Here is a 72,089-nt window from a genome sequence, read left to right as displayed (position 1 = left end):
ACAATACCATTCAGTTCTACATATCAGCCATGGGTTCCCCTATTCTCCCCCCTCCCATTCCTTCCCCTTACCCCCAGCCTACCCCCCATTCCCACCTCCTCCAGGGCAAATCCTCCCCCCAGGACTGCAATCAACCTGGTAGACTCAGTCCAGGCAGGTCCAGTCCCTTCCTCCCAGGCTGAGCCAAGCGTCCCTGCATACGCTCCAGGTTTCAAACAGCCAACTCATGCACTGAGCACAGGACTTGGTCCCACTGCCTAGATGCCTCCCAAACTGATCAAGCCAATCAACTGTCTCACCTATTCAGAGGGTCTGATCCAGCTGGGGGCCCTCAGCCTTTGGTTCATAGTTCATGTGTTTCCATTCATTTGGCTAATTTTTTTTCAATAATTGAGTAAAACCGAAATTTATTATAAGCCACAGTCGTCCTAGGGACCTCCATGCTATATATATAGCCTCCATGTTTCTATGGGTTGTGGTCTGATTGTTCTTTATTTTATATCTAGAATCCACTTATGAGTGAGTACATACCATGACTGTCTTTCTGGGTCAAACCTGTTTTTTAGTCTGTCTTTACTGACAGTTTTTTTTCCCTAATAATTGTTTGAATGGGCATGGTTCAGTCCCTTTATCTCTCTAATCAGTTCTTATCATAGAAATGACACAGGCTTTCGTGGTTTTGTTTTTCATTCTGACACCACTAAATGTGTTTCCTATTTTAACAGGCTTTGTGCTGCTGCTGCTACTGCTGTGTGTTACTATCCTCTCCACACTTGATCATGCCCTCTACGAGCAAAGATAATTTTACTTCTTCCTGTTTTCTTGAGAGTCATTACTTTTTTCTTGCCTTGTTGCGCTGACTAGTCTCTCTAGAACTGTGTTGAGCGGAAGTAGTGAGAGTAGACATTATCGCCCTGTACTTAAAGCGGAATGGTTCGGATTCTCTACTTGTTACATTGTAGCTAGCTGTGGACTCTGTATACAGCTAGTATTCTGGTGAGGGGAGTTTCTTTCATACTTACTTTGTTTGGGAATTGTGTTTTCTTATCTTGAATGATGTTGCATTTTGTCATTGTCCTGCACCTACTGGGATGAGCATCCATTCTGCTATCAGGTTTATGGATTCGTAAATGTTGAACACCCTAATGACCAGTCCTAGTCAGCCATGGCTTATAACACTTTCAATGTGCAGCTGGGTTCTTGTTTCAGGATCTTCTTGGTTTCAGCATCTATATCCATTAGTGATACTGACTGCTGGTTTCCTTGTGGTGTCTTCCAAAATTCCCTACTCCACAATGAGTTCGTAAATCTTTGCTGATCGCATCCTAGCTTGTTTCCATCTGGTCATTGATTAACAGGGACATCACTTTCCCTGTGGTTATCTCTCTCTTCCTCCTTCCCCCAAAACAAATACACAGAATTCCACAGGTTGAGGCAACTCAACCAGAGCATCTTATTCCAGCCTTTCTCATTATCATCTTTTCAAATTTTTTTTTCCATTGTGTCCTTTACAAACCTTTCCCCTAAAGCCACCTCCCCCTGTGAGCATTTAGAATACCTTTGTTCTGTATTTCTCTTTATGCCCATTGGTCCTCTAGAAGAACAGAAGCCACCACAGAGCTGGCATTTTTCATTTTACTCCTTAAAGCCTGCTACTGCCTGAGAGTAGATTTGCTGTCATTAAGAGTGCATGGTCCTCTATTGTCCCTCTTCTCAGGTCCCCCCTTCCCAGTAGTTCCCCTGTTCCCTAGACAATTCGCTCTCCTTTCATGTCATCCACATATACATGATTTTATGTATCTGTCTGCAATCACGGACAGAACTGCATGAGAGAAAACATACAGTACCTGGCCTTCTTAGGCCAGCTTAATTCATAATGCAGTCATCTCCAGTTGCATCCACGTCCCCCCTTCTCTCTTTCTGTCATGGCAGTACACAGCATGAACACTGAGGAAGCCTGTCGTCATGGTGTTTATATATTCAATGGATGACTTTCAAAAACAGTTACTGACCATCAACTAGTGGTTAACAATAAACTTAAATTTTGAGTTAAGTCTGCTTAGCCAAACATTGAAAGGGGCTGGAAGTACAAAAAGGAAATCACTGGAATTGATTTTCCAGCTCTTTGTTTGACTAAATGAAGACAGAAGTCAGTCTCATCCCTGAGTGGATGAGAAGGCTGGGTGAGGCATGTGCCACTTGGCTCCTGGAAATGTGAGGGAGTAACTTACATCTGAAGAGTGAGGGTGTTGGTTATGTGTGCGAGACCTAGCTTCTGTACCTTTGTGGCTCTGTCCCTCTTGCCAGTTCTGTGCTTCCTGCCTCACCCAGTAGCCTTGCTGATTGGCCAGAATGTTCTAGAAATGGCTCATGCTGGTGCTATCATTATGTGGCCACTGACAAGGAGAGACCACCACACCTGCACTTTGCTTGGACGAGACCACAGGACAGCTGTACATCCCCGTAGGTGTGAGTGGGGACTGGGTAACATAAGCCAGAAGTGTGTTAGCCAACGAGACAGGAAAACTGGAAGAAAGCAGTAGGTATTGCTCACTTCTCCTCCCCATAAATGACTCATTTCAGATGCTCCCAAAGCAGTGATTTTATATTCTCAAGAGATGTCCTTCAAGCCTAAGCAATCAGCTTATTCAATTACACAGTGCCCAATTCACTTTTTGTTACACTTCCCGTTTTTTATTTCCCAGGGACTATCCAGTCACCTAGCATCAAAGTAACAACACATATGTTTCTGTCTTACACATTGTTTTCTGGGGCAATGTCTTCAGGGAATTCATGACCCATCTCTGTAGGGGTAGAAATTATTTTGACATTCATTCAGCAAAGCAGGCACAAAAGAATTTCATTTCTAAGTTTCCTACTTTCAAATGTCATCTATTGCAGAAGTAATAAAAAAGAAAACTGTGAGACTTGAATTGTGTTTCTGGCTTATTTCTACTACAGAGATGATTAAAAAGTAGTGTTTGTGATGAGGTATTAAATCTTATTCTTGCCTTACAAGGGAAATCCTCTGCCTTTTTATATTAAAATGAAAAGGTACTCAGTACCAGCACAGCTGTATCCAGACTGTTCTTTCAGTGGATTTCCGGAATGTTGAAGAGGAAGCATCACGTTGGATGATGGCCAAGATAAGCAAGCTTCAACCAGTTCAGGCACAAATACCACCTAAACACTTTTTCTATTTTCCTCGTGTGTGTGTGTGTGTGTGTGTGCGCGCGCGCGCGCGCGTGCGCGCGCTCGCATGTGCACATATGTATGCATATTTTGCATTACATGAGCGCACCTGTATGGGAGGTGCACATATGCATGCGTTTATGTGGATCCTTGATTGCTCTTCCACCAAATTCACTGAGGCAAGATCTTGGCAGTCAAACCAAGAGCTCACCTCTATGCTACCAGTCTGCTCGGAGGGAGGATTTCCTGTGTCTTCTGAGGTTGGATCTGCAGATGAACTTCCATGCCCACCTAACATCTGTGTGGGCTCTGGGGATGTGAACAGCAGTTCTCACACCTGCACTCCAGCAGATCCCAGGGAGTTGATGTCCAGTCAGCCTGGCCTAAGTGGTGAGCTCCAGGCCAATGAAGAGTATTTCAGAAAAAGAAAGAAAAGAAAATGAAAACAAAAAAGAAACCCAAGGTACTCTGTGTGTGTGTGTGTGTGTGTGTGTGTATTTGAGAAAAGAGAGAGAAAGAGGGTGGGGAGAATATTAAAACATAATATGAACAAATTCCCAGGACTGGATTCAAACCGGGCTCTTTATAAACTTAATAGTATGAGGTTCGCTGTGAAGTGCAGATATCAAGGTATCAAGGATCTCTTTTCTTTAGGTCAGTGAAGTACACTGAGATAAGTGAGATCTGCTAGGCCTCAGGGGACCCTACCTTTGCCAATAGTGAGGTAGGTCTGTGTCTTCCTGAACGTACTATACTGAGTTATTACTGCTGTATTTCCTTTCTTTTTAACAGGTCAGTCCCTGAATTTTTCTTTACTAATTTTCTTATTATCAAATTTTTTATTTATTTTCTTTTTTTACATCTATTTTATTACTAGTAACTTTCCTTTAGTAATTCTGGTAGGAATATCTCCTTTTGTAGACTGTCTCAACATGGGTCAGTGTTTAAGGGTAGGATAAGCCCTCACTTTTGGGTCTAGGGACAGACACTAGATGAATATCTAACCAGTTAGTGTGTCTCATCCCTTGGTCGGGGTGTCATGAGGCTGGTCACATGACCTGAGTGAAGCCAATGATTATTGCCTGTGGATGGCTGAGGAGGGTAAGTGCTACCTAAACAAACCCGGCACAGAAGGAAGCCAAACCAACAGGTGGTCACAGCTGAAGTCCTGGGCTCTTCCTGCATCCCTGGGTCTGGCTGTGAATTTACCAACTCTGTAGTTCAATCAACTCCAGTTTGTTGCTTTTGTTAGAAATGATGGAGCTAGGCTTCCTCTCTGCATCCCAGAGTCTTGAGGATTCCCGGAGGTGGGGCACGCGGATGACCCAATCCCAACTGTAGATTGTGGACATGAGCAGAAGTGACTGTCACGGTGGTCACTTTTCTATCTCAGCTGCAAAATACCTGATAAAGTCAAATACGGGAGGAAGTGGTCTGAGATTTCAGGCCACAGCCACTTGACTCTGGTGTTTTGGGGCCAGTGGTGAGACACATGACTGTAATTGGGGGTCTGTGTTTGTGTGTGTTTGTGCGTGTGTGTGTGTGTGTGTGTGTGTGTGTGTGTGTGTGTGTGTTTGTGCATGTCTGGTATTGTATTTACGTTCTTGTGTGTGTTGTGTTGTCAGTGTTTGTCTTTTTTGTCTTGTGTGAGTTTATGTGTATAGAGTATATACTTGTGTTTATGTTCCTGTGTGTATTATGTGTACACATTTGTATAATCTGTCTTTGTACATATTTATTTGCGTTTGTGTGTGCTCATGTATGTTTGTATCTGTGTCTGTGTGCATGTATGTATGTGCATGGTTTTGTTTATGTGTGTGTTTGTAACTGTGTGTGTGTGTGTGTGTGTGTGTGTGTGTTGTTAGGTAGGCAGGCAGGGTGTGTGAGATGACTGACAACATCCTTCAGTCACAGGCTGCCAGGCCCTGAGTTCCCATCCTGACACAGCAGACGGGAGGAACGTCTGCCATTGGGAGCAGCCAGGTATTTGCAGGAGAGCTCTGGTGTCCTGCTGCTCGTGGGTCACTTTTAAAAGCCCACTGAGTGGTGAACCTGTTTGGTACTTCCCCTCTGTAATGGTTAGGGAACTGGGTAGTACTGAGGGAAGACGTTGTCTGCCCTGTGGCTTTGTGTGAGGCAGGCCATTTTCAAGCTTTACTTGACACTGTTATCCTTTTCAAGGGCACTGCTGCATGCATCCCCCAGTGTTCTTTCTATCATTTGAGACCTTTATGGGAGGGTGGGGATGGAGAGCCCAGGATGATTCTCTTCTTCAGTCTTTCCATGTAAGCTGGGAATACATCTCAAGGAAAGGTGAAAGCAAATGCAGTCACTGATTTGGGTTAGCTTTGGATGTTGGTACATAAATCCACAATTGTTCTATACAATTCTCCGGTTACCATGCCTGTCACTAGCCACATTACAAGCCTTTTGCTATATCCAGGGCAGAGACATCAGGGAAGGGAGGCAGCTTGGAGAAACAACTGAGACGAAGTGTATTGAAAATATCATATGGGAGCTTTTTACTTGTATGTTAATTTTAAAAAGTAAATAAAAGGAGGAAAGCCATCAGAAAATGCTTGCTGATTTTGCTCTGTGCAACATTTGGATGAGGAAAGAAAAAAAAAAATCATATGTTGCCCTTCTAGGTCTAGTCTGAAATTGATTGCAGCTCACTTGAAAGGCACCATGAGCGCAACAGGAGACAGTAGGTGGTTCCCAGTGCAGCTGAGGAGGGGAGGGTGAGCTTGTAGACCTGGAGTCTACAATTTCTCTAACCAGTCTAAGTCCCTAAGTTCCTTCCTCTGTAAATATGACAGAAATAGCCTCCTTCCTACATCACAGGGCGGTTTAAAATCAAATGGAATCATTGTGTGTATATACGTATGATGAGGGCACGTGTGTGCATGCAGATACGCAGATGGATGTATTGGTTCATGGAGGCCAGAGAAGGTGTCAGGTGCTTGTTCACTGCCCTTTTCCCTTGAGATAGGGTCTCTCACTAAACCTGGAGCTAGGCTGGTGGCCCGAAAGGCCCAGTAAGATCCTCCTGTTTCTGCCTTCTCCAGCTCCAGAGTTACAGGTGCTTGGCCGTTCCCGGTGTTTTACATGGTTGCTCAGAGTCTGAACTCAATCCTCAAGCTTGCACAGCAAGTGTCCTTATCTACTGAGCCATCTCCCCAGATTTTGGCATCATTTTTGAAAGGAATTGGTGACCTGAACATATATAAGTGCTGGAGTTAGGGATTGTCTGTCCCTTCTTAATGATGTTGTTTCCTACCCAAGGCATGATAAAGTAGTGATATGAAATGTACTTTTGCTCCCTCCCAAAGCCAGTCTTTGGGGCTGATGATTTAAAAGGTGGAGAAATCAGTTGCACTGCACATTTACCCAAATAGACGATGTTTCTGAAACTGTGCTGACGTCTGAATGAGAAGTGTGTTTCACGCAAGAGCCTTGGCTTCGTTTCTACTGTGGTGACATGTGAGAGCTTTTCCTAATGCTCAGAGTTTTACCCCTGAAAACTCACAGTTCTGAGAAGTGCAGCAGGAAATGGCTTTGGAGCCCAGAGCCAGGAGGTCTTTTCCCTGTGTGGGGACTGAGAACCGAGACATAATGTGTCCTGTGTATTCAGTGCCAATCACCGCAGGGGGCTGGCCCTTAAATGGAGACACTTAGGTGCTGGTGGCTTTCCTGGATCCTGGCATTTGCAGGAGAGTTCTGGTGTCCTGCTGCTCTTGGGTCACTTTCACAAAGCCCATTGAGTGATGAACCTGTTTTGTACTTGACCCTCTTTAACGGTTAGTAATATTTTCTTTTGAGGGTCTTGTTATGCAGCTCAGGCTAGCCTAGAACACAAGATCTTTTGTCCACCATGTCCCTTCCTAAATGGTGGGATTATAGGCATGTACACCCTCCAATTAGCTTCTTATGTACATTTTTTTAAAGATGTTCTGAAGATATCTGTTTAACTGGAATCGAAAATACAACTTCAGCCGGGCAGTGATGGCGCACGCCTTTAATCCCAGCACCCGGGAGGCAGAGCCAGGCGAATCTCTGTGAGTTTGAGGCCAGCCTGGTCTACAGAGCAAGATCCAGGACAGGCACCAAATACACACAGAGAAACCCTGTCTCAAGAACAACCAAAAAAAAAAGAAAAAAGAAAAAGAAAAAGAAAGAAAGAAGGAAAGAAAATACAACTTCAGAAGAATCGACAAGCGGTTGGTGGCCACTAGTCCTTGTCTGTTCATTTTCTTGGCGGCTTGATGTCTTATGCCCAGTGATCTGGGTGATGGTGAGACATGGTGCTGTCTGAACTGACTGCTAAGACAGGCTTTGTCAGGGCCAACCCGCCACTGCTTCTACACGGTTTGCTCTTTCTTACAAACCAGCTCATGGATATGAACGATCCAAACCTTAAATTCCTTGAACGGAGTCACCAGGGGAACAGAGCTGGGAGATTTGCGTCCAGAGAGGACTACCCTCTACTCCTGAGTCTGAGTTTTCAGTCCTCAGTGATTCTTGCATGATTGTCCATCTCCTAAGACCATCCTGAGAAGAAAGCTTCCTTTCAAAGAGCTGGTTGGGAAGGAATAGAATGGTCTGCACTATTTAGGGTTTTCCTCTAGTTTAAAATGGGATCAATATTTGGAAGTCAATAGTTTTATTAGATGAAAAAAATAGTACTCTGGTTTGTTTTGTCTTCAAAACTCAGAGTTGGTGTGTAGTGATAGGGTCTGTCCATGGCTTTAGTTTCTCTTTAGAATTCTCAAAGGGGCACTCATATTTTCTAGGTTGATTTTGCTGTGGCTATGAAATCATTTTGTGCTTTGAAATATATTTTCCTATGAGAATAAGTAGATATTTAGTAGAAAAAAATTGTTAATTTTTCCAAATACTATAGATGTGAGGTATTTTGTTTTTTGGGTTTTTTTTTTTGCTTGTTTGTTTGTTGAGACATGTAGTTCCGGCTGTCCTGGCACTCACTATGTAGAACAGACTGTCCTCGAACTCACAGAGATTTGCCTGCCTCTGCTTCTGCCTTCCAAATGCTGGAAATAAAGGTATGTGCCACCATCCTTAGCCTGAGTTGACTTTTTAATGATTGGAATTTTTTTTTTACCCAAAACTCTCCTGAAGATTTATTGCATTTGAACTGAACATACAGCTTTGAACCGATAGTTTTGTGAGGTCTCTTCCACTTCACACTCTTCAACAGGGATCGTCACCTTTGTTTGGGAAGGCAGGCTCTAGGGCAGTGGTTCTCAACATGTGGGCCATGAGCCCTTTGGGGGTTGCATATCAGATATCCTGCATATCACATATTTACATTGCAATGAATAAGAGTAGCAAAATTACAGTTACAAAGTAGCAACAAAATAACTGTGTGGTTGGGGTCACCAGAACATGAGAAACTATATGAAAGGGTCGCAGCATTAGGAAGGCTGAGAAGCAATGGTCTAGAGAGATGGGAATATCAATGTAAGAACACAATATGTTTCATTGATTACATGATGGTTTAGAGAGATGGAATATTAATGTTTTTATACAATATGTTTCATTGTTTACATGTTAACAGGTGGAGAGAAACTATCTGCATTATACCAAATACTTGGATATTTGAAAACTTTCCAATAGCTTTGAATTGTAATCAGTCTTGAATCAAGAAACAAGAAATTATAGTGAACCCAACATTGGAACCCTGATGCACAGTGAAAATTCCTTAAATAATAGAGATGTGTTTGTGTGTAGGTACATGTGAGGGGGGTGTGCACATGTGTAGACGTGCATGTGAAGACCAGAGGACAACATCAAGGGTTGCTCCTGAGGCACACCCACCTATGTTTATTTAGGGAGGGTCTCTCACCGGCTTGGAACTCAGGTAGGCTGGGGGTCCTCTCGTCTCCGGCTTCCTGGTGCTGGGATTAGAGCTGCACTCACCATAAACTTCTAGCTCTGCCTGACTGCAGGCGCATACGCTGTGCTTCCCTTACACACTTTACCACCACCGCCCTTACAATCACATGATTGCCAGTGGGGCATGGATAGGCATCTTGAGGAAGTTTCCAAATAACCAGAAGCATCAAGTGAACCAGTTCTGAGTGGACTTCAGGTTCATTTTCTGAGAACGTCTCTCTATTTTCCAATTGCTTCACCAGGATCCATGCTTCCAGCCGAAGATGATGAAGAAAATGAGAGGAACTGCTCACCATCATTTACAGGTTTCAGAAGCTTGTTGCCTATCTGTCTTCATCCCTACTGCTCTGCCAAAGGCCTCCCTCATTTTAGAATCTAAAGGGAATTCAAACTTTAATCTAATGACAGAAACTTTATGAGAGTCCTTCCTTCGTGCCTTCCCACAAGCTGCCCTTACATATAAGCCCCCACTTCATCATTTTTAATTATTATTTTAAGTGTGTAGGTGTTTTGTCTGCATGTGTGTCTGTGTACCCCATGAATGCAGTGCCCGAGGAGGCCCAAAGAGGCATCAGATTCCCCTGGAATGAGGGATGGTGATGAGCTACCTTGTGGGTGCTGGGAATCGAACCTGGGTTATTAGGAACAGCAGCCAATGCTCTTAACTGCTGAGCCATCTCTCCAGCCCCCGATGAATTGTTTTTGTGACTGGCCATTTAGAAATAGTAACTTTCCCAAGAGTGATAACACCTATATTGGCATATTGCTAGAAAGTCGAGGATTTGAGAACGGCGACGACGGTGGAAAGTTGGCAGAATGAGAGTTTGGACAGCAGGGAGACCAAAGCACGGTCCCTGTCCTCGTGCTGTCACAGAAAACTCTGTGTTAGGACCACAGTCTATGGGTCTTTCAACAAAGCAAATGATTAGAGGAACCAGCTAATGTAAAGGAACCCTGCCTCGCCTTTGATTCTAGGGCTGTAAATATACACGTCCCTTTCTACAGTGCAAGGACCACTTATAATTTCTATACTCAGACCTGCTGAAAACGGGGCATAAAGTAATGACATCCTCCCCTGACTGTCCTGGTTGCTGGGGTGGGGGGAGGTACGTGTAGATATCATTCTCCCCTGCATCGAGTGCTATGACAGCAAGCCCTCTTCAAAGGTTCATGTGCTGGGCATAACAAGGCAAAGCTTGGTTCTAACTCCTAACCAACTTGGAGGACTCTAAGCCCACCCTCCCCACCCTCCCCAAGGAGTGACTGGTAACCCAGGGAACCCATCAATGCTGGTGAGGGTGGCACAAGAGGCCTTAGGAATGAGGACTCCTGTCCCTTGCTCTCCTTTCTCACTGAAGTTTGAATTGTTGTTTAGAGCTCGCAGAACATTCCTGGATCATCCTCTTGGTTCTCACAATGCATTCAAGAGCAAACAAAATGTATAACGGTGCATTCATTTTGCATGGTAGCAAAGTGAAGATCATTGATGTTCAGGATTCACTTAAAGCCATTGCAAGGTGGCTAAACACCCTTTCTTTTCTCTCCGGGGCTGCTTTGCGGGATTCCTCTTAGAAACATCTGAGGGACGTGAATCAAGACTTTGGAGAGGCATCCACTAAAGAACTCCGGTGCTGGGCTGGGGACTGTCTGCATCTGTTTTCTGTTATATGTCTGACACTGGGGATTTATAATGGAAAGAGGTTTGTTTTAGCTCACGTTTCTGAAATCTCAGAGCATGGCATTGGCATTTATATGAGGCCTCCTGCTGCTCCATGTGCAATGGAAAAACAGGAAGGAAAACAGACACACGTGAGACAGAAGCATGGGCTGGAGACAGAGGGAGCAGGAGTCCATGCTCATTTTGTAACAGCCTGCTCTCGAGTGACTAATGAAGTCCCAGGAGACCTCACTCACTGCTGGAGATGAACCCAGTCTCTCAAAAAGCAGGAATCTACACATGAGATCAAATGTATTCTATTTTTTTTTAAGTGGCACCAATTTTATTAATTAATTAATTAATTAATTTATTTATATATTTATTTGGTTTTTCTTTGTGTAGCTCTGGCTGTCCTAGAACTCACTTTGTAGACCAAGCTGGGATCAAACTCACAGAGATCCACCTGTTTCTGCCTCCTGAGTGCTGGGATTAAGGCATGTGCCACCACTGGTAGGCTATTTTATTTTTCAAATAACTTTTACTAAATGTTAACATTATTTCACTTTCTCTCTCCTTTTCTTCCTCCTCCCAGCAGTTTCCAGCTACCCTTCCTCAAGCTCCTCCCATGCCCGACACAAGTTAATAGCCTCTTTTCCTTCGATTATGGTACATATATGTATCTATATGTGTATACACAAATAGATACATGTATATTTCACACAGTTAAAATATGCTGCAAGGGTGACGTTTTACAACAGTCATGATGTTTGAATTATGCTGTCTTTATGTAGTCATAACTTACAAGGCCAGAGGGGCTCATGACGACTGTCTACCTAAGTTCCACCATTTTACAGACCCGGAGACCGAGGCCCATGTGATGGCTCTGTTACACTCAAGCTGGATCCTTCTGTGCCTGCCTTCTTACTGTCTGTACCACACCGCAGCAGACTCTGGAGGAGCCAGAGGGGGGAGGGCTGACAGTGTGACAGAGTCAAGCAAACAGCCTTGCATTTCAGGGCCTGGCTTGGAAGCCAGGCCCCAGTGGTCCGTTTTCTGCTGCTGCCTCTGGTCTATCTGCTGTTCCACCCATTCATCTTTATGGCTACTACCACAGATCTCTCCTCCAACACTGTTGATTTTTGCCTTAGGTATTCCTACTAGTGGATATGTAATGCTCTAATTATGAGGGACATTAGAATTCGACACCTCAGAGTTAAAGAACAGTGTGGATGTTACTTCAGCAAGCTGCGTTTCTGGGGAGCATTTTCACTCTCGTATTTTTATTTTCATCCAAACCATGTTTTATGGGTGGAGAGTAGCTAGGCTTGCTTCATTCTTTGGACAAAGTGTGGCTCTGGAGTTCATGTGACCAAATGCAAAAATGCCCAGGCCACACTTATATAACAAGCTCCCTTGCAAAACAAGCTGTAATCATAAATCAAATGCTCAGACTCGGTATAGCCCAAGGCCAAGTTAGGGGCTCCTGTGAGCAGAAAGGTGGGAAAGAGCCACGACAGGAGCCTTTGGAAGCCCACTTTCTTTTCCTTCTTTTGCCATTTGAACCAAGCACATCTTCCCCATCTCCAGTGAGTTAGAAGGATTTCCTATCCTTCTCTTCTTTCTGACAAAGTCCCGGAAGAAGGGTCTCAGCCCTGCATTACCTCCAGACCTATGGTGCCTGGTTGGGGCCTGCACACAGTAGGACATCAGTAAACCTTGAATAACTGTGCTACTCATATTGTTGTTAACAATATCTTATATAAGAGCAAACAGTCTCTCAGAGCTCTGGCTTGGACGTGCAGCCCTCTGATAATGAAGACCTCATTTGTCCCCTGACCTCTGGACACCTATAATGGACGTGCACCTGGACTGGAGTCTGTGAGTTGATGCTTTCTGGGTCTAGGAAACAGGAAGGTGGCTGTCAGCTGACCTCACAATACACACAGTCACGTGCCCTGTAGGGTTTTTGTTGCCTTCTGTGACCTATGGCCTTTGCTACTGGTAGGATGTTGGGACAGATGCTTCACTGAGTAAGACTCCCCTATCTACCTCGAGGTTCGCTGAGTCTCCAGACAATGTATGAGCATGCTTTTTCAATGATAGAGCACTACAGGGAAAAGCATTGCTAATAATAGTTAATAATAATAATTGATAAATAATAATAATACATCGTGAAGCTGGTTTGCCCCTAGGCTTCTGTGCTGTCCACACGGGCTATAGACTCACCCAAAGAGCTTCCACTTCCCTAGTTCACGTTGGAGATTTACATGTTTGTGCCGCCGCTGGGCTCCAGCGGACGCTTGCTTTTCTCCTTTTCCTTTCAGAACTTCCTGGGTTCAGATAATTGCCATATGTGACTTCGTGTTTGGGAGAGGAAGAGTCTTAGGCAATTTGTCCCTCTTCTTTAACCTTTTCTACGACTATTGGGAAACCATAAGCAATGCTTCTCTGCTCTTTCTCAGTCTTCACAGTGACACAAGTGCCATGGGGCAAGACCGTTCTATTTTAAAACAAGCCCCTCCTGTCTTACTCAACTCGCAGGGGGTGCTGCTTGCCTTATTGGCGAGGCACCGGGAGGCCGGGGACAGCATTTTCACAATGGCTTGACATTTCAAACTCCGCGGCTGTGTGTTGAAAACAAAGACATTGCCAGACGACCCCAATGTTGGAGCAAAATTTAACGTAAAATGCTAACATACTAGCTCCAGAGCTGTGACCGGGTTTATCCTCAAATCTGCTCCAGGACCTTGAATGTTCCTCGCCGCAGGTGGGAAGGAAGGGAGACACGCAGAGGCTGTTTAAGGTCATGCCCTCAGGTGCAAGGAGAACCCTGGAGCCCTGCCTGACTCTGAGTACTGCCATCTGCCCCGCAGTGACCTGGGAACCTTCAGTTGCAAAGAGCACCCAAGCCTGAATCCAGTAGGTCTCTGTCCCTAAGCACGGACCTAATCTTAGGCTCTTTCTGCACCGGCGGACTTCATGGCCGTTTCGGAACTCCCGTTTGGTTACACTCTGAAAACGTCCAGGGACTCATGGCCCTGGTAAGTCCAGGCCTGACTAGGACATCTGAAATATACAAATAAAGCAGGAGTTATATTTTTTGCTTTTTGTAATCTTTTACAATTTAGATGAGTTTCCTTCTTATACTCTAACCAGAGAATAAGAAAAAAGGAAAACAACAACAAAAGCCCATGCTGATCATTTGAGAGTTGTTTGGTTTTGTTTTGGGTCCTGGGGATCAAACCCAGGCCTCCCTTATGCTAGGCAAGCACTTTATCATTGAGGTACATCTCCAGCCCCTCTGTTTTTATTTGTTTGCTACATAGCCCAGGCTAGCCTGGAGCTCCAAGTCCTTCTGCTCAGCCTGGGATTACAGGCCCGCACCACAACACCCAGAAAATTTAGGTTCTTTTAACTTGTAATAGCTTTCAGTAACAGTGAAACTTTGTTTGAATATATTATCAAGTTGAATATGTTGAGTTATATTATATATAATTCTAGAGACTTTATTTGAATATACGAATTCTTAAAAAATCCCTCATACATGAAATTCATTCCTCAACATTGTTTGTTGGTATTAGTTAGAACTTCCTGGCCATGAAGGAAAAGCGAGCAGAGGAGGCTGAGTAGGACCAGAAGGGCAGGTGCTCCTCAGCTGCCCACAGTGCTCCGTATTTGTAAACATCTTTTCAATCTTCCCACGTCTTTGGGCAAACTCTCAAGTAAGTCTTATTTGGGACCTTCGTCAATGCCATTAAAGGTGATTTGGAACTACTCTGCTGTCTGTGTAAGCTACCCTTGCTCCACTGGGCACCTGGTCCACCCATGGGCAGCAGTGATTCTGAAATATTTCCTGCTGCTAAAATCTAAGTCAGTTTTCCTAGTGTTATTTACTGAGGAAAAGAATCTATTGTGGCAGCTTCTAGATGTATAGAGAGCATCTAAATATAGAGGTCACCAAAATGCTAGAGATGATGAAAATGTTTCAAATTCACTAGAAGGTAGCAGATCTGGGGTGGTCTGAGTTTCTAAGAAGATTTTTGGTGCATGCCTTTAATCCCAGCAGACAGAAACAGGCAGACCTCTGTGAGCTTAAGGCCAGTCTGGTCTACATAGAGAGTTCCAGGCCAGCCAGAGCTACATGATGAGATCCTGTCTCAAAACAAAACACAAAACACAAAACACACACACACACACACACACACACACACACACACACACACACACACCAAAAAGAGCCACATTCCAGCTTTGTGCATTGGTCTCGCCTGAATATAGAGAACCAGAGGAAAATAGGCGCTTGGCCCTGAGACCAGCTCTGCTCCTGCATTTGATGTCATGTTTTCTCTCATTCGGCCCCTGGATTTTCAAACAACTTTGTTATCGTCATGGGATCCTAGAAATTTCTGAAACCAAGTCCTGGCCATAAGATCAGGGTAATAAAGTCTCTCAGGCATCTTGTAGGAAGAAATAAATCAAATGTGGTAAGGCTACTGTGTTAAAGGACAAAAGCAAGAATGTAACACATGAAGTGGGCAAGCTGTAAAAATCAGATCAATAGGCTAAGAGCAGTCAGCTGTGGGGCTCAAACAGCTCAGATGTTCTTAAGGAAGCTCAAGAAATTGTTGTGTTTTGAATGCATGGGGAGGTGCTTAGTCTTACTGCAACTTGATATGCCATGTTTTGTTGACATCCATGGGAGGACTGCCCCTTCCTAAACAGAAATGGAGGAGGAGTGGATTGAGGGTGAGGACAGATGAGTGGAGGGAGGGAGGGACTGGGAGGAGAAGAGAGAGGGGAAACTGTGGCTGGGATGTAAAATTAAAAAAAATTATACACACACATATGAAGAAGTTGTTGCATTTTTGATCCTTATTCCTCTTGTAAGTTTCAAGCCATGGAAATGACAAGTCAAGAAATGCCTATAATACCTCTTTGGTTGTGTTAGAAATCTCAAATAGATTATTAAAATATATTTATTTTATTATATGTGTGTATCTGTGTACAGGTATGTGCTTGTGGGTGCCAGTGTTTGCTGAGGAGGCCATAGGTGTCTGGTCCCCCTGGTGCTGGAGCTCTAGGCAGTTGTGAGCTGCCCAACAGGGATGCTGGGAATTGAACTCAGGTTCTCTACAAGTCTAGTCAGTGCTCTGGACCGCCCTGCTTGCTCTCTAGCCCCTTAACTAAATCACTCAAAGCAGCTATTTGTTACAGTCATGAGATGTCTTACTTTGAGTTCTGTGGTACCAGAGGCAGAGGGGAGGATTTGAGTTCAAGGAGAATTGTTGGGAGATGGGCTAAGGTGGATTTCAAAGACAACACCCCAAGATTTCCCACCCTGACCTGTGGGGTAGAATATGACGAGGGAGCATGATTGAGAGTGTGTGACTCTATGACACGGTAGAAGGGAAGGAAAAAGTCAGTTGGGTTTAATCCAAAGAGCAGGATTACTCAAATCAGTTTAATCTAATGAACAAGCCCTTTAATAGTAGAAAGTTTTCTCTAGCTCCTGGCAGAAGGAGATGTTGCACAAACACCAGTGTTGAGAGACTTTCACGCAGGCTTTGAAAACAGAGTTAGGTGGGAAAGAACTGTGTGTAGGGGTGGCAATGATCAGTGAAGGGACGTTTACGTTCGTTACCTGCAGGCAAAAGGAAGGGAGGGGCTGTCTACCAGCAGAAAGGTGACCAGAAAGGGGGCCAGTGTGGGGTCGGGTGCTGTGGGCAGAGGCGGCATTTGGAGAAGAGGATGAACAATTATAGAGTACATTGTTTCATCCACATATCAGGATACATACACACATAGAGCATATGCCATGAGAAGCCCATTAATTTATATTCTAATTTTAAATTGATTAAAAAAAAATAAGACCTGGGCATGGCTTTCAAAAACTCTGAACAACCCCAGCTGACAGCTGATTTGCAAGGACTTGCCTATCCAAATGGTGTAGGCTCATATTTCCAGCAACTTGGGAGGCTGAAGGCAGAATATTACAAATGTAAGGCCTGTCTGGGTGCAGAATTCAGTCAATTCTACCTGACCTCTGACTTACGGGGCAGGTGATTACTTTTATTATAGGTAATAAAGGTGTGGTGACAAGTCGGATTTGTTATGCGGCAATAAAATCTGATACAGGAAGGGGCCTCAGGAAGTAGAGTGAGGGGGTGGGAGGGGAAGAGGGAAAATGGAAGGCAAGAGTGGGAGTGGCCGATGTAAGGCTGTGATTGGACTAAAGAGGGCTCTGTTGTCCTAGGATCACGTGACAACAGCCAGAATCATCACCACAAGGTCACAGCATCCACCCCTTACTCCCTTGGTTCTGCTTCCAAATGCCCTTCATTGGGGGCTCTAACTTATCGGCATTTCAAGGATGTGATAGTATTGTCAGCTTGGCAGGATCTGGCCTCACCTGTGAAGCAGGCCTCTGGGGATGCTTGGGGAAATTTAGAACAGTGGTTCCCAACCTTTCTAAAGCTTCAACCCTTTAATACAGTTCCTCATGTTGAGGTGACCCCAACCATATAATTATTTTGTTGCTACTTCATAACTGGAATTTTGCCACTGTTATGAATCATCATGTAAACATATTATATGCAGGATATTTGATATATGATATGTGACCCCTGGAAAAGGGTCGTTCGACCCCCAAAGGGGTCATGAGTCACAGGTTGCAAATCACTGATCCAGATTAATCTCTGGGTATGCCTGTGAGGGATTTTCTTGGTGACATTAACTGAAGTGGGAAGACCCATTTTGGATGTGATGTTACCTTCTAACAGTGAGGGGCAAGGGATAACTGTGGAGGCAGATGTAAGAAGGTCGAAGAGCAACTTTTCCTTTTGAACTGCTGGTTTTCATGTCTTACCGGGAAGTTCATCTGCCCCGTTCCTGAGTTTATTGACCCCCTGGCTGTCATTAATGTCACCCCTTGATGACATTAGAACCCACCTTCTTCAATGTGGTAAAGGAATCCCCCAGGCCTTTGATGCAGATTGGGACTGCAGAGGCCTCCAGCATCATGGATTGAGCAGTTACCATTTCCAGCTTCTCCATATAAAGAAAGCTGCTGTTAGACTGCCCTGACCATACTGTATAAGCTAATCTAATAAATCCTCTTTTAATATAGGGTTCCATTACTCTAGAGAACCCTGGCCAATACAAGTACCTTGCAGCTTAGTCTAAGACAGTTCAAACTGGGCTAGAGTAGGCTCTGTGGCAAAGGGCAGAAAGGCATAATAAGCCCTCTGGTGTGAAAAGCAAACCCAACAAAATGAGCCCGAGCTTACCCAGGAAATTCTAGAAGGCTGTGGCTGAAAGCAAAAGTACGCCAAGGAGATGAATGTGCATTCGCGGTCAAGTATAGTGATTAGAGATGAATGGCGATCTTCTGAGTGTCTGACGTGAGGCTTAGGGAGGATATCTCAATGGACCTGGGAGTGCCTGGCAGGGTGGGAATAACTGCAGAAGTCTCACAGTCAACCCCGCAGCCTCTCTCTGCCCCTTCTAGTGCTGCCGCCCTGCTGGCCGAACAGTGTTAAATCATGAACAGAAATCTCAGCGGCTTTCTAAATTCTACCCACGACTTGAGCCTACGTACCAAACAAAACTACAGGGCCACGTCTATCTTAGCTGATTTTAACCCCCTTAGCATGAGGAGCTCTGGATGAGCAATTAATGTCAGCAAAACAAAACAAAACCACCCCGTAGCTCAGGGGTGCTAGGAATCAACTACAAAGTTAGCTGGGAAAGGTTGAGACAACTGATATTTTCAAGCTTGGAATCTCTCTGCAGCTGATTTTAAAAATACTTTTGCTTTTCCTGACTTGTGTATATGCATGGATATTTTCTCTCTGCCTCTGCTTCATTCAATAGGAATTGAATGAGAGATGAACGAGCAAACCAACCCCGTCTCCAGACTTCTTGCTAACATTTTGTTTCCTGCTCTAGAACAGTCATTCTGATCTCCATGTATTTCTTAAAGACACAAGTCTACTATTTCTAACAGCTACAGACAACTTACGTTTGAACAACTGACCTTGCACAGCTGATAAGGATTCTACCAAGTCCCCGATAGAGACTTGGTTTTTACTGGGAAAAGGTAGCTTCTGAGCATCTTTTCATTTCTTTTTCAGTCCCAAGGATTTAGACTTGGGCTTTGGTGCTCCAGTGACTTTTCATCTGTTGGCCGCACTGGGCAAGAACTCTCAGCATATTGGAGCTTTCACTCTAAGTACCTAGGTTTATAACAAGGGGAAGTAAGGAAGGGACAGACAATTCACAAAAGAAGGGACAGAGGGAGCTGAAGCTGCAGCTCCAGTGAAACGACCCCAAACATTCCACATTCAACTCAGCATCTAAGCACGGCGACTTACTAAGTCCAAATCCTACCCTTTCTATGTTTCACCAACTCGGAACTCAGGATGCCTCTTACATTGCTAGGGAACATTTGTGATGTATTTAGTTTTACGCACACACGTAACTCATTTCAAAACTACCAACATCCAAGAAACTCCCAGTGGCTCCCGTAAGGAAGCCTTGCACGGCCACACTTCTGTCTGCTCCCCGCCTGTTTCTCCTGCATCTCTCCCCTTTGTGAAGCTGGAGAGCTCAAGCGTGTCTGGGCTGTGGGTCTCTGGCTGGGCATGAGAGCGTTTGTGCCACTAGTTCAGTTTGCCCAGAGCATCCTTTCCTCCAACTTCAGTCAAATCGCAGCTGGAAGTGTATCTTTAAACACCTACATACATAAAATAGCTTCCAGTCATTGTGAATCTTTGTTTATTCACACTAGCTGCATTTTTCCTAATTGGTTTGCTTATTGATTAATCAACTGACCAACTGATTATCTTCCCTTCCCCACTTTATAGAGTAGATGCTCAGTGAGTATGTCGAACAATGAATACATGACAATTTTACTTTAATCCTGTAATACACAAGGTTGGTATTACCAATACAAGTTTTGCCCAAAATATTTTATTATACTGAGTGAAAGAAAAAAGGAGGTGTCAACAGTAGCTGGGATCGACCTATGTTAGATCTCAGGGTTAGAAACCCCATCCCCCACTCTCCATTTCCAGCTTTCAGGGCTCTAAATTGGTGCCAGTTTGTTAAACTCCTCTCTGCTTCAAGAATCAAGACAAGAAGTGAGCCAAGTGCCTGCACATTTATTATTACTCTCTGTGTGTGTGTGTGGAGGAGCACACCCATGTGCCATAGCGCGTGACTTAAAGGCAGCGGACAGCCAGCAGAGGTTGGTTCTGTCCTTCCACTGTGGGGTCCGTGGCTCAGACTCAAGCGGTCCGGCTTGCACAGCGAACGCGCTCAGCTTCCACGCCATCTCACCAGCCCACCACAGACTTGTTTTGTTTTGTTTTGTTTAGCATAAGTGTATCTTTGCTAAGGAATGACTTAATCACCCCACATATCATGACAGGAGAAAAAAATTCATAATTCCAAACAACCCTCTGGATCAACTCCCTTCTTTCCTACCATGTTATGGACTCCTCAATTTTATTGTATTGGTACAAACAATGCCCTTAATTATCTATCACATCCTGTCAATCACTGAGCAAATGCCATATCAAGCCCCTTTCTTCCCAGATGCTCTTTATTGTGAATCTGCTTAACAGAACTGTAAGAGGTGTTTGATAAAATTAGAGACCTTAAAAACGGACAAGGAACCCTGTTTAGTGCTAGGGCTCCAACTTGGATATTATGGTGTCTCTTTTGTAGATAAAGACATTGAGCTTAAGGTGAAGCGGGGAGGCCCTTGGTCTCATAAGTCTCTACTCTTTCATTCCGATCCCAGCTGGTGCTTTTCCAGCCTGGACTGTTGAGAGCTGGGACTTGTCATGTTCACATCTCACTTATACTGACAGCATGGTAGACCTCTGTCATTGTCGAATTGTTTAAAAACAGAAAATAAAAACTAGTTTCTTTTGGTTTCTACACTCATCAAATGTCTGGTGTGCACACTGTATTAATATTCATTCACTAACTCTTCCCTAATTTCAGTGTTCTACTGTATAGCCTCTCTCTGTGGGCGGTGAAATGTTAGTACTGAACCCCCAGAAAGCACCAAATGATACAGAGAATGAATGGGATAATTTGGAGTGTTCACCAACAGAAAGGCACATGGGAATCCTCACTTCTTAATCCATAGAGCAAGACCGAGGCACAGTTTCCCACATGGAGGAAAGAATGGACTGGAAGAAAAAGTCAGCAGAGGAGTTCCTGCAGAAACATACCATCTGGAAAAAACAGTTTGCTGATTGAAGTCAGGAGTGGGCGAGACAAAGAAACTGACGTGAAACTGACGTGAGTGGGTGCACGGGAGGTAAGGTTCGAAAGCTGCCACGGGTGGGTGGGAAGATATGCTGATGGGCTCCTGAAGCACAGAGATCCTAAGACTGGAGAGTAAGCGTGGGCTGGGGGCAAGTGAGAGAGCCGACTTCAGGGACCAAAGAGGAACTGCGAAGGCCATTGTGGGTGACCGGGCTTTAGGAACTACTGTGCACAAACTCACTCATTCCTTATGTTGCTGCATGAGCCAAACTTGAAGAAAAAAGGGCTGAGTTTGATCCCAGCACCTACCTAAGAGATGGGTGTGCCCGCAACCCCAGTGCTCAGAGGCAGAGGCAGGAGGATCTCTGCTAGTGTAGGCAAGTTAGCAAGCTCCAGGTTCAACACGAGACTTTGTCTCAGAAATAAAAATGAGGTGGAGTTAGATTGAAGAAGATACCAGATATCAACCTTTGGCTTCCATACATATGTGTAGATAGACACAAAAACCATGCACACACATGCAAAAAAAAAAAAAAAAAAAAAAACAGATGTAGATCACAAACCTACTCAGTCCTTTTCTCCTGCCTAGAATCAGTGTCTATTCTGTTCTCATAGCCAGTAACCTTTGTGTTTCAAATGTTGTACGCTTAAACAAGCTCCCAAAAGTCAGTAAGTAAATGAGCTGGCTCTGTGGAAATGTGCTGGACTGTCCTGCAGGCAGGGATCTCTGTGGAAATGTGCTGGGCTGTCCTGCATGCAGGGATCTCTGTGGAAATGTACTGGGCCTTCCTGCAGGCAGGGATCTCTGTGGAAATGTGCTGGGCTGTTCTGCATGCAGGGATCTCTGTGGAAATGTGCTGGGCTGTCCTGCATGCAGGGATCTCTGTGGAAATGTGCTGGGCTGTTCTGCATGCAGGGATCTCTGTGGAAATGTGCTGGGCTGTCCTGCAGGCAGGGATCTCTGTGGAAATGTGCTGGGCTGTCCTGCATGCAGGGATCTCTGTGGAAATGTGCTGGGCCTTCCTGCAGGCAGGGATCTCTGTGGAAATGTGCTGGGCTGTCCTGCATGCAGGGATCTCTGTGGAAATGTGCTGGGCTGTCCTGCAGGCAGGGATCTCTGTGGAAATGTGCTGGGCTGTTCTGCAGGCAGAGATCTCTGGGAAAGAGAAGAGCTTAAGTAGTTCACCTTTGCTTTACAAACAAATACTCAAGAAAAATGGACCATATCAGAGAATTTGATGATTTCAGTTTAGTGTGGCCAGTATGGAGCTATTTGTGGTTACAGAGACTCTGCAGAAATAAACAATTTTCTTGCTAAAGATCAATCCACTTGAGCTTCTGGTCCCTGAAGAAAAACACTACGCCCGGACCCCAAGTGGGCGAGAAGAGCCAGCCGGCTCATGCTCTGAGAAGAGGATAGTGCCACCTGCTGGCCATCATACAACTTCTTTAAGTTTGCCTTCAAAGGCAAGACGAGTATTTAAAAAAATATTTTTTATTTAAGTTTAAAACTAAAAACAAAACAAGAGTGCGTTTAAAAGCTGCAAATAATCAATGACACATGACACCAGTCTGCTCCTCTCCTCTTCTCCACATCCGCTTGTTTCTACAGGGAAGTCATTTCTACCCTCTTTTGGCTGTTTGCATGTATCATTTTGAAAAGCGATTAGCCTGCTTTTGATCAATCACTCATAGGCTTTTCACTGGGGAACTCTTAAGTATGAATGGCCCTGTCTTTTCTCTTGGCCACTCAGTGTCCCCAGAGACAAACTCATCACTTTCTGATGTGTGGCGGGGCAGCTGTCCCTCCTAGACCAGGATTATAAAAGAGCTTGGAATGTCCCAGTGGTGCAGTATGAAGATTCACATAATCCTTTTTTTAAAATTCATTTTTTTATATCAGCATACCAAGAAAGGGGTTTCAACACGGCCTCGTCATGCATGCGTGTCGTTATCCTTTGCTCTTATTCCCTCTCCTGACGTCCTCTTCCATCCCCGCCCCGGGCTCCTTTCTCTCCCTGTTAGTCCCCTTGTTTTCTTTCACTCATCTCCACCATCCTCTCCACTTCCACCTCCCGCAAACACACACAGACGGTTACATACATATACACAGAAGCGCAGAGGATTTGAAATTTAGGTTTAGACAAATGCTATTTGTCTTTTCGAGGCTGGCTTATTTTGCTCAACACAGTGATTTCCGGTTGTAGCCTTTTTCTTGTAACTGTCATGATATCCCTTTTCCTTAGAGTTACATAAAATTCCGTGTGCGTCTGCGCCACATTTTCTACAGCAATCACACTGTCATCCAGCCTGACGCAGGAAGTCTCCAACAAACTCCATCTCCTCTTGTGAGGAAAGTCCTGAAGAAACTAGGAACAGAGTGCACGTGACTCAGTACAAGAAAGGACACACAGCATGCAAACCTGTAGCCACCATCCTCTTAAGTGGGGAGAAAACTGGGAGCTTTTCTTCTAAAGTCTAGAATTCAAGGGTTCCCACTCCCTCTGCTCCTATCCAACATAATCTTCAAAGCCTTGCCTAGAATAATAAGGGGAAGAAGCAAAAGATAAAAATAGGAAAGAACGAAGTCAAATTATCCTTCTTTGCAGATGACATGCTCTCACAGTTAAAGCGTTTAAAAAAAAAAGAGAAGACTCTTTTTTTTCTTTTTGATTTTTGAGGCGGAGTTTCTTTATGTAGCACTGGCTATCCTGGAACTCACTCTGTGGGTCAGGCTGGCCTTGAACTCAAAGATCTGCCTGCCTCTGCCTCCCAAGAGCTGGGATGAAAGATGTGTGCCACCACTGCCCATTTTTTCCCCAGAAGACTCTTAAATCTGATAAACACCTTCATCAAACTAGTAGAATACAAAATCCATACATAAAACAATAAAAACAATTGGTGAAATTCCTTTTCTTTGTAGCTTCAAAAAATAATGAAATACTAGGAATGAACCTCTACAACAAAAACTTCACAGTGCTGGTGAAAGAAATTGAAGACACCATTAGAAGGAAAGACTTCCCAGGCTCACAGATAGGCATAATTAGTATTGTGGAAATGGCTATATTACTGAAAGCAATCTACAGATTAAGGGTAAGCTCCATTAAAATTCCAGTGATGTTCTTCACAGACCTAGGAAAAACGTCCTAAAATTCATAGGGAAGTACAGAAGTCCTGAACCTAAAGCAAAACTCACAGAAAGAGAAAATGTTATAGGTATCACAAACCTGATCTCAAATTTTATCATGGAACCATAGTAGCAAAAACAGTATGGTACTGGCATAAAAACAGACCCACAGACAAACGGAATAGAGCCCAGAACGAACCACAGCTACAACCCCTAATTTCTGATCGAGTCCTCAGGAATGTGTTGTCCCTGTCTGCTTCCGGCTCTGACATGAGTGACGGAAGCTTCTCCTTGAAGCCTTCCTCAGGACCCCTGAGGAAGCCGTGAGCCATGCATAACGTGGCTTTCTTCCCTGAAGCTGTTCCCGTCAGACTCTGTGTCTCAGTGACACGGACGTAACGCATGGGTCAAAAACAACGTGTTACTCAACAATCATGTTAACTAGCAAGGATCGGTTGTGTTCATTTCTTGGCCACACTTTAGTCAGTGTCCCTTGGGCCCTGCTGTCTCCACTAGGCCTCTGACTTAGTCTGCTGAATCCAGGTTCTGAAAAGAACTTCCCTAGGCCAGTTTTCCAAAATCTACCCCTGGCCTCAGTATCTAGATAACCCCCACTTCCACCCCCCACCCCACTCCCCACCCCCCACCCCCGACCCTAGTTAACATGCAATCAGTTTGCTCTGCTCCGCCTCAAACCTCACACCTCGCCCAAGTTCCTCTCAGCTCCACAGCTTCCTCATGTGCCCACTGGCTACCATTTCCACTTGAATCCAGTCTCTTCCACACTGCCACAGGCTTGAATAAAATCTGTCTTGCTATTTTTAACAACTACTGAAAAATAGGCTTCCCAGAATAGTGCCCGGGGAATTATTTCTTTTCTAAAGCTCAGCAGCCCTCACAAAATGATGAATAGAAATAGAGTTTTAAAGCAGAATAGACCAAATGCCTAAAGGATAATTGCTTCTTTTTGTTTAAAATAAACTGCACCTTGTGAGAAATGAGGATGCTTTGAGTATAGAAACCTGTGAATCTTGAAATGAGAATAAACTTCCTGGAGATAAATAAAGATAATTTACATGTGGAACTGACATATTTTCTGCCTCATCTTTGCATTCTGATGGCAGAGCGGAACAAATACAGCGAAAGCTGAAATGTGGGCCGCAGAAGCTCCAAAGATTTATCACTTAGCCATTTATATAAAAAACACTTCCAAATGTACAGTATGAATGATATTACAAGACAAAACGCAGATGGGGAGATCAGAAATTCAGGAAGGTGGAGCTAGTCTGTGTGTTCACAGTGAGAACTGTGGCTGGCTTTGGAACAGGACAGTTGCCTATGCAGAGCCAGTGCTTCCCATTGTTACAGGAACACCGAATTCATCGGGTTCAATTGGAAAATCCACTGTGTCATAGATTCATGATGTCCAGTTTTGAGTACTGTATTTTAAATTTACTTTAAAAAATCACGTGCTGGAAGTTCTGAAATTTAAGTAAAAATCAGAGGTAGAAATGGCATTATCAGGGCTTTAAGTTGTCCAGGATTTTCGGTCCCCATATGATTAAATTCTTTTTTGAATAAGGGGTACTAGGTATCTAAGTCTATTAGGAGAAAGAAAAAAAAATAACGTTTCAGGCAACTTCGTAATTCTCTGAGGCTGTTAAGACAGTATGAATCAGTCGGCAGGCCAAGGCACTTGTGCTGTAGTATAAGCATCACAGTGGCGGGACTCCATTGCTTCCGCAGAGACTCTCACCGTATCCGCAATGATGTAATCTTTCCTGCAGGAGGAAAGTAGGAAGGAACTGAACGCGTGAGCTGCTGCAAAGACCACTTTATATGCTCACACAAACAGGCTGGCACACCTTGTAATTAAGGACTGTATGTCTGTCTCCCAGAGTCATAGCATCGAGGTTGAAATCATTAGGTGAGCCTGGTAAATGGTTTTCTTCAATTATCAGCAGAAGGAAGACGTCAACCCTTCCATTTTTTTTTTTTTTTGCTTACATCTGACCTCTTACCCTTTTTTTTTTTTCACATAGTAGAGTTGGGATTTAAATAATTTTAATATAGACTTAAGCATGAGAGTAAGAGAGGAGTGCTCCAAGAGTAAGGCAGACAGGAGAGCACAGGGCTCTCCAAGAAGAGCTGCGGTTTTCTTCAGTTTCATTAGCAAGTTCTTCGGTTTAATTGGTGGTGGCAGCCGTGGGGAGGTGTTTTGTTTTCTGACGCTCCTTATCTCCTAATCGTTAGTCTTTGTGACTTTGGTCTTTGGTTTCAACTATATACATAGACTTCTTGGAAAGTAAAATAAGAACAAACTTCATCATCTAGTTCATGAACGAGGATCCAATTATTCATTCAAGGAGGAGGCTAAAGTTTTAGAAAGACCAGTTAGAAATGTATCTTGGACTGACAAGGAGGGCTGGAGAGATGGCTCAGCGGTTAAGAACACTGGCTGCTCTTCCAAAGGTCCTGAGTTCAATTCCCAGCAACCACATGGTGGCTCACAACCATCTATAATGAGATCTGGTGCCCTCTTCTGGCCTGCAGGCAGAACACTGTATATGTAATAAATAAATACATATTTAAAAAAAAGAAAGAAAGCCCCTGCCACTGAGCCTGCCAACTAGAGTTTAATCCCCAGGAGGACCCAGGTGAAAGGACAGAACCTACCCCAGCAAGCTGTCCACTGACCCCCCATGTACGCGGTGGCATGTGTATACCCAGACACATAAATAAAAATAATTTAAAACTTTTTTGTTTTGAGGGTTTCACTCTGTAGTCTTGGCTGATCTGGCATCTTGTTATACAAACCAGGCTGGTCTTGAACTCACAGCCTCTGTCTTCAGAGTATGCTGGGATTAATGACATGTACCACCACGCCTAATATGATAATTAAAAAAAGAAGTTAATCTTGTGCCTCAAATATGCATGTTAAATAAAAATATCAACAATCACCAAATAAATAAATCACCACTTACACAATCAATTGTGATATGTGAGTCAATTGCCTTTTTTGGCAACTATAAGTAGATTACATCTACAATTTCTAAATACTCTTTATATTGCTTCTATGAGACAGCATGATAAATGCTTTATATTATACATTCTAAAAGGTAATAGCTCTATTACTTTATGGGTAAGGAAACCTGTAAGGAATGGCTTGTCATTGCTCTCGGGACGCTCATACCATCTCTGGCCCCAAATGTCATGCTTTCTTTGATTTTCTGATGAGTGACAGGGAATTTGAATGGACTCCTGACCAACAGCTGCTATCCCTCCTTAAGTGATGTGAAGGGTCCAAAGTAGTTCCGTCAGTTCCTGCACTGCAGTGTCTTAGGGTAGTGAGTGCTAAAGACATCCTTCCCCTTTGGTGAAGGAACATGGTGGCGATATCAGTGGACATCAATACAGCTTCCACTTGTGTGTGTTCTCATTCCTCTTTCTACGGCAGTCTGAGATCTATGGGAGGTCAAGTCTGGCTGGTATTAGAGGTGTAAAATAAGACAGTATCAGAGTCAGGGAATGGGCTGACAAGGGCGGAAGAAGTCATTGAGGAGACAGTGGATTTAACTTGGAATGTCTCGTTTGTGTGTCTGCTGGAGCTTGTCCTACCTCCACATGGCAGCACCACAGCCATAGCCTCTTTGTTTATAGAGGACACGGGCTGCAGAAGTGCTTATTGCCACTGGAAACGATCAAACATTCCTTGCTCACTGGCCCCTTTGCAACGCCAGAACTCTAAGTAAATAATTGATTAAAAAAAAACTTAGTGTTCATTTCTTCCATTGATCACTATGTACCGAATGGATTGCCTGACAATATTTTTAACAAGTCCATTTGACCATTACAATTTTGCCTCCTTAGTTGCTAACAAAATAAACAGAGACAAACAAGGTGTTTAAGTATAAGCTTCAATCATTAAGGCAAAGAAAAATCTATTAAAATCATATTCTTTTCCTTAACTCATTGAAATAGCTTTAATTTCCAAAGGTGTTATAAGAAACAAAGGTAGCAATTATTTTATAAGGAGAACATCTCTCCCTAGATAATGGTTTGATTTTTAATCATGAGCTAGAAATACTTCATTACCTTTGTCTTTACTTCTAGGAGGTATCCTTGAGGGAAAATGATTAACATGTCAGTCTAAATTTACATCCTCCCACCCTAGTGAGTTTATATGTTGGTCTAAAGTGAGACATAGGGCACCTACAGTTGTATACTCAAGAGAGACATTCAATGCATAAATTCTCTAAACACAAGCTCCTGCTTCTGCTTTGTGCAGCCTGCCTTATGTGAAAACTTACAGACTACATGTAGACAGTGCTGAAGAACTGAAATGTCCTTGTGAGGCATAGGGGAGCATATATTCTGTGGTTCGAATAGGAAATTTCTCCCAGAGGTTCAAGTTGCCTGCACACTGGCCCAGCTGGTGGTGCTGTTATGGAAGGTTGCAGAGCCTTAGGATTTGGAGTCTCATGGAGGAAATGAGGTCTTAAAGCCAGGCCCCACTTCTGGTTTACTGTTTCCCATTCCTGCTGCCATGCTTTCCCTGTCAAACTTTAGGTCAAAATGAACTCACCTCCCTTGTGCTGCCTTTATCAGCTATTCTGTCAAAGCCATGAGAAACATAAGTAATATGTCCTGAAGATGATACAAACAGATACCAATGAAGATCATCCTGGGGTTCCTGGGCTATTATTGAATTGTTTCTCCCCAAAATGCATGTTGAAATCTCACAGACCAGTTAGTTTAGGTGAGGTCATAATGGAGGATGACGTCCTTCTGGAAGGGACTATGACAGGAGACAAGGAGAGACTAGGAAAGTCGGTGATTGCTGCTGGCCACATGCTCGTCCAAGGCAAAGGACTCGACTGTCAGTAACAGGAGAGCACGGCTGTGGCAACCCCGAGATTGGATCTGTACCTTTGTAAGTGTGAGACAACAGACTTCTGTCTTCGACACCCACTTTGTTATCCTGTTTTAACACTCTCGGATGCAAATACCCAGGGTCTGAGCAATGTGTACAGAAGCGATTAAAAAAAAATCATCTGAGCAATTTGTGAAGTGTTATCAACAACAACAACAACAACAAAAGCCCTCACGAGGACGGGATAAAAAGGGGAGATTAAAAGTGGGGTGAGGACCACTCTGCTGGATTCGATTTCTGTGGTATGACCACAGCAGACACATGGAGCTGCCGTCTGTCTGGAGAACTCCCCATCAGGGCACTGGAATTTCACTGTTACAAGCAGATGGTCAATCATCTTTGGAGAGGCAGAAATGAAGCCGCTTTCACGAAGACGTGTGAGTCAGCTACCGGTTCCCTCTGACAGGGATGAGCTCTGGGCCACCACAGAAGCTAAAGTCAGAAAGAAAAAGGGGCCGGGGGAGGCCAAGATTAGAACTTTAAATCTACGGAGACTCAGTGAATGTAGGAATGGAGCCTGTCTTGTTCACAAGCATGCATTAATAGCACACCTAAAAGGATTTGTTACACCATCTTTGTACACGTATGTAACTTGCATTGATCACGCTCACCTTTTCCCCAGTGCTAGGAATCAAAGCCAGGGCTTTTGAAGATGCTAAGCGAGATTCCACCACTAAGTTAGGTCCCCAGGCCTTTGTGTGTTTGTTATTATACCTCCATGTGCCTGAATGCCTTCTTTCTACGAGCATACAACAGGATTTGATACTTCTCAACCCGATAAAGTCAACTTCACCTTTCTGGGTCTGATTAGCAGATCCTGTCTCTGGAAGGCCTCATCAACACCTCCCTCAGCTCTTCTTCCGAGTTTCATCTCTAAATAGCATTGACTCAGGCTTTGAGTCTCAGGGATCTAATGGTGGGCTCCCACTTGTCAAGTTCTGTAGGTAGAGACTGCATCCTTAGTCTCTCCTCTTCTCTCTTAGATAGCTATTCCCCACGTACAACACAACACCAGCACGGGGAGCTCTCAGAGAACGCAGCAGAAGGGCCGGGTCTCATCCCAACACCAGAAATATGAATCAAGCACAGGTCACAAGTTCCGTGACTTCAGTGCAGAGACAGAACCTAAGTCGCAGGTCCTCGCCCACTTATTAAACCCGCTTCACAGATTTGTCCTGAGAAAAATATATGTGGGATACACAGCATAAAGCCTAGAATAGAGCTAGCAAAGGTTAGTATTATTTATTATGATTAAATTAATAACTGACCAATGAGACTCTGAGACATTAAAAAAGCTAACAGCTGCTTCTATAGCTTGGCCTATCAAAGTTAATATTCACCCAGCTTGTGGTGAACTGATCTCAGCTCCAGCATGACCCTTACCTCAGGTTTCCAGGTCTCAGGAAGGAGCCACTCCCAGCATCCTGAGTCACAGAAGTGTATCCCAGGCAAAAAGCCACTTCAGGGCTTGGATTGGAAGGGACGTAGGGTCAGGCTGTGGGAAAGGCCATCTAGACCCTATTCCTTTTACTTTTGCTTAAAACCATTGAGGTACTCTGTTTAGTATTATCTTGAGTTCCAAATTTAACAAGAAAACAAATAAGAACTCTAAGGAGTCAATGTTGTATTGAATTGATGACGTAACTTTCTGCCACACTGGGCTAAGCAGCATTCCAAAGCATGGCAACAGAACCCCAAGACAGATGCTAGGCCACATGTGGTTATTGACTGTGCCCTAAGAAGTTACCTCAGGCTCTTGGAGGCATGGCGCTAACTTCCTTGACAAGCAAATCTCTGGGCAGCTGGCTGGTTGACTTTGAGCTCTGATTAAATAAAAGACTGTCATATCCTTCTTCACCAGTCAGTTTTCTCAGGGGTAACTTAACTTACCACGAGGTTGCCCCTTGATGAAAGGAAAGACTGTCCACTGTGCTCAAGGTGACCCTGAAATGTCGCTCAGATCTTAACTTGGCATCCCATTAGGAATGTAACTTTAAATACAAACTATTGTGTGACTGTGGTCATTTTTTTTTTTATCTATTTTTCATTCCTTTTTATTCTTTTTATTAATGGAATATGGACAATGATACTCAAATCATGAAATCACTTTATTTTTCTCCAAGATTACTGTATTTTAAAGGTACTTGCTGGGACCCATAACGGCTTTTCAACAGGAAATAGTTAAATGAAATAAAAAATAGAAACCTCTACTGACAGTCTATGAACAATCACCTTAACTGTATGAAATACTAAATTAACAGAGTTAGGACCAGTGTGAACATAATGAATGATCTTTAGGTGACACTATTCAAACCATGATAGTTATTTAGCAAGAAAATCCCTTAGGCCTCAGTAGCTTGTCGTTTTTTAGAAAACACCTGCACTGGGCAGTGGTGGCGCACACCTTTAATCCCAGCACTCGGGAGGCAGAGCCAAGCAGATCTCTGTGAGTTCGAGGCCAGCCTGGTCTACAGAGCAAGATCCAGGACAGGCACCAAAACTACACAAAAAAAAACCTTGTCTCGAAAAAAACCAAAAAAAAAAAAAAAAAAGAAAGAAAGAAAGAGAAAAAGAAAAAGAAAAAAAAAAACACCTGCAAAACCACCTACTCTGTGGCGTTATACAGCACCCAGGAAACGTAATTCTGGATATGAGGTGTGTGTGTGTGTGTGTGTGTGTGTGTGTCTGTCTGTCTGTCTGTCCATCCAGGGCAGGGCAGGGGTGCAGGTGACTGCCAAGCAGTGCTGCTTGGCTCCGAAGGGCCAGGAGGGCCCACTGGGCCACACTGACTTCCTGAGGCCTCAGCAGAGCCCCACACCTTTGCTCTTCTCCCCTATTTCCTATCCTAGCTTTTCAGAGACTCTGGAGCACCATACCTTTAGTGGACGGTCAGCAGGCACACGACAGGCTCGAGTTCAGTTTTGCATAAAACGAAAGGTCAAATGTTATCTTGTATGTAACACTTACCGAAGTGTAGCAATGAAAACACATCTGAGGTCATGGGAGACATCGTCCATCGTGTATATAATAAAATGCATTCCTCCATTCAGTTGTATTGGATTTCTGCCCCCTTGCTGTATGCTTAGAAAAATAAAAGACAAATGTACCCTACTTGAAACTAGAAAAAAGTTGTTTTTTTTTTTAATTTCAAATTTTAGAATTTTTATTTATGAAACGGATTGATTCTTGTTTTATACAAATTAAAAAATCTGAACTCTTAAAAATAGAGCTAACTTCCCGCACCCTTGAGATGGACTTCTAAGCAGCCCAGGGAGTCAGAACTTGGTGCTTTCCTTCTTCCTCAGTCCTGGTCAGGCAGCATTTGCCACAGCAGTGTCTTCAGGTCACACAGCTGAGCTGAGGGTGGCCAAAGGTCTATCAGGTCAGGGTCTGAAGGAGCAAGATCTTCTCATTAATGCAGAAGCGATGCAGGACCACCATCAGGTTCTCACCACAGCGGGAGACCTGGCGCTCCATGGCCAGGCGGAAGTCCTCCTTCACGCCTTTGGTGATGCCACGAGTGACTGTGTGGTGCCTGAGGTCAGCGACAGGGGAAACAGAGAGAGACCACGGTTAGAAGCAGCAGCGTGCGCTACTGTTACCAGGGCAGGAATCAACCCGCCTCACCGCTAAGTGCAGTCACACATTTAAACCACATTTAAAAAGAAAAGCTGCAGCCAGATAACCACTCCTGTCCATTCTTCTCAGGCTCAACACTAACGCAGATATCTTTCCTGCCCTAGACTGGGTCATTTTACACAGCCAATGGTCAGTGAAATGTCACCTGCTTCACCTCTGAACTCATGAAGCTCACGCAATTCAGTGCCCTGGGTTGCTTTAGGTTCCATCCTGACTAGCCTCACCGTGCTGGAGACCAGGCCACAGACCACAGAGAGGCAACAGTAAGAAGAGGGACCCAGCATGTCCTAGCCACCAAGGAGCTCTCTGGCAGGGACTCGGTCCAGAAAAGCTCAGGCTTCCATACAACTGCTGGGGTCCTGAGTCAGGCCTATCCCCACAGAGCCAGGACAGGGCAGACCCATGAGTGCTGTGTCCATCCAGACTACTGTAGAAAAAGCAGGGGGACCTGGGACCCTGACACAGAACTGTGCCACAGAAGAGTAGAGTTGTTGAGGTGCTTGCTCGTCTGTGGGTGGGTTAGTGGGAGCAAAAGCCAAGAGGTGTCTAACTGGGCCCCAAGAGCCGTGCGTTAGGACAGAAAGGACAAACAGAATCCCATAGAGTGAGGACAACAAAATGAACAGAGGAAAAGAAAAGTCCAGCGAAACTCAGTGGACTCAACCACAAACAGAGGAGTTTTGGCTGCTAGTTTGGTAATGTAACAGTTTTAGACGAACAAAAACCACCTCTGTTCCCCACCCCCACCCCCTAACTCTCCTGCAAGTCACAAGGTTTTCATGTAGAAAGTGATCAGGAGTCACCACATCGCAGTGCACTAGTAAAAGATGTCACATTTCGACTAGTGAACACAGAACACTGTGCAACAGCCCGCAGCCACTGGAAAAGGCTTCATAGGAAGCCAGCAGGGACCTGAGAAGACACAGTTCTGCATGGACGCTTTAAGTCTGGCTGGTTAACTCAGTCAGTGTCAGTGAGGCTGACGGACTGGGTGCTGCTGGGCACAGACGGATGCACACTGCTTTATGTTGACTTGAGATACTTCTATTCTGGGTTCCCGGGCTGCAACCCAAGACTGGACCAAGTACAAGTTACACGCAACTGCAGGCCATATTTCAGAGGACAAATTCTCCCCAATACTGCTCAAGACAGTTAACTGTTATACTCTGCTTGCCAGAGGATTGCTTCTGTACATTCACAGATGCACAACTCAATTATATATGCATCAGAGTCTGCTCTATGCAGGTCTGGATGATGTCAATGAGTCATGCTCCACACACAATGATGGACTGCACTGGTCCCCTACAGCCTGGGTACTAGCAGATAGGTTTGAGTAAATGCACACTATGATGTCCACGCAACAGCACAGTGCATGGCGTGTGCATCCCTGGTGTAAGTGGCACATGACTGCAGACAGCTCTTGTGATTTAAGAATAGGAGAATCTAGCTAAACAAAAGGGCATCATTTTAGCTTATGAAATATTGCCAATTCAGAAGGTAAAGTCTGAAACAAAGCAGCCTGCTTTAAGGCAGGAAAAGCTGTGTGAATGTCTGTTTAGAGCAAAAAAGTCCTGATCATTAATATGGAAATCCACAATAAAAGTTTACTTGTGGTACACGTATGTCAACGTATTTAAATATTCATGACCCCAAACCCTGAATTTTATCCCAACAGAATCGCAGCTTAGCCCTTCCTCTAACATTCACTTAGTCTAATTCAGTTTTAGCAAACTTGTTTCTTCCCCCCCAGATCCATAATGATTTTTAAATTCAACACAAACACACTGGCAACTCATGGAAAAAAATTAAAAATGTTACAATATTTACAACCAGATGGTTTGCCAAGGAATGCAGAACAAATTAAAAACAAAGAAATAAAGCATGAAGAAGAGCACCGAGGGACAACGAGCTGAAAACCATGGGCGGGCGGGGAACATGTTGACAAACAGCACACTATGAGCAGGTGTTTTTCCACTTGGTACCTGTCAGCAGTCTGTATGCTGGGCTGAAGCACAGGTAAGAATTCCTGCTGCAGTAACCCCATGGGAGGGCTAGAAGGCCTTTAAAAAACAGCAAACAGCAGCATTCAAACACCCACACCAGCTCACCCTGCACTGCAAAAACAACACTCCGGAGAGGATACACAAGACTGGAAAGCGGACTGTACAGAAACTCGAACCTCCACAAGCCCCTGGCCGTGCTGTCTTCGGGGGGACTGGGAGAAGCTGAGGGCCCCACCGCACCCGCTGCTGGTGCCAGTCTAGAGGCATCTTGGCTCCTGGTCCCAGAGCTCTTCCCACTTGTGATTTGGAGTATAAAGGCATCAGTGAGGAAGATGGAGGGAGACGAGAGGGTAGTGGGGAGGGGTAACACCTGAGAAGATAGGACTCAAAATCCAGCCTGCTTCCCTCACTCTTCTCCTGCCCTCGCCGGTCCCAGAAACACACCTGGGGACACTGGCTAGCCACCTTAGCAGGACTGACGCCCCAGACTGAGAGGCTGCCCTTCAAAGAGGACTCAGAGGGGCTGGCAATGTTTTCGATAAAGAAAGGGTGTTTGAGATTTTGAGAAAAACAAGGCTGGGAGCCATGGTTTTGCAGAATTCTGTAATGAAGATTTAGTACATTAGCCCCGAGATTTCTTTCCATTTTGATCCAGTCTAGTGCAACTAATGGTTCTGTGGCTGTCGGCATGGAAACGGTTCTCTCATTGAACACACGTCAGAACAACAGATCTACGGAACAAACGGAGACCTTCTGTCTCCTTTTGGCCTGGCACCGGGTGCCCAGTGTTTGTACTGTACCTGCTTGCATCCGAGATGCTACAACTAGGACGGACTCACAACCTTACCCCAAGGGGAGGAGAGGTACACTGCTCACAACATCTCTGCCACTCATCTGGAGGGACCACCCACAAGGTCTGCAATGGCTTCAGAGAATTTGTTTGGAACCCAAAGGGAAAAGGAATATAGATAGTTTTATTCAAGAGTCTAATCACACCTCAGTCAGTCAAATCTCTGTCTTACGCAGTTTGATTCTCTTGGCGTCATTTAGATAGAGGTTATCTGAAATACAGATTCAAATCCATGTTGAGACCCTCACAGAGAACATTCCTACAAGGTCAGGTCACTAGTTAACAATCCCTAATGCTTTTTCCAAGCTGAATCAACCATGGGTTTTTAGGAGGCTTATCTTCTACAGAAAGTTCAAGGAAGTTCAAGTTAGGTTGATCAAGGTGGGAGAGCCCTGGAAAGCAGGACAGATGCCTCCTTTCCAGTGCCATTATCTGGGCCAGCGATAGGTCCTCATTTTAAATTCCAAGTCCCAGGGACCATGAGCAAGTTAACACTATTCAAGGTAAGAAAATATGGACAAAGAAGAAAGGCCTAGTTACAGTGAAACCAGAGATCCAACTGCTGAGGACTGTAGATGCATTCCTTATATCGCCACAGACAGCCAAGCATTCTCTAAGTCATGCGGCAATCCTGTGCAGATTGACCCCTCTGTTCAGAGAGTTTGACTCTAAGACCATATGTATTATGACAGTTTGAATGGTCAGCTTTTAATGAACTAAAAAGCTGTCTTAAAGACATGTTTGTATAATCAATTTTGGGATCCAGAGGGTCCTATAGGAAACAGTTTACGTGGGTTTCCATATATAGAAGCAATCTATTCTCACACATGGTTAACCACACTTGGAAGCATGCAGTTACTATTCTCCATGACTCTGGTTCATAGTCAAAGTAGTCGATGGAGAAGGGGAGAGGACAGTGTCTAGGACATCCTGAGTAAGCAGCCTACAAAGGGCCTCTGATGCTCCTAAACACCACCTCAGTTCCTTAATGGAAATGTCTAAGATAAGCAATGTCACTTAGAAGATGGGGAGGGGATCTTGTGTTCTTTAGGGCAGATTCTACTGGGCCCTACTCTTGCTAAGGCATAATAAAGAAGGAATGCTCACCATGGACCAATTCCTGAGTTACAGAAATCCAATATAAGCATTTCTTACCTCGCTCCTCCAACACCCCTATGAGTCTACAAAGGCAGAGCAAAGTAAGGGCTATGGCTTTTAACAACTAAAAAACTTGCTTCTGCCAAAACTGAGGGATGACCGAGAAGATTTCCAGTCTCAGCAACACATTCTTCCTGCTCTGGGTTCAGTCTCTGGGCCTAACTCTGACACTGACTTACAGACACACTGACTATGAAGGAAGCGAAGAAGGAAGGGTACAAACTGCACATGGCACTCACAGGAGAGAGGCTCCATTAACCAAACTGCAATGAGGACCGAGGGGGATAGAAGCAAGGTTTATGAGCTATTTAAAAATCATGAATGGTCGCTAACTTGGTACTTCCATTTGAGACAACCTGGGGTTTCTGTGTCCTACGGGCTAGGGGCACACCTGGAACCAAGCACATCCCCAGTCATTTTGGGGGGCAGGTGTGTTTTAGAGGCACTAGAACCAGCTAATTCACTTTGTGCTACATAAGCCACGAGGAAGGTCTTAGGACAGAGTTCTAAATAAAGCCTGTACTTTCCCCCTAATCCAGTACAGCGTTAAGCATGGCTGCTTTCAATTAAAATCTCTGTATGCCTAACCAGAAATGAATGCTAAATTTTGGAAAGGAAAAGGCATATAGCAAATTCTCTAATAAAGGATTTCAAAAGTAACAAAAATATCCCAATTTAAGCAACATTTTTTTTTTTTCCAGAAATGTAGCTAAGTTTTTAAAAGACACCTCGAATCAAGCAGCCCTTCTAAAACAGAGACCAGGTTTGGATTCCTTTCCATTAAATTTCTGAAAGGTACAGAAATTTACAAATAAATCATGCAAGCACATGAAAGGGGAGCATACAGCTTCGAGCAACAAAAGAGCATCTGCTTACTTGATCAGCATTCCTTGATTCGGGAGTAATTCCAGGTGAATCTTCCCTCCTTCCTGGGTTCTTAAATAAGCAAATTCCTCCAGCATGTCAATGTCTTCGGCCACATTCAGGTCAACCAACGTGTAACAAGTTGCCCTGTTCTCCCAGGTGAGCAAACAGGCTCTCAGCAGGTGAAGAACCTGACTATTGCTCTCCAACTAACAACCAGTCAGTTCTTGAACCAGGTACTGATCTTTACACTGACACCCTGCCCTGTAAAAAGAACTCTCTGCACGAGTTCCACGAGTTCCACCCACAGCGGGGCTGGCTGTGTAACTCAGGGGCATCAATCTCCAGGCCCATCGGACTGAAAAGCATTAGCACATGGCTTTCCTACGGAGATAATTAAACAGATTCTACATGGCCGTAAGAGAATTTTCTTAGTAAGAAATCAGAGCTAGGAGTGGGGAGGATGGTCTGGCTGACAGGATGTGAATCATAAAAAGAAAGATTATTTCTTCACACCCAGCAGACAAGGTCTTTCAGATGCTTCATGAAAGGTAGTGTCTGAGAACTCAGAAAATTCCATATGAAATGTTAGATGATGCATCCTTCTGGGGGAAAGTTTTATAACTTTCACTAACCTTAAAAAAAAAAAATCACTGCTCAGGCACTGGGATATATATAGTACATGTATCCTGAAAATTGAGAGGATGTATTATGAGAGGCAATAAAATGAAAGCCACCAAACTGGGGTGTACCCTCAATTCAAAGGTGGTCTGCCCCTTACAAACATGTGAAGTCAGGTGCTGCCCATCTCACAAAGCACCTCTGCCTCCTTAGCATAACTAAGGAGCAGCTGGGATGGCGCAGGCCCAGCGCTAAGAACTGACCCCGGGGGCAGCCTCTGTCCAAGGAGAGGCCACAGGGGACACTCTTTCCATAAACAAAGGCCAAGGAACTATGGTAGTCTGTGCTAAACCAACTGCTCTGGGCTTGGTAAGAACTTGTAGGCTATTTTCACTGGAAGCTTCCAGGCTGCCTTCTTGGAAGTCAGCTAGAAGGGAACGACAGCCCTGATTCCTTGAACTCTGAAACGTCACTGACTTTCACAAAGCAACTGCCACAGCTCATTTCTGGTGCTCAGTCCTCCTCCTTTCCTCACAAACAGGAAAAGCAGTATCTCTACTAGAATGGTTCATCCTGTAGGATGCACTTGTGCTAAACATTCAGAAGTGATTGTGCTTCATCCAGAGAAAGGATACTTGTAACATAGCTGAAGAAGTTCTCATACTGGAAATTTCCTTGCTGGCAGATCTTACTGATGGCTTTCAGGAAAAGGTTCTCTCCCCTCGGCCACTCCTGCTGGAGAAGTACAATCACATGGCCCAGCGCCATGTCATCTCTGTTGTCCGTAAAAGCTCTCAGCTGCAAGACAAAGTTTTATGCAGGAGAAATAAATCTAGGAAATCTAGGGCATACCAACTATCACTTCCAAAGAGGGGCTCCACATGTCAGTATAATCTATACATCATCATCATTAAGACAACCAAACTGTTGGTGAACACCACACCCTTCTGAGGAGGGTGGATTCTAGGGAAGCTCCGGGTTCCCTCTGAGGGCTCGGCACATGAGGCTGACAAGTCTTTAAACCAGAGCTGGACATGAATAGGTGAGCTGGGAGTTTTTGAGTTTGAGAATCAGGGATCAAGTTGAGTATTCCTACACAGTGAAGAGAATAAATAGGAACTTCTTGTTATTTTATTTTTTTCTGTTCTATTCATCAGAGACAGGGTCCCCTGAATCATAGGCGGCCCTACATTTGTTAGATAGCTGAGGATATTCTTGATCTTGTGATCTTCCCACCTCTACCTCCCAAGTGCTGGGATTATAGGTATGTATCACCATGCCCGGTTTATGCCATCCTGGGAATTGAACCCAGGGCTCGTGGGTGCTGGGTAAGCACCCTACCAACTGAGCCATCTTCCAACCCTATTAGTGATATCTTTTAGGGAACAACTGTGAGTAGAAAGATGGGCAAGAAGCCGTAACAGAGGGGCTTAAGAAGATGGTGCTGGGAAGGAAAGGCAGCAAGCAATAGGTGTGAACTACAGGAAAGGCTAAAGGTCTGGTTTGCAATGGACAGCTGCCCAAAACCGCACTTGAGATGGCTTCTTCGATGCCAGCAGCTCTAGCGCTCAGGTTAGTGTGGGACCATTGCATAAAGCGGTACCCAGCACCGCTACCTTTTGCACACAAGCCTAATGAAACAGCGACGACCCCCACCCCAGGGCTCTACTCTGCTCCACTGCAGCCAAGGCTTGCGGTGTCAAGAGTCTCAGGAGCTTCCTGGTGCTACTGGGCCTTTGCTGGTGCTGACCCTCATGTCTAAAAGAATTAATTCCTCATACATTTACGACCCCAATATTTATATTGCCTTCTTCTGTAGCTAATACATTCTGACATACACAATGTCAAAAATTTTTTACAGCCATAACAGGCACGGGAATGTCTGTCCTCCTTACCACTTACTACCCATATCCTTCTCAAGGATGGGTCTTATTTTCTATTCACCTTTGCCTAGTGCAGCTGAACTAAAAACAATCAAACAAAAAATCAAAAACCAAAAACCAAAAGGACACTTGTTAATTCCTAGCCCACAGAATTTCCCCACCTGTCTGGTAAAGTACAAAACAGTTGTGAACAAAGCTCTTAAGTCATGCCGTCTCATCAGGACATATTTCAGAGGGAATGTGCTTCCTGCTAATCCCATTTTAAGCTCACCTTAAAGCATGCTAGCATCAAGTGCAGGCAGTACGGCATAATAGCCTTACTGGTACAGGGCAGAAGCTTCAGATCCAAACCTAACAGAAGGCCAGACTGTTAGTGACTGTTACCATCAACGAGAACAGCTTTGACAAACAAATGTTCCGCTTGCTTCCTCAGGAAGATAAACACATGTCAGAACGCGTGACACAGCAGACAATCATATTGGTGATGACATTGGCTTTTGGTCTCTCGATTTCATTTCTCAATTTTCTTTCCTACCCTACTAGATAATTATTATACAATATTTCAAATATGTAGAATATTATACAGAGGGAATCTCACAAACCCAACGTGCTTGTCCCTCAGCTTCTGTGTGTGTGTACATATCTAGCCTGTATGTACACATGGGCATCGCATGCACAGCACCTGTAGAGGTAAGAGAGTCTTAGATCCCCTGGAGTTGGAGTTACAGACGATTATGAGCTGCCATGTGGGTGTTGGGAACCTAACCCAGATCATCTGTAAGACGCAGAGCCATCTCTCCAGCCCTGTCCCTCAGTTTTACAAAATGCTAACATCTGGCTTTAATTTTTAAAGATGTTAGCACAAATTATCACAAAACCAGTAGAAGATCCTTGGAGTGTCCTGATGGCATCCTCTTCTCCTGCCCCAGGACAGACACAATTCTGAGCGTGGTGATGGTCACTCCCATGCAGGCTGCATTCTACCATCACAGGTGCTTGTATTTACAAACAACACACAGAAATGTCTGGCATGCTTTCAGTCTACTATGTCAAATGGTGCCATAACGGATGTATCCTCTGCTAACTGACTTTTGTCCTCCGCCTTCTGAGTTTCAGGTTTGTCAAAAATACATGAAGCTCTAGACAAGGAATTTCCAAGATTACATGGTATCCTAATCACCGATATGATTGTCTGCTCTGTCACGCATTCTGACAAATGAGATTTCTGATTTTTCACTTTAAACACGATGTTTTATCAAACATGTTTACACATGACTTCATGTGTACTTGTAGAAAAAACTTTAAGCGATGACTTCCAAACTAAGATGTCAATCTTTTTCTTCATGGCCTGTGTTCTTCATATCTTAAATCTTCCTCTCGGCAGAAGCAAGAAGTAGCAAGAAATAAAAGCCTTTTTATATGGGTCCTCCTCAACACACTGTACATCTAAAATGAAATGTTCGATTACTTTCAGTATCTATCCTTCGTACCTGAAGTACAAGAATATTCCGTTCCATGCAAAAGAACATTTCTATTTGGAAGTCAGGACCCAGTGGGCAAAGGCCCAGTTCGGAAAGGCATTGGCTAGGGGAGGAGGCACAGCCGGGTAATGGGGTACTCGCTCTTCCTGACAATGCTGACGACTTCTACACATTTACTCACTTTCAGAAGCACAGGAATGGTCTGCTCCTTCGCCCTCACTCAGGACCACTGCTCAACAATTGCGCTTTCTGCAGACTGTGCTTGTTTTTGTTTTTTTAATACCAAATTTAATATTCTTTTGTTCTAATAAAAGGTTTCTATTTTATTTTGTGTCTTTTTTTTATAAGTTGTGCTTATCAAAAATTTTCCCACTGCATCTAATTTTTTAAAATTCTTGACATAAAGTTGTTCTCCTATTGTCCTTTTGACATAACCAAGATTTGTTGTGGTATACCTTTTCATGCCTGATATTGAAATTTGTGGCCACCGTCTTCTGGATCAAGCTCATTAGGATTTTATTAATTTTATGCATATTTTCACAGAAATAACCTTTGGTTTTTACTCATTTTTCCCTATTGTGTTGATTCTGCTCTAATTACCATTATTTCTCTCTCCTACTAGCTTCATATTTATATGCATATCTATTTCTAAGTCTTAGGTGGAAATTTAGATTATTAGCTATGCGTTAGTTTTTCTAAGCAATGTGGAATCAGGTGAAGCTCAAAATGGCCCCAGGGGAATATGGTGACAGGGGGTCATACTGATTGGTCTCTTGTTTCCCTAGTGCTAGGCAAAACAGGGAAGATGTTCTTCAGAGACAACAAACTCATGAAGTGGAACTCAGGGTTTGGAAAAGATGCAGATTTACTTAGGAACACAGCCTGGAGAGGGAGTAGTTTTCCACAGCGCACAGTGGTATGACCTCACTAGGAACTGTGACATCTTAGTCACAGGTCCTACAACTCCTGTGACAAAGAACAAGACTTCACGTACCTTTCCTAAACTTGGGCTTCACTTTGGAGGGCTCTTCCTGCGATTTCCCTCCATCTTGTATGGGTAGCACCATGTAGCACATCAGGTCCAGAACCTTCTCACATGTCATCTACAGGAGAGAAGACCACAGGACTAATGTGAAGCTCTGAACGGCAGCTGTCTACAGTAGAGAAGCAGACAGTGTGTGTGCAGAGGGTTGTATTCCTATGACCATCGCTGAGCACTCCAAGTGAGCACAGGGAAAGGCACGGTCAGATTAAGTCCATGAAAAAGAGGGAACAAAAATCTATTCTTCACTGTTAGAATCTACCACGAATTTGTATACACTAATAAACATACGCAGTGCCTATCTTTAAACCACACAGCAAATTCAAAGACAGTCTGGGATACATGAGACCTTGTCTCAAAAAAGAGAAGAATAAGGAAATAGTACCGACGCCCAATTTTAGGGAAGTTACACTCCAGAAACATTAAGTAAAACAAGATCATTGTGTTTTTCAGCAGCAAATTAAGTAACAGATCCAAGTGGTAAGGTCAATCAAGGAAGTGTGCACTGACTTGAAAAATCACTACAGGAAAGAGATATCCCAGGGTGCCATGCAGCCTTTGAGAACGCCACGTGAACCACCTAGTACTCACTCTGTATCCCCCAGTACAAACCCAGTACTCACTCTATACTCCCCCAGCGCAAAGTGACAGGTTGCCAGCTGGATGAGCGCCCTCTGGTGTTCTAAAGTCCCCTGTCCTGTGATCTGCGGCTGAGAAAGGGATCCTTGGAGAGCTGCTAAGTGATGCAGACTGGCTATTGCCTTCTTATATTGACCCTTGGAAAGACACAAAGGCAAAGATGGAAAAGATCGACATTAAAATACACACACACACACACACACACACACACACACACACACACACACACAGCACAGAATCTCTGTCACTTTGGATATTCCGTTTCTATAGAACCCGCTTGTACTTGTGAAGGACAGAAGCAGCCCGCTGTCCCTGTCTGCATCTTGGTAGCAACTGTCTGCTCTCCCCATTCTGGCAGCTACAGAAGAGTGCGCATGCCGGCCGGAGGGCAGTGGAGCAGAGGGAAGAAGGCTCGGAAGGTCTTCTACTGAAGGAATGCTGCTGCTGCAGGCAGCCCCCTACTCAGACAGACAAACACTACATGCTCTCTCACATGTGGATCCAGGCTCGAATGTTTCTATGTGGGTACAACTGTAGGCAGACGCCATGAGACTAGAAAGGGGACCACAAGTGAGGAAGAAAAGGAGAGTTGGGGAAGGGAGGGTAACAGACTTTTATGACGACAGAGGCAGAGACTGCTGGAGGCGGAAGAGACAAAAGGGAGCTGGTGGATGTGGAGGATCAACCAAAGCAAATTATACTGAAATGCCATAGGAAACCTAATATTCTGTATGGTAATTTAAAGTAGAAAATATTAATTAAGAAAACTGTCTTTAATGTGCAAGAGGGCAGAGATAAATCAGGGTGTGTGGGGGTCTTACTTCTCTACACAGGGAAAAGCAGGAACATGACTGGGCACACTGACAGTCACCAAGAAAGTGAGACCCTTGGGGATGAAAGTGGCCCTTAATCTCACAACCACAGAATACTCCAAGATGTGGATAGGCAGTGGACTAGCCCCCAAGGAGCACAACACTTCTTATGCTAAGACCAGTTTGCAACAATCCCACCCTGCAGACACAGCAGCGGGAAGTGCCTGTCACAGTACCTGGTAGATGATCATATCTGTGAGGAAGATTCTTAGCCACAGCCATGTGTCCGTCTTCCAAGCCAAACAAATTCTTGTAAATTCTGTGTGAGAATTTGAAAGTAAATTCACTCCAAACTGGTGAACACAGAGGCAACAAAGGGAAACACACACACTAAAAAGAGACGGTGACCTTCGCCGAGGCTCTAGGCTTTCTGGGAGGCAGCAAAGCCAGGGATGCTCATCACTGATACGTGAGGATTCTTTTCTCACAGTTTATTATTTTAGGTATAATGTGCCCCGTGGTGCAGGTGTGGAGGTCAGAGCACAACCCAGCAGGGTTCTCTCCTCCCACCACGTGGGCCCCAGGTCATCAGGCCTGTGGGCAAGTGCCTTTACTCACTGAGCCATCCCACCAGCCCACGAGAAGGATTTTTATACAACAACATTTGTAAGCATGTATTATATGCCAAGAACTACACTTTCCATGAGTTACTCCATGTATCTTGTTTTGTTTTTTAAGACAAGGTCTTATGTTAGTTGTCCCAGCTGCCCATTTATCGTTTTTAAAAAGGTCGATTTATGGGCTGGAGAGTTGGCTCAGAGGTTAAGAGCACTGGCTGCTCTTCCAGAGTACCTGAGTTCAATTCCCAGCACCCACATGGTGGCTCACAGTCATCTGTAATGAGATCTGGCTCCCTCTTCTGGTGGTGTGCAGACATACATGTCAGCAGAACCCTGTATACATAATAAATAAATAAATCTTTAAAAAAAAAAAAAAAAAAAAAAAAAAAAAAAAAAAAAAAAAGGTCGATTTATGACTAAAGAAAATTTCTTCCAAAACAGCCCCATACATATCCACAATAAATACACGAAAGAAACTGAAGCTATACTCCCTTAGAAAAGATAATACAGCACACCCGACCAGGGGCCATCTGGCCATGTGATAGGAAGCCAAAGGATGCATGCTCACTGCCTAACAGGAAATTAATGGGCCCCGATTCCATAGGAAAGCAAAAATGATTGGTTAGTAAGAGGGAGCGAGTCCTAGGAAGCAGGCGCATGAATCATTTATGTCTTCATTCAAGAGGGAGCAGCCAGGTGTGGGCGAGGTGATGCACACTTCTGATCCCAGCACTTGGGAGGCAGACTCAGGAGGGCCTCTGAGTTCCAGGCCAGCCTGGTCTACACAGCAAGTTCCAGGCCAGCCAGAGCTACAAATTGAGATCCTGTCTCAAAAAAGAACAGAGGCTTTCTCCATTTCCAAGGCAACAGAGATGGTGGCAGACAAAAGCCACACTGCCTTCTGCAGAACACAGGCAGAACACTTTTGAGGGAGAAGAGAGGAGGAAGAAAAAGGGGGTGGCACAAAGACAGGAGAAAGAGCAAGCAGCATCCTTCCCAAGCTGCCCAACCCTCATGGTCCAGGAGCAACTCAGAGACGATGGTTAACTGACAGGTTTCCTCATCAAAAGAGAATCCTATAAAACGCGTGATGGCTCGACCTGATTCAGCAAGCCACAGCAGCTGACATTTCAAAGACCACACTCAACTTTCAGAGTGATTTTCCACGATTAAACAGTGTCGACGACGACGACGACGACGACGACGACGACGACGACGACGACGACGAGGAGCGCATGCTCACCTTTGTCAAGGAATTCCAGGGAATAGAGCAGCTCCCAGCTCTCCCTGGCCAGCTTGAAGCTCTCCAGCACTTCCATGGAGTTGCTGAGCTCAGCTTTACTGACAACAATGTGCCGGCTTCTCCCTTTTGCTGAGCATTCCTCATCGTCTGAACTCTGCTTGGGGGGCGGGAAAAGCACGACTCATTGAAGGTGACAAAGGCCATCCCAGACTGAAGCACTCAGTCATTGTCTCCTATGGAAGAACTCTGTCTCCTATAGCTTTTATGTCAAAGACTATTACATGTGCACAGCTTTTCCTATTTAGCGTTGATCTCCAGTGATCCACATATGATTTTCATCTGGACATTCTCATGCTGTCAATTTGTACCTTTAAAATCAAGTCTGCTGGTTTCTCGTACATTCAAAACACATCATTTTAATCAAAGTCAAATCAAAACAGATTTTTTACGCTGAGAGATATTGTGTGAGAGGCACTCACTTTAGCTTCTCATTTCCTTACTATGTGACAGTCATTACTTTGGTTCTTCACAGCAGTCTTCCACACAGTAGATAAACACAAGTCTGAGGTCCCTAAGACACAGAAGCGGCTGCCCCCCGTGAGGGCCCCCTTGCTCTGCACGCACCTGTCCGGGGCCACACCCACTCCACCTTCAGCTCTGCTGCTGAGGTGTGATCTGGGATGCCCTCCGAGTTTCCCGGTACAGACTTCTACTACCCCTCACTTCATGTCCTACACAGCCAACGAGAGCTGCAGAGAACAGCCACTGCTATGTGCGTCACTGGGCATGTCTAGAGATGCTGCCCAACAGTCAAGGTCAAACAGGACACTGTCAATCAGTCATTCTGCCCAACTCACTCTACCGTGTCACTAGCCCCGGTGAAATCGTCCCTCACTTTCACCACACTGAGGCCACTGTAGTGTGCTCAGAGGTTTCAGTGACGCATTTCACACACACACCCCCACTGATCTCACATGACACTCTGCCTTGGATGCCTCCTTTCTTTAAAATTAAATACATAAAGATTTTACTATGTTTAATTATGTAGAAGTATATAGTTACGTATATGTGCTAGTGGGTGCAGGTGCTCTCAGGTGACAGAGGTTGAGTTCCCCGGGGCTAGAGTTTCAGATGTTCTCCTGATGTGGGTGGTGGGAACTGAACTCGGGTCCTCTGGAAGAGCAGCAAGCGCTATTAACCACTGCGCCATCTCTTCAGACCCAGGGCCTCCTTTCTACCAGCCTTCCTCCCTGCCTTCAGACCTCCTGCAGCTTCTTGTACCTGAAGAATCTATCCTACCACACTCGTCCACCTCAGAAGCTACACACACACAATCCGCTGGACATCCTAGTTTATCAGAACTAACACCCTATTTACTATTGTAAATGGCGAGTTCGTTAGTGTTGCAACCTATGAAAAATAGTTCTGCTTCCAAATTAGGTCAGGCATCTATCAAAGAACCTCAATTTTCGGGAAAGACAGTATGGCATTCTAAACAGCTTGCAAAAGTTTGAGAACTCCATCTTGAAACACACATGGACACTGAAGCTCTGAGAAGAGGCTCTGATGGAGCAGTCATAACTGGAGGGAACACACATGTGTGCGCCTAAGGTGAGAGGACCACCAGTCGGTCAGCTCCTAGGCACAGGATATGAGCTCTTCAGTGGGGCTGAGCGGAAACCTCTTCTAAAGCTTGACGGAAGCCTTCCTGTATCTTGTGGGGTGACTAGGCTGCCCTTTCCATCCTGAAGCCAACACCCATCACAGCATCCCACTCCAGCCGACAGTCTCCAGGTGGTGTTGTAAATTTATTCAACACCAGTCAGTCAAAACATGGTTAAGGAACTCAAAACAGGGTTCATAGACCTTGATACTCCTGGGCTGCTCGGCTGTTCTGTATGGTGTATGATGTTTGGCCCTGGCCTGGCCTGTACCTACCAGATGGCAATTATCAATCCCTCCTCACAGAACCACAGCTGTGACCATCAAAAATGTCTTCAGACATCATCAAATGAACCAGGGAGAAAGAGGGTGAAAAGCTGCCCCCACTGAAGGCAACTAACTTACACTTCATTATACTGTCATCTTATAAGTTTTACTATTTTAGCTCCAAAATCACATTTTACAAAGATTCATCTCTGGTAAATGACGCATACAATCTGTTAGTAATTAAGTGGAAAGGGTTACCATGGTTTTTTCTCTTCCCTCAGCTAGCTTCCTCTTCTTGTGTATGTGTTTACTGCGATCAATTTCTACATCACCATACACATTGGCTACATCTTCCAGAAGAACTAGTGGAGCCTGGCTTGGGGCGTTAGGACCTACACAAAGAAGGACACATGAACATTAAAAATGAAGTAAGAAAAAGAGTGGTGAATATGAGCAGGAGGTAGGTACAGTGTCACATGAAAATAAAGCTCACAAAATACATGCCCAGTGTGACCCTGACTAGGTAAACAAGAGCATATACACAAATGGGGAGAAGGGCCAGATGAAGATCTACTGAATCGTTTATAAAGCCACCCTTTCAGTGTTGAAAATGAACAACTGTTCCTTTGCATTTGTTCTTATGTATCTGTAAGTGTTTAAACAATGACCACGAGATATAAAATGATCATGAACACTACATGCTTCAAACAAAACCAGAACATATGAAAAACGCTAAGTCAATGCATATAACACAGAGCTTATTTACATCTTTGTCTATTGTCCTGTCTTCATAAAATCTACACTTTAGGATTTTTTTCCTTGATTTTGTAATTTTGGTTTTTTTGGAGAGAGGGTCTCATGTATATCCCAGGCCTGGTCTCAAACTTAATATGTAGTCAAGGCTGTTTCCGAACTCCTTATCCTCCCTTCTCGTCCTCCATAGTGTTGATTTCCTTTTCAAACAGAGGCATTCAGTATCCTTATTTAATTTTGTATGACCACTATAGGTCTTAATACAGGAGTTCCTAGTGAGACATATTCACATAAAAACTTAACCAATCCAGACCAAATTAAATTATCAATGACAAAGCGCCCTGGTTCCACCCTACAACTTTTTAATCCCACAGCAATGGTGAAAGTTGAATATTATAAAATACTTTTGTCTCCTTATCCGCACTAAACTAATTTTCTGAGTTTTATACAAGAGTATGTGAGCTCACCTTGGAAGAGAGACGGCTGTATGCTGCTGATGTACTGGAACGCACTCTTGAAGAAGACCAGCATTGTGGAGTAGAGCACCTGGTTCTTATAGTTGGCGTGAGCTTCGCTGTCGAAGGTGTTCATGTACCTGCTGAGCTCCTTCATTCGGTGCAGTAGGTCGCTACAGCTTCTGAGGGGAGGGGACAAAATTCACCTTACTGCCTGTCAGCAAAAGGATGAAAGAAAAGGTCTGGGAGAAGCATGCACTTTCCAGAGGCAGCTGCAGGTGTCTGGGTATATAAACTTCTGTGGTTTAAAGTAAAATGAAGCTTTAAAAATCATTTTATGTACATTGGTGTTTGGCCTGCATGCATGTCTGTGTGAAGGTGTCGGATCCCCTGGAGCTGGCATCATAGACAGTTGTGAGCTGCCATGTGGGTGCTGGGAATCGAACCGGGTCCTCTGGAAGATCAGCCAGTACTCTTAACTGCTGGGCTATCTCTCCAGCCCCTTAATAAACTATTTTAACTGTACAAATTAATACAATGCACTGTGATAATCTAATACAGTATATGATCAAATCAAGGTAATTAATATTACTATCTTCTTAAACATTAAAAAATTATATATATTCACAAATGCCTAGTGTAACATTTTAATATATGTGTACCATATGCAGATCAAATCAGGGTAATTAAGTTTCTTTTTGAGACAGAGTTTACTATTATAGTCCTGGTCTGGAACATACTATGTAAACCAACTTGGCCTCGAACTCACAAAGATCTACCTGTTCTGCCTCCTCAGTGCTAGGACTAAAGGCAAGTGCTACCAGGCCTGGCCCTCGGGTAATTAAGTTTCTGCCTCCATAACATTACTTTGGAAACTTCAAGCTCCTCTATTCAAATTATGTAAGTTAAATGTATAATAAGCTATTATAGGGCTGTGGCTGTGGTTCAGCAGTGGAGAACCGGCCCAGTATAAGCAGAAGCTGGGTTCAATCCTCAGCACCACACGCAAGGTAAGCTTTGTGGGTCACCATACACCTTCTATTCTGTAGAACACCAGAAGTTATTTCTCTGTAACAGTTATATTTGGATAGTGTTAGCTAATGTTTCACAACTTCCCTCCCCACCACCATTCACAGGCTCATACAATCACCATTCTACATTCCAAATGGCATTATTAATGTCCGTGAGAGGGATCATGGTGAATTTGTCTGGGTCTGACTTACTTCACTTACGTCATCTAGGCCCATCCATTTTGCCAAAAATGATGTAATGTGATGTTTTATGGCTGAATAATATTGTAATATATCTATATCACACTCACATTTTCTTTATCCATTCATGGGCATCTAGATTGATTCCCTATCATAGCTACTGCAAACAGTATAATGAACATAAATATACAGATGTCTCTTTGATATGCTAATTCCCTTTGGAAATGACAGCTGGCTTATAATGTAGAGCTACCGTCGGATTTTGTGGACCCTCCACACTGCTTTGCATAATAGCTGCACTAATTTACATCCCTATCAACAGTTCAGTGTTAGCTTTTTCCACCCCAAGGATTTATTACTTCTCATCTTTTCATCATTGTGTTAGTCACTTAAGTTCTTCTGAGACATGTTTATTCATATTAAGTTATTCGTTAATGTGTGCATGGATGGTAAATTTCCCCTTCTGACCTGGAGCTGAGAACAAAGACAACCTAATGACAGAAGCATGCCAAGCCAATTTCTCTTTTCTCTGCGTGAATAAGATAGGGACAAGATCTCAACATGATCTCTTTGTAAATTTATTTCTTTTATTTATTTTTCACTTTTTTTTTGAGACAAGGTTTCTCTGTAAAGCCCTGGCTATCATGAAACTTGCTCTGAAGACCCTGGCCTCAAACTCAAGAGTTTGCCTCTGCTTCCCACATGCTGGGATTAAACGTGTGTACCACCACACTCAGCACTGTCTGACTGTTTTTAGTGTGTGTGTGTGTGTGTGTGTGTGTGTGATGCACATTTGTGTGTGGCACAGTATATGGGTGGTACTGGAGTCATATAAGTGCATGTACATGTGAAATCGATGCCAGAAGTCTTTCTTGATCACTTTCCACATTATTTATTAAGAAAAGAGCTCATTCTTTCACTGGATCCAGAACAAGCCAATTCCAGCTTGTCTAGATGGCCAGCTTCTCTGCCTCCTGAGTTCTGGGATTACAGGCAGCTGGCACGACTGCCCAGCTTTAGTCCTCTTCCTCAAACTTGTGCAGCAAACCCTTATCCACTGAGGAATCTCCCCAGCCCCACTCAATACCATTTTAGGAGTTTCCCCTTCAGTTAGGAATCTTTGGATAAGATGAAGTACCCTCTTCTCTTGCATAAATTGTGACTGTTACAAAATCCCCACCCCCAAAGAAGTGTAGCTATACATGATACTGATTTTTTAAAAAATGGCTTTGTTTTCTACAAGGATTCTGAGGTGATACAACCAAAGATTTAATAAGCCGTTCTGGAAACAAACTATTCATTACCGTCTGCCTTTATCCATCTGCCATTCGCATCTCATTCCAACGACATTCAGAATCTTAAACAACCTCTCCCAAGGGTCTACAATCTGGGATGATTTCTCAGTCAGTCCTTCTATTATGTACTTCTGAGAGCTACGTTTGCTGGGCGACATTAAATCAGATGTATCTTGTGCACCTGGGATGTGAGAAAAAGTAACCTACAATTAATATCACTACTTATTTACGTGGTACTTGTCAGAGAAAAAAAATCTGACTCTTCACTCAAAAGACAAAAGTACTGACCCTAAAACATCACAATAGAAAAAAAAAAGCTCAAAGGAATATATATAAAAAAAACCCTGCAAGCTACAATTTTTACTACTTAATTATGTAGCACTAGATAGAAGAGACAAGCATCTAAATCCTCACTCACAAGGACATGTGCTGACCCTGGCACATCAGTCCCACAGTGCCCTGACAGGGGCCCCTCAATGATGCCACCGCTTATACAACTGGAGCCTATAAGGTCACGTGGGAACTGCAAAGCTCCTATCACCCAGGAGTAAAGAGCTACAGAAAAGATGGAGCTGCAGAGGAACCCCAGGGCAGTTCACAGGGAAGGCCACAGAAGCCTCGATGACACCCCACAAAGTCTGGAAACAGACACCAACACCCGAAGGTGTGATGAATGTTTGAGGTAAATCAGGGATTAAAAAAAAATAACCCAGCAAAGCACCAAAAGCACAGTCCTGAGAAGGTAACAGTCCCCCAGGCACCTCAGGCAGGCCCTTCAGGCAGGATCTGGCAATGTTGCTGGGGCCTAAAGACTCAGGAGGACAGGACCTGGGGGTGGAGGACAGTTTAGGAGCAGATCACGGCACATTTATGTTGCAAGCCACAATAATATGAAGCAGGACTCCAGCTGACTATGACAAGCTAATACCTGGAAGAAGCCAAGGGCCTTTGTACCCTATGTGTTGCAGAATATTCCTTCACATTGTGAAGGTGTGTCCTTGCCAAGGCACCTTCTGATTGGTTTATTAAAGAGCTGAATGGCCAATAGCTAGGCAGGGAGACATTAGGTAGGACTTTCAGGCAGAGAGAAAAGAGGAGATGAATCTACACAGAGAGGAAACAGGAGGTACAAGATGGAAAAGAGGTAAAAAGCCAGGAGGCAAAATGTAGATTAATATAAATGGGTTAATTTAAGTTATAAAAGCTAGTGCAAGCCTAAACTATAGGCCAAGCTTTAATAATTATTAATAAGTCTCTGTGTTATTTGTGTGTGTGTGAGCTGGCAGCGCCCCCCAAAAAATGTCAACATGGCGTCCAACATGGGGGCCATATCCAAACATAGGGCCTGAGAAATATAAGAAAAGTTCTGGACAAGGAGCCAAATGTAGCTTCCTAGTCCTGCAGTCTTCTGGCTACAGGGGGCTGCCTGTGGGCGGGAGCCAGCCACAAGCGCCATGCGCTAAGTTGACCCATGCTGCAGCTGACATGGCAGTTTAAGATTTGTCTTGAGTGGTCCGAGAATGCTGCAGGTGCTCAGTAAAGACAGGTCCAGGTGTAAAACAAAACAGAACAAAACTCTAAACAGGTCACAGTGTATTTAAAAAATGCATGCAGGCTTGGGGAAGAAAAGAAAATGGGTATAGACAGTCACAGAAAAAAAGTTGATAAATAATTAAGTCTTTAAAGAGAAAATAAAATAATATAAAAGGATAAGTCATGTAAAGACAGAAAATACACAGGGAGTTTGGATCCTATATGGTGTCCTGTTGACTTGGAATTTTTGACTGCTGATGAGCGAACAACAGCTTCTGAGAGACATGGGATTGTAAAGGGACTGCTGAATGGAGTTGATCAGGGGAGACCCCTAAAACTCCTAACTACAGACATGAAAAATAAACCTAAAAAAAAAATCCTACAAGACAGGTGACGTATATTTTACCTGCTCAAACATAAAACAAAAAAACTCATCTTTGGCTGGCTTGTGTACAACACACAATCCATACTTGTATTAATGCAGATATGTATGCTGCCTTTGAAAGTGTGTGTGTGTTTGGAACAAGGGGACCAGACACCAATGAAATGGGTGGCCCAGGTGACCCAGCCTCTCAGACACCTCTGTTGCAGTTCCCTCAGAGTTCTACATCCAGAACAGCTTCAAGGCAGTTAGCCAAGGTGGTCCAGCCTCACAGACTATTCTAGCCAGGACCACAGATAAACCTTACACTTTCCCATTACACAGAGACTGGACAACAAATGTTATGGCTAGTTTTCCCAGGACTCGACCATTATCTCAGTTTTCTCAGGGTTCTCTAAAGATGTCATCACCTCTACACAACAGGAAGCACCTAGAGAACACGATGCCCACATTCCGAAGAGGTGGGGTGGGTAGTAGTTTGGTGGGTTATGGATGTTGGTCATCATTTAGGGGGGTTGGTTATAAACTGTTACTGGTCATGGTCAGGGAGAAAACTAAACAAATGAGAAAGGAGATTAGATTCAGGGATCTCTTTCTGAAGGGAAAAAGGGGGATACAGTATAGAAATGATGGGATAAAAAGGTAGATTATTGAGTCTACTTTTGAACAACCACTAGTCTCAAATATTTTACACTGGTATGGATTTTTGTATATTGATACAAATTTAAGTTTATTTTATTATACTGTATATATGTTTCTATTCTTGCTTAAGGTATTGTACCTATGCAGTTCATTTAAAAAGGCAATGCAAAGTTTTAGACCTTAAAAGCTATTTAGGATAATAAAGAAATACAGGTTAATAGTTAAGTCATCTATAACAATCAAACTTATAGTCATGTTAGGTATGTTTTCAAGGTCAAACAGAGATATATTTTAAATAGATAGATGGTCTTTAAACACTTCAAAGACCTACAGAATGTGGCATTTAAAATGTTTTAATAACCCAAGGCTTTTCCTGACAATGAGACATGTCTGCCCCTGGCAGCACCAATCTACTTCATAAAAGGATGATAGGCATTGAAGAAACTCCGTATAGAGTTTGCCTTCATTTGTGGCAAGGTTAGCCACTAGGCAAAGAAACTGTCCTTGCCTCCACTGCTCACAGAATGCTCTCCAAACTGGACAAGCAGGACACAAAAGAAAGTGACTGGCAAACTTTGCCAAGACAAGGTAGGACAGTCCTTCAAATTCCTACTTCATAGAAAAGTCTGTCATATATTTTAGGCCTATAGGCCAAAGATGGATGCCCCAGTGTTATAGAGGAACCTTGGGGTGACTGTCCAGGCAGCCAGATTTCTATTATTTCTTAGTTTTGGAAGCTGTTTGCTCTGCATTTCCTATTTATTCAGGTAACATATCCTTCTCTGGTCTCTGACAGAATTGAAGGTGCAATAGTTACAGTTTTCTTTGTTACCAAATTCAGAAAAGAAACTTACAAAAGAGATGTAAAATGTAAAATGTTGAGAGACATAAAAGCTTAAGTTGTTTATCTAAGAAAATGTTTTAAGGTCTAAAGTGATATTTCTCCAAATACATATGGACTGGAAATTATAAATGTAATTTTTACTTAAAAATTGTTCTCACTGTATATGGTTTTACTTTGTTAAAGTTATAACCTTCCCTTTTTATTTGGTCAATATCTGATAATTATTCTTATTGTATACAGTTTTACTGTGTTAAGAGTTAAAACCTTTTCTTTCATTTAGACAAAAAGGGGGAAAATGTGGAATATTCCTTCACACTGTGAAGATGTGTCTCTGCCAAGGTGCCTTCTGACTGGTTTAATAAAGAGCTGAATGGCCAATAGTTAGGCAGGAAGAGGCTAGGTGGGATTTCCAAACAGAAAGAAAAGAAGAGATGAATCTAGGCACTGAAGAGACACCAGAGGAGATGGAGAGGAGCAGGACACGCAGGAGGAGAGGTAACAACCACAGGGACGCACACAGAGGAATAGAACTGGGTTAGGTTATGAGAGCTAGTTAAAAACAATCTAAGCTAAGGCTGAGCTTTCATAATTAATAACAAGTCTCTGTGTCATGATCTGGGGGCTGGTGGTCCAAGGAAGTCTGCTAAACCTACAGGCACTAGGCTATACCATATAGACTTAATGAGTGGGACACACCATCTAGCTTGGTAGACCTATGATATTCATACAGTAAAACTGCTGACAGCACACGTGTGAGATGACTGTGCTTGCTTTGCTCAGGGATCCATGATTGGTGGCTAGTCAAAGTGGCTCTGAACTATGGAACCTGTGTGTTGTTCAAGGTACCTGTATGATGTTTAGGAACTGGACTATTTCAATCAAGGGGTAGAATTGATTTCAGAAAAATCTCACCTCTTAATTACATACTTTTTTTTTTTTCTTTTTCTAGAGGCATCTTTTGGGAAAACTATCAAACTAGCACACACCCAGAGAGGGACAATCAATGTAACAAGGGACTTCGGAATGACTTCAGCAAATCCGGTCTGAGCAGGTGTGGGTGCTCCCACTTACCTTGATGCTGGTTTTCCACCTGTGTGGACCGAGTGACATAGTTGATATAAAACTCAGCTGCTTTGTTCAAGTATTTATATAACAAATTGGCAGGCAATCGAACATCATGGTTGTTAATTATTAGAGGAAGGACATCACAAACTGTTGAAAGGAGAAAACAAACTGTTCAGGTGTCTGTACGAGGGTTCTGACAGAAATGTATTCATCTTCCGGTTCACTGAATGTGGCATCTAAAATATACGGGGGTGGGGGGGTGGGGGGGTGGGGGGGTGTCACTCTGGTACAACTCTTTAAACCAGCTATACAATCAGTGGAGGGAGGCAGAGGGGAAACATGCCTGTGGGTCTGACACCATGGCTAGAGACCTGCTGGCCCTGTGAGGAGGCTGGAGTGTCCATGACTATAATTCATAAGTATACACAAGCTATACACATTGTAGCAGAGGTATCAAATGTTAAATAACACATAATTAAGAGATTTTTTTTGAATTCTTTGTAGGTAAAAGCAAGATTATGAAACTTAATCATATATACAAAATCATAATATAAAGCGTTTCTTTGCTTTGTACAAGTGACCTTACCCCTGACACGACAATTCCAGATACTCTACTTACCCCAAGGAAACAATACGAAGTGCAGTGTTTCTTACCAAATAGCTTTCGAAAGCAGTTAACCGGAGACTCTTGCTCTTCAATGGTCTCGGCTTCTAGCAGTGCCTCCCCAAGGCCAACCTGTTTAAAAACAAAAACCACTTACTGTGCACAGTGGGAGACGTGGGAACCGCAGGAACAAACAGTGGTCTCTTATTTGTCACACAGATTTCTCAAAGAAACAAACCATTCTACTGTACAGACTAGAAACATCCGAGTGCATCAGCGACACTGCCCGGAAGATCAAGTTCCCTGACGACCTGTCCACTCTGAACTAGCACAGTTAAAGGGCTGACAAAATGTCTACAGGAACTCCAGCACGGCAGTGGAGGGACGGCACAGCGATGATCACTGTTGAGATTTTAAAGAAACCGGAAACCACAAGAAGGACAACACTAACTCTCAAGAGTCCCCAGTGGATAATCACACAGTTTGGGAAGCACTGGACAGTGATGTCTGAGTTTGAAGGCCACCTTCCCTCACTGGTGTCCTGGCACAGCAAAAGGTCTCTTAACAAAATCCACCCGCACATTTATTTTATTCTCTTCGCAACACTGTAGTCTCGTTAGAACAGCATAAAAGATCACATGACACAAAGTTAAAAGCCACTGCGACAATGAAAGAATGTAAGGTCTGAATTGTGTCCCCCAAATTCATATCCACTGAAGACCTCAGAATGTGTCTGTATACAGGTATGCATGGCTTACAACAGGGGATGCATCTGTTGTAAGTATCACAGAGCATGTATCACAAACCAAGACGGCCATGGTGTCGCTGGACAGTATTCGCTCATGGGACCACTATCATATATACACAGTCCATTATTGACAAAATCTGTTTTAGGGCTGCATGACTGCACAGCTCACCTTTAAACAAGAGCATTGTCTACACAGATATAATTAGTTAATGAGGTCATTTTAGAGTAGGCCAGATGCCGTGACTGGCACCGTAAAGAATGTCAAGTGAAGACGGAGATGCAGAGGAAAGGACCCTGTGACAACAGAGCTAAGGCCTGGAGTGAAGCAGCTGCGAGCTGACACCCACTGGAAGGGAGGTGTCCTAGAGCATCTAGGGGGGTGCCCACACCTTAGTTTAGAATTGTAAGAAAACCCCCCACTTCTGGTGCTCTGTAATGACAGACGTAGAAAACTAACGCAAGGAAGTATGGAAAAAGTGAACTAGGCCAGACACCAGAAAGATGACATGGAAAAGGTAAGCAATAGCCTTTGAATAAAAAGAACCAGTCATTCGAATCATGACTACCCACTGGCTACAGGAAGTTACTAAACAGTTAGAACTCCGTTTCTCTAGGGTACCTGACAGCAACCCACCAACACCCGCCCACGGCGTTCACTAGTCCTCACAGATTCAGAGATGGGACAACGGGGTTTGCAGGGCAGAACATTTGAAAATCTATCTGTTAAGACCATACACTATGACTCTTAGTTTCTTATTTTCGATGTATTTATTTATGGGGGGAGAAGAATATGCTCAGCACTCAAGTGGAGGTCAGAGGACAAGTTGCTGTCATCCGTTTCCTTCTTCCATCACGTGGGACCTAGGGATGGGATTCAGGTTGGCTGGCTTGGCAGCAAACACTTTTACGCACTGAGCCGTCTGGCCAGCCCTCTGATTCTCACTTAAACTCGAACACATTGTCAAAAACACAATGGAAATAGGCGACTTTCTACTGAACACCACTGCCAAAATTGGGGGGGCTATAGCCTTAGGTTGATAAGATGACAGCTCCTAGAGATGTGTAACCAATGCCAAGGCATCAACTGAAAAGCAATTGCAGTCTTTTCTTAAAGAAAAGGGGAGCGTCAGTCCTACCCCATGCTGCACCACTGTCTCAGGGAAGCGCCTCAGAAGCAACAGCAGCATCTCGGATCGTTCCAACGTGTTGAAGCATTGTTCGGTCACCTTCAGTAACATTTCACACTGGACCCGGCCCGGAAGAGTTTCAAATAAACCTGGAAACAACATTTCACCTGTAAAGTTGGTTTTTTCCCCCCACAAAGAAAATGTTGACCTGAAAGAAGTAAGTAAGGTATTTTCCATTCATAAAACTGTAAACACTCAGAATTCCCCTGCACACTAGCAGACTTCTGAACTCCACAGCATTTGGAGCTGTTTGCTGAATAATCATGAAACATTTGGAGGCCTGATGATCCAGAGGGCAGCGATGACCCGTGTGATTTATCACCACCGAGCTAGCTACACTAAGATAAAGGTATGAGCTTACTTAAGTTGAAATAACCCAAACCGCCGGGCGTTGGTGGCGCACGCCTTTAATCCCAGCACTCGGGAGGCAGAGCCAGGCGGATCTCTGTGAGTTCGAGGCCAGCCTGGGCTACCAAGTGAGTCCCAGGAAAGGCACAAAGCTACACAGAGAAACCCTGTCTCGAAAAACCAAAAAAAAAAAAAAAAAAAAAAAAAAAAAAAAAAAAAAAAAAATAACCCAAACCATCTGTTTGCTAGTTATCTAGAATTATAAGTCTTTGACTGGCTATAGCAACCAACACAGAAGTTTGGAGTTTTTCTCCTATTTGTGAAGATCTGGTTTATCTATAGATGCTTTCTGGTTATTGTAAAATGTGTCCAAAATGCAATCTCCTGATGACAGAATGCCATCCCATAGGGATACTTAGAGTGTTCTAAGTAAATTCTGAAGGGACCAAGTGACATCACTGTGGACTTTCATTGTCTAGAATAAAACATAATGTGAGAACCACTATGACAGGTATGACTGAGATGTCTGTGACAGATAGTACATTCCAGAAGTGGCCATTTATAAACTATTCAACTGTTACTATACTCACTCCTTAAAAATTGGGTTTGCTTATCCTGTGAATCATTCCTCAGTGCTGATGTTATGATACTGATTTCTCTCCACACCACCGGCTGGTCTGGGAAATTCACAAACCTATTTTTAAAATGAATGCATTAAAGTAAGATGTCAGATCAAAAAAGGAAAGAATACTAGCATTTAGAGAAAACCACTTTTCTTTGGGTGAATGTTTATATACATCAGAATAAACCAAAGTAAATACATAAAAATAATCTATTAGTGAAAATAATTCAGAATACTCATAAAAGTCTTTACAACTTTTTATAAATGAGGGGCTGGGGATGTAGCTCAGTTGTTTGTAGAGTGCTTGCTTATCATGCACAGAGCCTTGGGTTCCATCCCTGTATCCCATAAACCAGATGTGGTAGTGAATGCTTATAATTTGGGAGGTAGAGGCAGGAGGATCAGAAGTTCAAGGTCATCCTCAGCAATCTGGATGAGAAACAAAAATCTTGAGAAAACAAAGCAAGCTGAGAGCCATCATTCATCTTTTGCATGCACATTGTGACGGGCCACCCAGCTCCTGTGACCGGCCACCCAGCTCCTGTTGCCGAGCTTTCCCCAACAAGATGGACTGTATCCTCAAACCCCGAGAAAGAATACACTCTTCTTTTCTAAGTTGCTTTCTAACAGTAACAGCAATGGAAAAAGTGATATAAATAATACTCTATCTAAAAAAACAAACAAACAACAACAACAAAAACCCAAAGGCAAATCACAGACCACAAATAACCAAGGAGTACAGTTGCAGTGATACTCAACATTGTTGGTAATATCAGGGGCACAAACTTAAGAAACAATATAGCAAGATACGATTTTTTCCCATGGCACAGGCCAGGTGTGGTGGTATAGCCCGTGTCCCAGCTACAAAGGAGTCTAAGATAGGAGGAGCATGTGAGTCTTTGGGGTTCAAATCCATCCTGGCCAATAAAGTGAGAATCCTCTGTCTCAAAAGAAAGAGGAAAAAAAGGAGGAGGCGGGGGAGAAAGAAAAGAAAGGAGACAGAGATGTTCACATAAGGGTTGGTGAGAAAGTGGAAAATTAGCATTCTTATATATTGTTTATGGAAATGGATATTTAGGATATCCCTTTTAGAGAATAGTTTGATAGATGATGAAATGCACATACCCTTTAGCTACAAATCAGAGACATCGAAATACGGATACAGAATTACTGACATTCCACACAGAATTTAAAATAACTGGAAATTAAATCTGCACCAAGAAAGGGGAGGCTGAGAAGTGCTACATGGGAATGAAGAACGACATCCATCTCCATAAAGTAGACATGGAGGGGTCCATCACAGTGGGTGATGAAAGCAGGTTTCAGAGTAAGAGCAGAATGGCCTCACTTCTGTCAGCTCCCCAATGTACTGACGTGTTTACATAGAGATGCACAGATACACACAAAACTTAAACCTGGTTCAGAAGGGGTTTCACATTTCATTCTATCAATTACCATCTGAATGCTTGTAGTGAACGTATGTTTCTGAAATAAACCACGGGATACAAATCTTGGAATTAAAAATACAAGAATAAGCCGGGCGGTGGTGGCGCACGCCTTTAATCCCAGCACTCGGGAGGCAGAGGCGGGCGGATCTCTGTGAGTTCGAGGCCAGCCTGGTCTCCAAAGCGAGTTCCAGGAAAGGCGCAAAGCTACACAGAGAAACCCTGTCTCGAAAAACAAAAACAAAAACAAACAAACAAACAAAAAATACAAGAATAAGTTGTCTCTGCAGAAGGTGTGTTGGCAATTAAGAGTTCTGGGTACCAGGGATGCAGAGTCCCAACTCCTATCAGTTGTTGATATCTGACGAGCCCCGTTAGGATGTCGACCAAAGGTCCTGGAAGGATCCCCAAACAGTTAACTCACATGTCATACAGCAACCTCCCCGCAGTGGCAGTCCTCTCTGCATTCCGTTCGATGGTGTACATCTCATACTGAAACAAGGCAGACAGGGTCACCACCTTCCACCGTGGCAGCGGATCCAGCTCCAGCCCACCTGCAGCACCGCTCAGAGCCGGGCCTTCACTCAAAATACCCCCAAGCTCCCCAGCTCAGGACTGGGACTCTGGGCTCCCTCCATCCGCGGGGCTTCTGGGATCAGCTGGGATAACGCTTCAGAGCAGCGGGCACTGAACGGATGGCTACCACCATGATCAATGAATGAGTAGTGTGGTCTGGGCCCTAATCTCGTGTGTGGTCTCCGCCTTTGCAGGCGCTAGGGAGAAGGGGGGTCAACCGTGCAATGTGGAGCAGTGTAGGAGCGACGTGCGGACGGAGGAGCGGCCGTGCACTGCGCCCCGGGCCACCCTGCTCACCTTCCGCGCGCGGGGACGCGTTGGGTCTGACTCACCTGGATGTTGAAGTCGGCCGGGTAGAGGCTGCGGGCCGTGATCAGCCACGCCTTGGCTGCCCACAGGTCCTGGGGCACGAGCTCCCGGGCTCGCTGCACCAGGAACTCACAGTCGCCCTGGGCCGACATGCCCCTCGGTCACTCGCCCTTCCGGCAGGGGGACTCCCAAAGCCGCCAACACCCGCCCCCCGCGGGCGACTACTGCGCATGCCGGAGGCCAGCCAACCACAGGGCGCAGCGGCTCCGCGGAGTCCGCTAGAAACTGCGGAGAAGTGGATTTCAATCCCTCGGATTGATATCCCATGCGCCGGATCCCGGCAACCCTTTGCTCCAGGTTCTTGCGTTCTCCTTGGACCCTAAATGTGATTCTACGGGTGCCGGATCGTGCAGGCAACCGGCTGGTGGTCCCTGAGTGTCCACAAGCTGGGTGCTCCGGGCTGGGATGCGGTTGGAGAAGAGAAAGCGCTGCGGAGTGCCGGGCTGTATGGTGCCAGAATGTCCTCAGCCCTGCACACGTGAAGACCCAGGCTTGCCTATTGATTTTGAGCTTTGCTAAAGGCTTGTCTAGCCGCTCTCGCCTCTGTTCTGTGTTTGTTTCTCCCACATCTATTACTTTTCTACAATACTGAGCAATTAGCATTTAGAAAATACTCAGCTATGTGTCCAAATCGCCCAGCCAGTGTTAAAATCATTGGTTATTTGACCAACGGAAAAACAGCTGCACTATAAATCGGTAGTATTTTAACTTTAACGAAACTCCCGCTTTGTTTTGCATTGGGGCCAAAGAAAAAATTGTCTCCGTTTGGTTAACAAGGTAATAATTATTTGCTGAATTGGAAGAGTGCCCCGAAAGTGACTTTTCAGTGTTAGTTTTCAATCTAACACTAATCTAAAATAGTATGTAATTTTTCTGTCTTTCTTTCTTTCTTTCTTTCTTTCTTTCTTTCTTTCTTTCTTTCTTTCTCTCTCTCTCTCTCTCTCTCTCTCTCTCTTTCTTTCTTCTTTCTCTCTTTCTTTTTCTATCTATATTAACTATCAACTCTTGTCATCAATTGCCACTTAAAACAAGGAGATAAAAGATTCAAAGCTGACTAATTAGTTTCTTTTCTCTGTTTTTTCTCTGAGACACATTCCTTCATAGCCCAAACTGGTTTTAAACTTTGTAAGTATGTGAGGATGACTTTGAACTCCTGATCCTCTGCTTACATCTCCCAAGTGATGGATGCGTGCCTGTCCTGACTTATTTTTTTTAAAGAAAAGAAATTGGCATGTACTTAATAAGTGGAAAATACAGATATTTAAAGTAAAAATGAATATATACATTACAAGAGTGAACTGCAGTTCTTGGATGAAGCTTTGTTTACGTTAAAGATTCTGCAAACAACATAACTTTGAATGATTAGAATATTACTGTGGAGAGATGGAACAAAGGCTGAGAACCAAAATTATTTGGGGCCTTTAATAGACATCTGCCTCAGCACTGATATCTGTCTTAACATTCTTCTAGAAGATAATCTTTTTAGATGGGATCATTAAGCTTCAAAAAGACTCAAGGCTCCACTAATCTTAAAGCTAAGAATTATATAACATCTGGATTACAAGAGGTTTCCTAGCCTTAGTGTAGCCCAGGTACCTGATGCCTTCCCAATGTAGCTAGCAAATGCATTGTGCTATGACTCCTTTTTCTTCTGTGATTCTAGAAGCTCAATTGCCTCCTCTACAGTGAACATATCATTCAAGGCAAGGTGAATCCTTGCTCCTGGCCAAAGATGCCTCATTCATATTAAGCTTTGAATAAACTTTCTTTTAAGTTCCTTTATTGTTTTATGTCAATACTATTTATAGAATTATGAAAAGATACAGGCTTGCTAATGAATAATTTATAAACAAGTAGTCAAAGTTTATGGTGAATTAGTGTGCTAATTAAAAAAGTGCAGAACAAAGAGACTATTTTTCCCTCCTTTGGCTCAAATGCAAAACAAAGCCAGAATTTCAGTAAAGTAGAACTGACTTATACTCCAGCTATATTTCCATTGGTCAAATGATCAAAGATTTTAATAAAGCAATAGAACACTGTCTAAGACAGAAGTTGGTACCAGGAGTAGGATATTGCTGTGACAGACCTGACCATGCTGCTTATTGGTGGAATGTGGACTTGGGGACTTAGGACTAGAAAAGCAGTTGGACACTTTAAGCAGGGCTCAATGGGCCATGTATAATCATGGAAGACAGTAGTGCAGAGAGCGATGTAGATTATGACAGCCTGGCTCAAGAGGTTTCAGAGAAGAATATTAGTAAGTGGCCTAGAAACTGTTGTTGGTGAAGAATGTGGCTACTTTCTGCCCTTGTCTGAAAAATCTGTCTGAGGCTAAATTGAATAATTTTGGATTGATGGCATTGGCAGAGGAGAGTTCAAGACAGCTTATTATTGTGTGGTTATTAGAGATCTTATGCAGATCTATAGTGAAAAAGACCAAGCTGAGCAAGGAAAAATACAACATGTACAGTTTGAGGAGAAAAAGAGCATTGGAAAGTATAATGGAGCTAAGTCCAGTGCTCAAAGAGATAAAAAGTTTAAAGAAAAGTCTGATGCTAAATGGAGTAAAGGGAGTGGTGACCTCATAGTGTGATTCCCTTGCAGGCTTTATAGCACACAGGGGAAAGAAACGATCCACGAAGAGACAAGAATGAAACTCAGCTCAGCCCAATTTTATTGTAGCCAGTGCTGGACCAGAACTTCTAAGACTGGCCCAGATCATTTTACTTTAGTCATATTTAAGCACAGCATGATTTTGAAAAAAGTATTCAGATAACAATTAACTCAGCCCCAAGTGCACAACAATTCAAGGTATGTTTACATTGAGATTCCTTACAAAGTACATCTGGCTTCTTTCACAAGAATGGGTACTGTTAACCCAGAGATAGTGCCCAAGACTTAGGGTCTAGGGAATTTGACTGAGGTAAACATAATGGGTGTTAGGATTGGTCTGGCCCTAAGATAACTTAATAGAAGTCACTTAGGCTGTTATAAAGTACAAGTGATCTTACTCATTAGACTGGGTTTATGATCTAAAAGCAATGCTCAAGATTTAGGGAAAGGGTACTGGATAAGTAAAAGAATAAATTCTGGGAGATAAGGTAGAGCCTGTCTGATCAGAAAGCACAGGATCACCAGGTTGTAAAATGACATCCTTCCTAGCTTTCCAGAAGAGCAGCTTTGCACCTCATTCTTTTGAAGAAGTGAGCTGTGTGTTTAACTTTCCTGGCTTCTCCAGTGCTTATCTGTGTGCATAAGGCTCTTTGCTCTCTAGATCAGGACAAGACTCCACCCAGCTAAGCTTCCAACTTGTGAAATGGAATTTTAAAGAAGCATAAGCAGTGAAGGAAACCATCAAAACTAGGGAGCTATTGAAATGTATTTGAACAGGGGAACCAACAAGCAGAAGACCTTGGCAGCTTTGGACATGTGGTTCTGGCTTTAGAGTCAAGTATACAAGAAAGGGTCTGTAGAATCTCTCTCTGAAGCTAAGGAAAGCTGCTGAGGCCAGACATATATTAGGGGTGTCCCTGAATGGAGGCCCAGAGAGACCATTGTGTGAAGTGGTTTAAGTGAAGCCTGGATTTCATTGGAGACCAAGATGTTAGAGATTCCAGAGTTCTGGGATACCTGCCAAGGAGAGCTGCTAGTGGTGTGGAAACAGACCAAGAGAGGGGGAGATGTGTTGCAATCAACAAAGCTGAAAGGAGCTGGAGATCTGAAGACTTCTTTGCCATCAGACATGGAGATGCAGAATTTGTTTGACCTGATGGTTTTCAGTCCTGCTTTAGTCCAGTATTTCCTCAGAATGCTCTCTTTCCTCCCTTTTGGAATGGTAAAGTATGTTCGGTGCCATTGTATGTTGGAAGTATGTGGTCTGCTTTTTGATTTTGATCTCACAGCGATAATAGTTAAGAGGTTGCCTTAAGTTTCAGAAGAGAGTTTGAATTTTGGACTTCCAAACAGTGTTGAGATTGTGATAGACTATGGTGACTTTCGAAATTGGAGTAAATGCATTTTGAATTAAGATATGGCTACAATCCTTTGAGGACCAGGGAGTGGAATGTGGTGGTTTGAAAGAGAATGGCCCCCATAGGCTCATAGACTTGAATCCTTGGTCACCAAGGAGTGGCACTATTTGAAAGGATTAGGAGGTGTGGCCTTATTGGAGAAAGTTTGTCAGTGGGGGTGGACTTTGAGGTTTCAAAAAGCCCATTCCAAGGCCAGAGTCTCTGTATTCCTGCTGCCTGTGGATCAGATGTAGAACTCTCAGCTACTATGACTCTACCACCATGCCTGTCACCATGCTCCTTGCCATGAGGTCAATAGACTAAACCCCTGACACTGTAAACCAGTCCCAATTAAATATTTTCTAAGAGTTGCTGTGGTCATGGTGTCTCTTCACAGCAATAGAATATTGACTAAGATAATGCATAAACCCTTTCTGCTTTACTTGGATATTTTTCAGACTTGACTTAATTTCATTAGCACCCTTCATCCATAACTGAGCTGATGTTAGCTACAGTTCACATCATAACATTCTGTGATGTGTTGTGTCTGTTGGGGTATCAGTGTTTCTGAACCTTTATGGTCCTAGAGATGTTGCTTATTTTCTCCAGAAGCAACCAAATTATGTGATGGCTTTGCAGGCCAATATTACTCAGTGATGGAGAACTTGGGACTTTGTAGAATGGACTAAAGCAGAAGACTGAATGTAGGTGGACTTTTCTGTCCCACCAGCCAGTTCCTAGATGACCACTTATATTAATTATAAATGCTTGGTCAATAGCTTAGTCTTGTCTTTAGCTAACTCTTATAACTTAAATTAACCCATTTCTGTTAATCTGGATGCTGCCTGAGGCTCATTTACCTCATCTATCTACTTCACATCCTGCTCACTCTGCATCTCATAGCATCTCCTCAGACTCCACCCTTCTCCCCTGCATTCTCTCTGTGGAGGCCCAAAGAGGCTTCCTAGTAAGACCTTCCTCAAGGTCAGAATCTAAGCTTGCTTTACCCAGCAGGGCTGCATAATGGGATGATTTGGCCACAAGTATGGTTACCAGGTGTTTTTAAGGGTCTACACTTGGCTGTACACTGTGCTTTGATCTTGAAAGGGGAAGGTCTTTTGCCTTGCCTCTTGGCATTGTATAAAGAGCCCTTTGGAATAAACCTCGAGGTGATTGGGTATTGACCTAGGACCCTCCAGAAGCTATCCTGTGTCTCTGTCTTTTTCTCGTCTCTGCCTATATTTCTATCTAATGCTTCCTCATTCCTCTCCTCTCCCCAAGAACACTTAGAAAGGTGGGAGCAGGTTGGAGCTGGTCTCCCACGGACTCCAACACAAAACAAACAATAGAAGAGTCATATTACTTAGGTACCTAAAATTACATGTAACACATATAAAGTCTATGTGTATACACATATACATATATAGTTTAAGTGAAATTATTCCATCTGGGATGATGTGGTGGTCTGAAAGAAAATGGTCCCCAAAGGGAGTGGCACTGTTAGGAGGTATGACTTTGCTGGAGTAGGTATGGCCTTGTTGGAGAAACTGTGTCACTGTGGGGGTGGGCTTTGAGGTCCCCTTTACTCAAGCTATGCTCAAAATGACCCACAGTTGCTTCTGTTTCCTGTGAATTAAGGTGTAGAACTCTCGTCTCCTTCTCCAGCACCATGTCTACCTGCACACTGCCATGAAAACAATAGACTAAACCTCTGAAACTGTAAGCCAGCCCCAATTAAATGTTTTCCTTTGTAAGAGTTGCTGTGGTCATGGTGTCTCTTCACAGCAATAGAAACCCTAACTAAGACAATGTTACCGCCAAGGCCATAGACTAACAAAATCCCCAATACTAGGCATGAGAAATCCACTTTCATGTTAGGAATGGGGAAGTCTAAGAGATTCTCAAAATAATATAGGCTATTGTCGTTGCTCTTAGTTGCCTCCTGGAGGTTAAAGGTAAGTCTCTATTGCTGAAGACACCATGCATGTCAGACACAGGATCCAGAGGACTGCAGCTGGATCTGACCTGAAAGCTTCCTCCCTGTGAACTAGCTTTCATAGTACAGGAAAGTGCAATGCAAGGTTCTAAGGGAGGACTGATATTCCTACCCAGCTGTGACATCTATGAACTACAACAATGACCATCATGGCACAATAGCCTTAAGGGAACAAGAGTGGCACTCATATCAGTAGAAACCACCAGCTGTGTGATTGGACTTATAGCTTTCTCAGCAGGTGGAAAGTCATGTCTGGTACTGGAAACTAGCCAGACTACTCAGAGCTAATCATGTCAAGGATCTCAGAGAAGAATCTACTATAGTCACTTTACTAAACCACCATAATTCTTAGCTGCATTATAAACACTTATCCTTATATATTATACACAGAGAACTGTAACTCTCACAGCCCATCAAAGGAACTTCTTTTAGCAAAAGAAGCAGATCGGTACAGATTACCACAACTGGTCAAAATGCAGAGAATGGGATGCCTGGCCACAATTAATATATCTGCAAAACAACTTCTGCACCCAGAGCTCAGGAAACATGAAGGAAGATTTTAAGAGCTAGAGAACCAGGAAATGTGCTGTGAGATTGTCTTCTAGAAATGACAGAGAAGCTTCACCCATGATGCCTCAACAGTATAGCTGCCTAGACTAGACCCAAACAAGTACAACACCAACAGACATGCTAACATGGGATGATTCCCCTCCCTAGATAAAGAACTACAGCAACTAGGAAATGATAAAAAGAGAAATAGTCTATCCTAGGGATTATCGATAACTGTTTACCCAATACCAAGTGGATGGCCCTGAAATCATATACAGACAAGCAACACTATATAGACTCAGCAGTTTGTGTTTGTATATTTAGAGCTCTCTTTCTCTTTGTCTCTGTGTGTGTGTGAGAGAGAGAGACAGAGAGACAGAGAGAGACAGAGAAGAATAAAGAAAAAGAGGTTATGAATTCAAGACAGCAGAAGGTAGGAGGATTGGAGGAAAGAAACAGAAAGGGAAAAATTATGTAACTATATTTTAATGTAAAATTAAAAAAATCTCTAAAATCAAAAACAAAAATACAGAAGAGAAATATCAGTCAGTAAGAAGGTCAATTACCATAAAAATGATTGATATAAGAGAGCTCCTTTGTTCTATAAGGTGAATGACTGAAAGGAGTGATCTGTTTTCCATTTCTCATTTCTATTTTCTTTGGATCCTTTCAGCCTGTGAAGTCATGGAGTCAGCTCCCTCTGCCAGGCTAATGGGAACACTCATTCTGTCCTGTACACGAAATGTTGCCCACTTTTGAAATCTCATATAAAAGTCAGAGCCTTGATCTATGTGCATCGCCATTGTGCTTTTCAAAGTTTCTTAGAGTCCCCAGTTAAAGGTAGAAGGGCATTAAACAATGAAAGCATGGTGGTGAGCGTCACGACCATGATTTCCAGCCTCTATCTGCGCTACTGTGGAATGCCCAACAGTGGTCAGAGCTCAGACCTGCCATTTGGAGAACAAAATCTTTATTGCCCACTCCAACTCCTGTAAACTGTTTTAAGGACACTATGGCTGCTTGCCATAGCGCTGGGGGTTGGGGTGGGACTCTTCATAATTTCTCTACAGCATTAGCCTGAAATTTATCGAAGTTAGCTGTAATTTACTGGCCACTCTCCTGGAAGCTGCAAACTTTTGAAGCAGCCCCAGTTTCACAATTCTCATAGATTTTTTTTTTTTTTTCGAGACAGGGTTTCTCTTTGTAATTTTGGTGCCTGTCCTGGATCTCACTCTGTAGTCCAGGCTGGTTCAGATTCACAAAGATCGGCCTGGCGCTGCCTCTTGAGTGCTGGGATTAAAGGCGTGCGCCATCGCCGCCCCCGGCATGAGTTTCACAATTCTTAATCCAGACAGATCCTGCTGGTTGGCCTCACACTGTTACTTTCCCTGACACCCTAAGGTCTTGCAATTCTGCTACAATTTGTCCTAAATACTCAGTGTCAAAATTAATTTAACATTTATGAAAACTGACAGCAAGTTGCTGTGTGGAATTTAGGTTCATCAAGAGTCAGCAGGAAATGAATTTTTAATAATATTTCAAGGACTTCTTCATGCTATTTTCTGGGTTATTCAAGGACATAAGAAGGTGTAGTTTTGTACATAAATGAAATCTAGCTATAGAAACACACTGGAGAAAAGTTTAAAAGCTTTGATAGTTCCTTACATTTGCTATCATACTAAAAGTAAAAAGGCATAGTATATTTAGATTAAACATTTTTTGATCTAGAGCTGCAGCCCAGATGGTAGAGTATTTGCCTAGAGAATACAAAGCCCTGGGTTCAATCCCTAGAACCATATAAAACCAGGCACATGGAGTGCACACCTATAATCTCAGCATTCCAGAAACAGGCAAGAGGATCAGGAATTCGAGACTATGTCCAGCTACACAGCACATTTGAGGCTTCCCTGTGCTATGTGAGACCTTTACCTTGTTTTCCAATGCTTCTGTTGCAGTACTACAGGCTAAAGAAGAATAATGGGAAAGAAACACCCAAAGCTTATATTCTTTTGTATCAGGCTTCTTTTTTAATGCTTGATCTTTTTAGGTTAACATTTATTAATTTATTTATCTATTTATTTGTTTGTTTATTGCCATCAGCCATTTATTAACCATTTATTAATGGTTCAGATTCCAGACATACTGTAGCCAATGCCTTACTTCGTCTTTTAGTCAGTCCGGTGATCTTATCTTCCTTATTTATCACGAGCATCCCAGCTTCTATAATGTGGGTTGTCTATCTCTTCATTCTCCCTCATTGAGAAGAGTATGTGAAGGGCCACAGGACCCTTTTCTAGACTTCTCCAGCAGTCTAGGTCTCACAAAATCAGCTCCTCCATGCAGATGAGGCCATAGTTACCATGGGATCAACTAACCAACAAATTACCTTTTTAGGTAATTCCTCCTTGCTGATTTTGCCGTCACTGTGTGTAGATCATTTCATTTATGGACTTCAGGCTCGGGCACACTGATCAATGTATGATTTCACTCCAGCATCTTACCTGAAGCCTTGTTGAGCGTAATAGAGCTGCCATCGAAGGACAGCGAAGGCGAAGGAGCTGCAGGGCTTATCCCACCGATAGCTTCGGTTCTGATGACAGAGGTCAGCCTGGGTTCTGCAGTATGGAGATGCTGCAGGTTGCCATGCCGTCCTGACCATTCAACTCTTAGCTCTGTAATTTGACTCTAGTCCCTGTAATAGTGCTCAGCTTTCTCATAGACAAGCTTCCTGCTTGCCCCTTCGAAGCATCTTTCAGCCGGACTTCTTTTGAGGTGTTTTGCCTTCTACTCTACAAATTCCTTCACCTTTTCCTAAGGTTTCCTGGCACAGAACGAGCCTTTTTCTTCTATGGTTCCAGCTGGAAGAGGCCTTTCGTTCTACTTTTAATTAAATCTGTTTTATTCTATCCTTGACTAAGCCTGTTTTATTCTCTGAATCATCAATACATTTAGTTTTTTTTTTCATAAAGCCCTTTGTTTGCACCATTTTGTGTTGATGTCACAAAATACCTGGTGTGGAGTAAGTTGTAAACCCAAACAGCATGATGCTGGTATCTGGCCTGGGCTTGTTTCTGTATCAGTGTAGCAAATGACACTGTGATGAATGTATATGTAGTGTAGGAAATATAGTGAAACCTTGCTAGAGCATGCAGAAGAGATTGTATTATTATAAGGAGTGACATGAGAACAAGCTGAGAAGTTTGAAGTCATTTAAAAAATCAATTTGTTCAAATAGCATGCAAACTATCGGGCCAGGCTTGATTATGGCATTTCATATAGTTTGTGCATGCTCGCCTCCTCCTTTTCCTCTGTAGTCCCTCACCCTACTGTATGTTCCCTTCCTTCCCTTGAGTTGTCCCCACTTCTACTTTGATGTCATATATAGGTGATAACACACACACACACACACACACACACACACACACACACACACATACACACACACACACCTTTAAGTCTAGATATATGACCAGTCATAAGATATTTGTCTTTCACATTCTGGCTTGTTTTGTTTAGTTACTGACCTTCGATTCCATCTATTTTCCTGTGAGTGAATTTGAATGAA

At 43.6% G+C, this 72,089-nt stretch overlaps 1 protein-coding gene across 14 annotated transcripts; it reads right to left on the bottom strand.

Moving 5' to 3' along the window:
* Positions 1-31,738: 31,738 nt before the first annotated feature.
* Ints10 (integrator complex subunit 10) lies at positions 31,739-62,161 on the bottom strand. Of its 14 annotated transcripts, none has more exons than XM_037211778.1 (19): positions 61,933-62,129; positions 61,449-61,516; positions 59,548-59,651; positions 58,559-58,698; positions 56,725-56,806; positions 56,077-56,217; positions 51,614-51,785; positions 49,111-49,280; positions 48,149-48,282; positions 45,962-46,118; positions 44,335-44,417; positions 43,271-43,423; positions 42,600-42,708; positions 40,396-40,475; positions 38,877-39,039; positions 37,633-37,726; positions 35,596-35,673; positions 34,728-34,805; positions 31,739-32,641 (listed from the first exon to the last, which is right to left on the bottom strand). In XM_037211778.1, the coding sequence occupies exons 1-19, from the start codon at positions 62,059-62,061 to the stop codon at positions 32,485-32,487; spliced, it is 2,292 nt and encodes a 763-aa protein (XP_037067673.1). In that variant the 5' UTR covers positions 62,062-62,129; the 3' UTR covers positions 31,739-32,484. The 14 variants fall into 14 exon arrangements, 13 of the variants coding, with proteins under 13 accessions (XP_037067673.1, XP_028739677.1, XP_037067675.1 ...); XM_028883844.2 differs by having other exon boundaries at positions 31,740-32,641; positions 45,962-46,115; positions 61,933-62,161; XM_037211780.1 differs by lacking the exon at positions 34,728-34,805 and having other exon boundaries at positions 31,740-32,641; positions 45,962-46,115; positions 61,933-62,161.
* Between the last annotated feature and the right edge of the window lie 9,928 nt (positions 62,162-72,089).

Source organism: Peromyscus leucopus, chromosome 17 (assembly GCF_004664715.2).
Source record: "Peromyscus leucopus breed LL Stock chromosome 17, UCI_PerLeu_2.1, whole genome shotgun sequence".
Taxonomy (NCBI): domain Eukaryota; kingdom Metazoa; phylum Chordata; class Mammalia; order Rodentia; family Cricetidae; genus Peromyscus; species Peromyscus leucopus.
Note: the sequence above shows the minus strand (reverse complement) of the source record. Positions and strands in the feature narration are given on the sequence as shown.

Coding starts and splice junctions, on each gene's coding strand:
- Ints10 (XM_028883843.2), bottom strand. CDS start 62,061: ATGTCGGCCCAGGGCGACTGTGAGTTCCTGGTGCAGCGAGCCCGGGAG. Junction 59,652..61,448: donor GGGAGGTTGCTGTATGACAT/GTGAGTTAACTG, acceptor TTTTAAAAATAG/GTTTGTGAATTTCCCAGACC. Junction 51,786..56,076: donor GGTGGAAAACCAGCATCAAG/GTAAGTGGGAGC, acceptor CTCACATCCCAG/GTGCACAAGATACATCTGAT.